A 72,089-nucleotide genomic window follows, 5' to 3' on the forward strand; every position below is an offset into this window, starting at 1 on the left:
AAAGCTGGCAGATGAGGAATACAATGAACTCCAAAAGTTCATAGCTGTACAGTTGGTTGTTACAAGGGATGTAGGTACTCTGCTGGAGACATGTTTGGCCAAGTGCAAGGTGTTGCACTTGGGTCAGGGCAATCTTAGATACGAGTGCAGACTGAGAGATGATGCTTCTTGAGAGCAGCCCTGCCAAGAAGGACTCGGAAGTCCTGATGGATGAAAAGACAGACGTGAGTAAGCAAAGGCTAATGGTATCCTGGACTGCATCAAAAGAAGGGTGGCCAGCAGGGTGAGAGAGGTGATTGTCCCCCTCTACTCTGCCCTCATGAGGCCTCCCCTAGAATACTGTGTCCAGGCCAGGGCCCCCAGCACAAGAATTACACAGAGCTGTTGGAGCAGATCCAGAAGAGTGCAACGAAGATTTTCACAGGGCTGGAGCACCTCTCCTATAATGAAAGGTTGAGGGTGTGGGGATTGTTTAGCTTGGAGAAGAGAAGACTCCAGGGAGATCTCATTGTGATCTTCCAATACTTGGAAGGAGCTTACGAGCAGCAAGGGGACCAACTTTTTACACATGTAGATAGTGACAGGACAAGGGGTAATGGATTTAAACTAAAAGAGAGGAGATTTAAGTTGGATGTTAGGAAGAAATTCTTTACTCGGAGGGTGGTGAGGCTCTGGCAAAGCTTCCCAGAGAAGCTGTGGTGCCCCAACCCTGGAGGTATTCAAGACCAGATTGCATGGGGCCCTGGGCAGTCTGATCTAGTGGCTGGCAACCATGCCCACAGAAGGGGGGTTGGAACTAGTTGATCTTTGAGATTTCTTCCAATAGAAGCCATTCTATAATTCTATGCAGGGAATTAGGAAGAGGTAGAGCAACAGAAGCATGAAAGTATCCAGGGCCTTCCAAAGGCAGCTAGATGTGTTGAGAATGAGCCATGGCCAGGTCTTCATACCAGAAAAAAAACATAGAGCAAAACAACATTTCTTTCCTCCTTACTGAAAGAAAAAAAGAAAAAAGAAAAAAGAAAAAAAAGCAAAGAAAGGAAAGAAAGGAAGGAAGAAAGGAAGAAAAAGTGAGAAAGGGAGAAAGGGAGAAAGACAGAGAAAGAGAGAAAGCAAGAAAGAGTGAGAGAGAGAGAAAGAGAGAAAGAGAGAAAGAAAGATCTTAAAAGCAGAAAAGTGGAGCACAAACCACAATTCCAGGACTCCTCCTCAAGGCTGTCCTGTGGGGTGGTGGGAGCTTGGTTCTACAAAACAATTCAGCAGGAAAGGGAAGTGATAATCCCCTGGTGACATTTCACTTAACACTTTTCTGGTAGGCAATAATTCATGCATGCCACGGGAACCAGCATAATGGAAGCAGGCTCTGTCTCCAAGAAGTGCATTAATATATTTGTAGCACATGAAGGCCATTATAATGAGCTTAGCCTGAGTTTTGATGAAAGCACTGTGAAGCTTACCCAGCCTTTGTTACATTAGGCACTTTTGCTTTAGAGACGGTGTTGTTTGGCAAGCTAAACATTGCAAGACTTCAAAGAGGAAGCCCAAGCCTGACCCAGGCACTAAATGCACAGGACTACAATAGGCTTTAGGTCAGCCACATCTCAGTGCTCACCTCCCCGCCAGGTGGGACAACAGATGCAGCTTAAGAAAGTATATATAAGTATGTTGACACAAACACTGAAGTAGTGCATGTTCATGCTGGGAAAACAAGCTTAGTCTGAAGAGCACTAGTTGCTAATTCACAACAGAAGACTGGGAGCAGTAAAGCTGGGGAATAGACTCTCATCCCCTTCTTTTTTGAGCAACTTCTTTCTTCCTTGTTTATCCTCTGACAATTTACATGCTCATTCCCCTTGCACACATAGGCTTCTTTGTACAGCTAACACTACATTTTCTTACAAGCTAGCTCTCTTTACAGTCAGTAAAAGCAGTGCTTAAACTAAAAGAGGGAAAATTCACATTTCATGTTAGAAAGAAATTCCTTCCTCAGAGAGCAGAAGGCACTGGCACAGCTGCCCAGAGAAGCTGTGGTGCCCCATTTCTGGAGGCGCCTAAGGCCAGTTGGATGGGGCCCTGGGCAGCTGAGCTGGTGAGGGGCAGCCCTGCCCATGGCAGGGGTTGGGGATGAGTGGGCTTTGAGGTTCCTTCCCAACTGGGCCATTCTATGATGATGATTCTATGACAATTATCACAGCCCAACATACTACCATATTCTTACACATTTTTAAGGGCTGTTGTGAACTAAAATGTGCACTACATGAAAAAGTGGGGGAAAAAAGGGGCAAGCTAGGGCTGAAAGGGCTGTAAAATCAATAAGAAACTGTATCTGTGAATGCTATTTTTGGGTACAGTCTTAGAAACAATAGCAATGATGGATACCACCTTTGTGCCTCAGCTACATTTTGGCAGCTGCATTCCTTGTTCTTGTGGCTTTACCATTGCTGCTCAAGTAACGGATTCATCCAGGCAGACTACAGCGTAAGTTAGCTGCAGAGCCGCAACTCCTTTTGCCACGTGTTACTGTACAGAAGCTAATTAGCCCCACTGAGACTCAGGCTTCAACAGCTTGAGTGCATTTGTGAACTGAGGCTTACCGCTGGGAGACAACCCTTAGCTAGCACAGGCCATAACTCCCGGCACCTTGCGCCCATCCCAGTTCACCCAGAGCAGAGGCCAAGTGGGGAAAGGGGAGAATCAAGGTTGTCTTGAGTCCTTGCTATGCTCTTCTTACAAGCCATGGCTTCCTCCTATACACAGCATTTTATTACTGAGAATATGAAATCATGCTGTGCACCACTCTTTATACAAATAGTGTCAGGGTGTGGTTCAGATATGGCTCCCAGAGCACTGGGAATGAGTTTCTTAAGTTTTTTGGTTGCACCCCATGAGATCACTCTGCCTGCTGAGGATTTCTGGACCCTGTCACCCTTCTGTAGTTAAACAACTGCTCAGACCGCAACCTTGCCACAAAATCCTCTCCCCAGTGCTTAAGCCTATGGGTCTGTCCATGATCTGCCTTCTCCAGCCATCCCTGGTTTCGAGTGAGCACATCTCTGTGGTTGGCTCTAATAGGCACACACTGTCTCTATGGCAATGAGAGATGGGAAGTGCCTCAGAAAGATGCTGCAGAAGTACTGTGTCTGGCACCAGGAGGAGACAGCAGAATGTGCAGAAGCCTGGAGGGAAATGTTCCCTGCAGGCTTAAGAAAGTGATGTGGCCATAGGATGACATAAGTGACCCAGAGGAGGATAAGCAATGTGTTTCTGTTTTCTTAAGTCAAGCTTTTCTTCCAACTAATGTTTTCATTACCTTTTATTTATAACAGATTAAATTTTAACTATGTAGTACTATAAAAAAGTGTTTATTACATTATCACTCAGCTCTGTCTTCATCAGGCTCCTGTAAACTAGGAAGCGCATCCTTTCCAGCTTTCTAGTGCAGTATGCTATGTATTTTATTGTAGAGCTGGAAGGGGCGTTATGAAATAACAAGTGCTGCATAAGAGTACTTTCAGGTGCTCTCTGTATTTATGTCAGGGTTTTCCCATTCTGGAAGAACTGCAATTAAAAGGCACTGTATTAGCATAAAAACATGTTTACCTCAAAACATACCTACTTTTCTGTTTTATGATAGATGACTCCGAAGAGGAAAGCAAAAAAAGGTAAAACCCTCTCATTCACTCTTCATTGTTTGTTTCATTTCTAACACCTCCTTCAGACAAGAACAATGACACGGCCTTGTCAGGCTTAGCCTCTCTGTATGGCTGTCATTCCTCAGGTACCAGTACAATCTTGCCTCATATGCAGGAGCAAGAGAGGTTATGTTTAAAAATGTACATTTTAATGTGGGGGGAGGATTCGATGTGTTACTAGATGAAGTGCAATAAAGTCTCCAAGCTTTTGCTGTTGATAGAGTCTAACCTACCGGTTGTGATGAAGACAATAGGACAGGGATCATTAGTCATATTTTTACTATTCGCATTCACAATTTTAATCCTGCACGTACTAATTTGCTTTAAAAAAAAAAAAATACCAAGAAGACAAAGACCACCTTTCTATTTAAATCCTAAAAATAAGCTATCTACAAAGGCTCACCTTTAAAATATCAGGAGGCAGATTCATTGCGTAGCTTTTCACTTGCACCAGGGAAAGTAAGAAGTAATGCAGCACATTTGTAAGCCTGTTCACCTTCACTGCATTCCTGCTGCATGCTGCTTCACAGCTATGTATGCTCTACAAATGGGGAATGGGAGAAGGATGAAATAACGGGAAGATAAAGAAGTATATAATCCTAAAGTCACTGGAGAAATCAATTTGTAGGTAATACATTCAAGTTCCATATGTCTATGTAAACAAAAGATCAGGACTTAGCTATAAATCTGCATATGGCACACACAACTTTTTCTGGAATGGCTCCCTCAGAACACACACTGCTGCCCTACTGCTGAGGTTTTCAAAGCCCACAGCTTTTCTAAAAAGGAAAATGTCTGCACCTCACACATTCCAACTTTGTGTGGGTGTCTAACCGACTCGGTTACCAAAGAAACTAGTTCGTGTTCTCCACCAGTTAAAACTAATATTGCTATTAGAACAAATAATATGAAGGAGAGGGAAAGAGGGGGAAAGGGAAAAAAAAAAAAAAAAAAAAGGAAGAAGAAAAAAAAAAGCCATGACTGCACTGCAGATTTGTAACAACCAATTAATGGCCAGAGAGAAATGCCAGAGCCTTTGCCATAGAGCTCTCGGGTCCCCGCTCGGAGCAGAGCAGCCTTTGCTCTCCGTGTATGCGCACACTTCCAACCCAAGCTCACACCGCTGCGTTCATGCACTGCCGCCCTGCCTACATGACGTGCTTTCTGCGGGAGTCAGGGAAAGTTACAGACATCTCCTACTGTTGCCAAGACATTCTGACACTTGCTCAGAGGCACTCGGCGGCTGCTGCTGCTGCTGCTGCTGCTACTCAGAGACGCTTCGACTTCCCACACCTCGGTGTTGCACCGCGGCCCCGCCGAGCTGCCTCAGCCCTCCGTCCCGCTGCTCCGCGCCTCATCTTCCCGCCACTGCTCTGGGAGCCCGAAAGCCCAGTCCCAACCCGGATCCCGAGCTCAACCTCCAGCCACCAAATGGCGCCGCGGCCCCGCGCAGGGCCCTACCCCTACCCCAACTGGCCCCGGCCCGGGCCCGCGGGAGAGCTGCCCAACACCGCCGCCCCGTGGCCGCCGCCGCCCGGCACTGCCCGGTGCTGCCCATAGGGCCTCCTCGGGGAGTGGGAGCCCTGCTTTCTTTACGAGTACTAAACGAGTTTGGGGTCTTTTGTTTTGGTTGTTTCTTTGTTTGTTTTTCCTGAATTATCCTCTGCTGCATCTCCAGCGACTGTAAAATTACTTTTTTTCTCACCTCTAAAAGCTTGATTTTGCCAAACTGTGGCTACTCCTCACCTCCCGCTCCACACCCCTCTCAGGCTGCAGCCACTTTCACCCCTGCCCAGACTGTGTTAAGCCGCTGCCACACATCAATGACAGAGCGATGAGTGTTACCTTCATTTTCTCTTTTACGCAGAGGCTCTCCCAGCCCTGGCAAGAAGACAGCCAACAAAGGTCAGGAGCTGAGGCTGTGCTCAGTCTCCTTCTGCAACTCTGATGGGCTCACGGTCAGACTTAGTGGTCTTCCCAACCTTAATGGTTCTATGATTCTCTACCGCAGACAAACACTTTCCTCCTGCGCTTTCACGCAGATGGAATCATGCTTCCCAGCTCCCACATGTCAGAGTCCCCAGGCAGTCAGGCACAGCAGGAAAAGGCAAGGACAGAATCTAATATTTAATCTAATAATCTAACACAACTGCATAGCTCAGAAATGCTTCCTCTTCTTTCCCTGATGGCTTCTGCTTTGCTCAGTCACAGCTTCCTTCCAGCATCCATAGCAAGACAGAGGGCCTAGCCTCTGGGGAACAGGCTCATTCCATATGCAACTCACTTTCCCTAATTTTTGTTGATTCTGGGCATCTAATAAGGGGTCAAGACTTAAAAAAAGCAAATGTGTAACCATGCAAGTACAATGTGTGCACACACTGAGGCCAAATTAAGGTCATATTGACTTCTTGAATTAGGTGTCTCTCAACGCTTCAGTGCTTCGCTCTGCAACCTGAACGTTTTTAAACATGTGTCTGTACATAAATCCTGGAAGGGGGATGTTGGTAAAGCACATGGTCTCCCATCACCCCTGTAAATCCCCGTGTTTCAGAGGGGCCACAGCAGATCTGAATTCCTAATACACAGTTAAGAGGGGAACTTTTCAAGGAATTCCAATGAATCACTCCCTTTGCAGGGATTGCTGCTCTTCTTCTCTGGCAGTAGAGGAGAGGGAGCACAAAGAAGAGGATGCACAGTGGTAGTTACAAAGGTATCTCTGTTCATTTCCCAGTCCTGTAAGCAGTGTGTACCCGAAGCCTGGCATTCACTCCTGGTGTTATATTCTTACCTGGTCCCATTCTCGCTCTGCACCATTATTCCCCAGCAGCTTCCTACAATTTCTGCATTTCCATTCATCCCTTTTCCTTGCCATTCCAGCCAGACTAATTCACCTCCCATGATATCAGAGGAGGATGCACAAAACGTATATAGGTAAACAATCTAAACAATCTCCACGGACTTAGCAGAATTGCCAGGGACCAGAGCAGCCCCTGGCTTCCAAAAAAAGCTATTGCAAAGCCCCACATCGAGAATGCTAAATGCAGTGTAGTTTTAGCAGCCATCTCCTAGGAACCATCTGCTAAGCATGTGCAAATAGTGACTTTTGAGATTATTATGAGTTAGTGAATTTGGGAAGAACTTTACAGGAACAGCAAGAAGAGGCTCTACGTACTACCATGACATAAATATTACAGAATAATGAAATCATGATTTTAGTCTTAGGAACAAAATTCTTCTCCCATGAACCAAAATGTACATCTGCAGCAGCTTTGAAGAAAAAGAAAAAAAATACTCTTAATGATTTCCTCAAAACTTAACAGTAAATTTCATTGAAATATAAAGCAATCTTTCCTCATATGATATTCCCATGCAGTCAAAATAAAGCGTGTGCTTTCAGGTGCAAAGCCAAACTCAATTAGTATAATACACAATCCAGAGCACATCCTGAATTCTGATCAGAGGCAAGCTGATGATTCATACTGCCATGGTCTGCACGTTCGTATTTGCTAGGAAAGCCAGTGTACGGATTGATAAGGGGTTTTGATCTAAAAATAGGCATGCATGCCATTTTAAACATTTGCCTTAGAAAATTAGGTTTTGACATTCAGTTTTAATTGTGTGTCATCTAACGCTGATGGTACTTACCCAGGTAGAACACCAACTCCTTGTTTAAAATGTAAAATAACATGTTACATTCACAGCAATAATACAATTCTGCATTTGTGAGTGGAAAGTGCTGTTTGGAATGCAGCTTTCATAGAAAGCACAACCAAAAAAACCCTCTGAAGATCAAATGGATGCTGTACAGCAGGAGAATCCCCTGCTTCTGTTATTACCTCAGGAGCATCAGGAACAATCAGAACATCAAGCCACTCCTGTGAAGGCATGCAAGAGAAATAGGAAGCTATTTTCTTACTTTGCATACACACCTGCTTAAATCTCTAGTACTTCTGAACTGAAAATGTGCTTCATAAGTGCTCTCCATCAATGCCCTATGCATCTCACCTGTTCATAAAATGTACACCTGTAACTTACTGCAGTGGGTTTCTTTCAGCATTGTATGTTTCTTGTTTTGTCATGGAAGCTTTCATTACTTAAAAAGAACACCAGACAGGCTCTTGTCCTACTCTAGCACAGCCTTCAGAAACCTTCAACTGCACACTCTCTGCTTGGCAGCATGGGGTAAGTAAGTAACAGGGCATTTTGAAGTGCTATTGAAGAGCTACAATATGCTTTAGTGACCACATTTAGCATAATGTTAATCAATAATCAATAGCCCATCTCCTGCTTTTAATATATTTTGGTTCGCTTGTTTAGTTTGCTCCTTAAAATTCCTAATTGTTCTTCTATTTTCTCTTGAAACTAGACAGTTCCCAACTTCATTCTTGAGTACTTACAGCAATGCAGAAAAAAAGGCATGTTTGTGGAAAGAACAACAGCAGCTCAAGACGTGACAGTGAAACAGCACAGAGGTACAGCCAAACTCTTGCCAAGCACTTACCTGGTGCAACTGCCTGGTGTGTGCTGAGAAAGGAGGCTGGGGCAGGGCTATAACAGTAGTTATATGGGACGTGTGTTTTCCTGGGAAGCTGAAAACGGGCTGAGTACAGAGTAATTAAAACTCACTTCCCCTTTACTTTTCATAGGATTATTTGGCTCATTTCAGCACTTAATAACAACTGATAAAGCGTAACAAAGGGGATGTGATGAACGATCTTATGAATAAGGTTTCTCTGGTCTGAACACTGTATAGGTCGACACTGCTGCATACCATCGCATTTCCTACATGCTGTTAAATTGCTGATTCTGCTTTCTCCACTCCCAGTGAGCAGCAGCTTATCTCATCCCCATTTTAGTGAAAGAAAGGCATGGGGAGAAGTGGCAAAACCTGCTTCCCGGAGCTTTCAGTCCTTGGTCCATAATTCCACCAATGCTTGCATTTTGTCCTGTCAATGATACAGAAAATCTGTGATAGTTTAAAACATAGCTAACCTGATACCAGTTCACACACACACACTCTGAAAAGCTGAGGAAAAAATACAAGAGATTTTTTTAAAATGTCCTTTACTGAAGGTCTCTTTCTTTATAGCCAACTACGTTGTCAATATGACTCAATATGCAATCTAGATGCAGGTGGACAAACGTGACAGAGCAGCATGAAGAAAATTCTGAGTCAGAGTGCGCTGTCCCAGAGCTGCACATCCGTAATTCATATTTAGATAATTCTCTTTGCTAACAGCTTTAGAGACACAAAGCTGAGCCAAAGGCTATAAAGGGCATCTAAGTCAGAATGCAAAGCATTAACGGGTGAGAGACTGACCAGTGCTGCCTCTACAGCCTGGCTGCTATGCCAGGGACTACCAACAAGCCTGTGATTTCTGTTCTTGTAGGTGAGCTATGGAGCTGTTCTCCATCTCAGTACTAAATGTCTCTGCATTCACAAGTCGCAGACTATTTTACTTTATCAGATGTGTGTGTGGGACACCTAACCTACTCTTGAGCTATATCCTAGATTCACAGAAGATAGTGCTGGTGGACAGAGACATCACAAGGACACCTCATCCATCCTTCTGCGCCAAAGTGGGATTAGCTATGCTCATGTCACACCTTACCAATTCATTCAGTTGCCTTTAATGTCCTCCAATAACAGAAAGTCTACATAGTTCTCAAATGACCCAAGTACCCTGCAAAAGATATTAACATCAGAAAGTTTTGCTAGTGTATGATTTAAATGTCCTTTATTCACTTATGTCTGCGTGTAAATATTTATTTACATGTACACTCAGATATATGTATACAAGTAAACATGCACTTCCACACATGCCATCTAGGTGTATATACACAGTTGCATACACATATATGTCTATATAGGTGTGTATATGCATACATTTACTCCTGAATTTGAAATGAAATGCTATCCTATTCCAACATAGCCATGTGTGTTTTCTTTTGCTTTTACTTGCAACCTACTTGTTTTGCCCAGTTTTATGTGAAGACACATCAACAGAAAAGAAACATTCACACTATTCTTGGAGTTACGCTCTGCCAAAATTCCAGTGTCTCCAGACATATTTACTAAACTCCTAGTTAACGTTTTGTTTTCTACTAAAACTTGCCTCTTTAAAACCAAAGAAGCCTTAATTTTATACACCTGGTGGTGAATTCCTGTTTTCCTAGAATAATTTGTCCCTAAATGATATTTGTTTTTTTTCTGTTGGTCTCTCTTGAGTGCTGAATAATGTAATTGTTTTTCTGGTATTGTCAGGGTTGTTCTAATATGAGCTACGTGTTGTGCACACAGGACAGTAACCAAACATATGCGCTGCTTCATTGGTCAAAAGACTTTCATCCTAAAGAATATATTGTTTAAGACTGTCCTCTGCTTCCTTGGACAAATTCATGTTTCTGACAAAATAGCATTTCCTATTTTTAGGAAGCCGCATCATCCAGTTATCTGCTAAAACTACATTCAATTAACATCAACCAGACTGGGACAGCGAGCAGATTTATTGTGCTGTCTTGTCTGCTTGTTTTATTCCTTAAAACGTAGTATGAAAGCTGTAAATTGACTCGTCTGCTTATATTAGGTGTTACATTTCAGTACATCAGGACCATTTAGACTGCATTTCAAAATAAGAACTTAATCCATCTTTCTGCAAGGAAGGACCTTTCTTTAGATTATTGTTGGCTGTGGTGAAGGAAAGACCCTTTCCTAATGCTGGAGGCAGTGCTGACAGAGATGTCAGCAGTCACTGTTTTGAAACGAGCAGGTGAGAGGCCAGGATTAACAGTCTGGTCAGTCACGAGCATCAGAGAGCCTGGCCAAAAATACAGCCAGAGAATAATGGTCCAAAGGCTTTGGCTTAAGTGAGCCTGCATCTTACAGAATACAGGAGAATCTAACCAAAAGTAGAATGCTGCTTTTGTGCAGCCTATGCCAACATCCAAGGGAACAGAATCATCTTTCCCCTCTACCAAGTTTTCATACAAGCAAAGGAAAAGCAAGGCTCACTGTGACACTACAGTTTTTCAGTCTGCTCATGCTAATGGCTCAACCAGGGATCTCCCATTTTTGCATCATCACTGCCAGCAGCCAGCTAATGGAGCATCTCAGAGACAGACCACAGAGCTGCAGTTCAGCCACACGGGGCACTTCCCTCTTTTTATTACACTCTATAAAAGATAAGTCACACACACTTTCTCTTAGCAGTCTTCATGAATCAGCAAAGAGCTGCCGAAGAGTGACCATTAGGGCCCTCGGGAAAGACATGGGCATCAGCTGTCAAAGTACTACTTGGTGATTTACATTTTTTTTATATGTCTCCGTATCCACTAGGCCAGTGAGGAGCACTTATGCATTTGCATTTTCAGGACAGGCTGCAAAAAGCAGACGTGTTCACGCAGCACCAGGCGGGAGGATTTCTTTCCTTTTAGCTCATGCAAAAAGATCCCTCCTGGTTCCTGTGTCTCCTCCCAAGATCTGCATTAGCAAGTCCAATTAGCGTACATATAGCCTGCCATGGGTGGCAGAACATCAGGACACACGAGACCGCAATGCCAAAGTGCACATGCAGCCATAGCAATCCTTCACTGCTACCTCTTCTCACCCTCACCCTTCTGTTCAGTGAACACTGGGGGCTCACAGACACAAGAGGAAGAATTTCAACAAGGCTGATTGTGGCGGTCACCTGTCTCAGGAGGTAAGGAATCAGCCATCTTGAATTCTGGCAATGAAATCTGTGAGTGCAGATGACAACACACGTGGCCATCCCTTGGCCATGGTTCATTTATTAAATACACACTATTATTTGCACCAAGACCAACTTACAACTTTCCACGGTGTTTCTGTAACACCCTTTTCAGTATAAGCAAATCCTGTCCCTGTGCTGTACACATCAGCAAAGAGATCAGTACTTCTGGGTAATCTTCCCTCTGCAACAGGATCCAGCCTGGAATTAGGGATACCTTCGACTATGCTCTCCTGTTAACTGCAAATGGACAAAAACCACCAACCAGTTCTGAGGTTCCCTCACCAATCAGCAATGGGAGATTAACTTTGTCATTAACCTTGTCTGTGCCCTCACCAATTTAATTGGTGCTGGCCCAGGTCCCAGGCCTAAGGCCAAGAAATAGCATGCAGAACACAGCTGGGTGATAAGATGAGAATTGCTGCTTTCCCCAGCCACCTTGGGCTGGCCTCTTGGCATTCTGATCCCTTGGCACAAGCAGAATGTTTCAACATGTCATCACCAAGACTTTCTACAGGTACAAATGAACATAATGTGGGGAACTTCAGTGAAAAAGGGTTTGTATCCCTTGCAAACCTAGCCAAAGTCTCCTTGGAAATTCTCTCTTTTAGCTCCTTCTCAAAAACAAAGACGACTTTTGTTACCCATCTCCTCACTGTGGGTAACTTTGTTCCAGCTGGAACCTGCATCACACATCACACATCACTCTGCTGCAAAAATCATTCCCCAGTCACAGCACTAAACCCAATGCGCACACTCCTAAAATACCTCCTCTGGTTCCTCAAGCCTAACAGAACAGCACAAAATCCCAATTCTCTCCATACCTCCTGCAGCCATCCCAGCTGCTCTGCAACCTTTCCTTTCCCAGAGGCCCTCCTCGCTCATCTGAAATCACCCATCAGGAACCCCTCCTCCAGCACTTCTCAGCTTTTTCTTGCACAGGAGCCCTTTGGGAAGGGAGGAGGAAGGGGTTAGTAGTGCTAAGTCACAGGGAGCAGCCGAGCATCGGACTCCTTGCACAGGTCTTGAAAGAGGCGTTCTGCTCTCAATAGCAGACCTAAACCCTGCGCAAATGCTGTCTCTATGAGTCATGCCTTTCTCCATCTCCCTTTTACACTGTCCCCAAAAGTGGCTGCCCTGAGGCATTCACTTTGAAAGGACATAATCACATTGCCCTCCCCCTCCTTATCCCACTCCCCAGCACCTGCACCTCATTGGATGGTCCTCTCTTCCCATTCTTCTCTCCTTAATTTAGTTTGGGAACTCTCCAGAGCAATGAGACATCATTACCTATTTTGTAAAGCGCCATTCAAAGCTGTAGTAAAGTGGCACACAGACGTGATGATGGAAATCCTGCCCTCCTGCTCCCTGCAGAAGAAGGCAGAGCTGAGGGGTGCTCAGCAGAGACAGGGCTGCTCCCTACAGCCCAGGCAGGCCTGCAGACCCCCACCTCAGCATGCTGAGGGCTGTGCTGGGTGCCAGCTCCTCACATTGACTTTGCTGAGGTTGCTGTGGAGGAATGGCTGCCTGCTAAAATAATTAATAGTCCCCTTCATTTTGAGTAATGATAAAAGTCAATTAATGGAGACCAAAAGCAATATGACACTGCCAGTAGCAATGACAAGTGCTCTTTGTGAGCTGCCAATGACAAGGAGCACAAGGCATGACACCCACTGGGTTGGAAGATGGTGAACTGGGAGAACCAGGGGACATCGGTGGGCATAGCCCAGCTCCACCCAGTCAGATGATCCCCTCACTGGCCGTGTCAGAAGCTACGAAACACTGGGTTAGCCTTCAAGCACAACCTTGTTGTGAGGGAAGAAGTGGGTACAATGGCAAGGTGGCTGTCTGTGTGACAATACGATCTCGGGTCAGACACTGTAGAGATGCACAGGGAGGGACGATGTCAGTCAGCCCAGCAGTAACCGCACCAGGGAGCTGCTGCTGCTCACACAGCGTAACAGGTGTAACACCCTCAGATTGAAACTTCCCCTTCGCAGCAGGCAGCACGCAGGGCAGCAGCTGGGACCTCACACCAGCACCGCCGAGCTGACAGCTAAAAGCCTGGGGCAGCTGACGAGCGCCAGGAACCCCAACAGCCTCATACCCCTTATCAGAAGCACACGTTTTCGTCCGCTCTGGTCGCTAAGCTCAACATGTGGTTTATAGGGAGATCGCGCCCCGTGCCGGGAGACACAGCCGGCGCCCGGAGCTGCCCGGGGGCTACTCGGGGGTCCGGGGTACAGCGGCCCGGGCAAGCGCGGCCCCGCCGCAGGCTCCCGGCCTCCCTAATGGGCATGTGCGGAAGGCGCCGCACATGCCCACTCTGCCGCCTGAGGCCGGGGGCTGCCGGGCAGCGGGGCGCGCCGTCGGGCACCCCGAGGCGGCCGAGGGCGCCCCGTCCGCTCCCGGCGGCGGCTCCGTGGGCGGAGGGCTCCCGCAAAGCGCTCTCGGCTCCCTCGCGGGGAGCGGCCGCCCTCCGCCGCCCGTCGGGACCGCCCGGGTTCGCCGAGGCGGACGGGGATGTGGCGGCGCGGCGGGCGGGGCCGGGCGGCAGCCGGGCGGGGCGGGGCGGGGCGCGGCGTCCCGAGCGCGGCCCCGGCGGGAGGCGCCGCCCGGCGTGGCCCCTCGGCGGAGGGCGCCGGCGGCGGGGGCACCGCGGAGGGTTGTCCGCGCCCGCCCCGCCCGCCGCGGCCGGCGGATTAGTCAGCACTCTGCGGGCGGCCCCGCGCCCGCGCCAACTCCGCGGCGGGGGCGGGGAGCGGCGAGCGGCGCCGGCCGCTGCCCGCGGCCAGGGGCGGCGGCGGCGGCGGGGCGGCAGCCCCCCTCTCCCGTCCCCTCCCTTCCCCGCGGTCCGCGCGGCCGCCCGGCGGCCACAGGCAGGAGCGCCTCGGCCGCCCCGCGCGCGCAGGCGGGAGGGAGGCGGCGCGCCCCGCACGGCCGCACGCAGACGCGCGGCGGCGGCCCCCGGCCCCCCGCAGCCGCGGCCGGCGGGGAGGCGGCGCCCGGCGGGGCCGCCCCATGGTCTTGCGGGGGCCGTGGGGGAGCCGCGGGGGCCCCGGCGCGGCGCTCGCCCTCCTGCGCGCCCTCCGCACTAGGATGTTGCGGCAGGTCTTGCACAGGGGGCTGGGGACGTCCTTCTCCCGGCTCGGCCACTTCGTCGCCAGCCACCCGGTGTTCTTCGCTTCGGCGCCCGTGCTTATCTCCATCCTGCTGGGCGCCAGCTTCAGCCGCTACCAGGTGGAGGAGAGCGTGGAGCACCTCCTGGCCCCCACCCACAGCCTGGCCAAGATCGAGCGGAACCTGGTGGACAGCCTCTTCCCGGTGAACCGCTCCAAGCACCGGCTCTACTCCGACCTGCAGACGCCGGGGCGCTACGGCCGGGTGATCATCACCTCCTTCCGCAAGGCCAACATGCTGGACCAGCACCACACCGATCTCATCCTCAAGGTAACCGCGGCCCCCGCCGCCTCCCGCAACAGTTGGGAAGCGCGCAGGGGGCACCGCACCGCCGGCCCCGCGCTCCTTCCCTGCGCTCGCGTGTGTTTTATCCGAGTTGGGGCGGCTCGGGAAACTCCGACTCAGCGAGCGGCTGGGAACACGGCGAAGGGCAGCACCCAGCCATCTCCCACAGCGAGCGCAGCCGGCAGCGCTGACAGCATCTATCTGCCCGCGGTGCGGAGCGGGACGTTCCCGCAGCGTGTGCCGGAGCGCTGCGCCGCGGTGTCGGAGCGGGGAGGACGGGAGCGAATGTGTGCCGGGGAGGGTCGAGCTCACCGGGCAGGGCTCGGGTGGTGCGCATAGCCCAGAGGTGTGGCAGGCTCACCCCCGCGTCCGCTCTGTTGCTGTACGGTGTATAGAAAGCCCGGGGGCTCGGTACCGCTTGTCTCCCCTGTGTCGGGCTATCACACCGCGCAGAACCAGGGTAAATTCTGTTCAGCGGCTCCGGGGAGTGTCCCTTCCCTAGCGAGAACATCGGCGCAGATAGCGCGTGTAGGCACTTTGGGGAGATGCGCCCCTCGCTAAGCACGGCAATAACTGTTACAGTGGGCTCGTGGGTGTTTTATTCCAACTGTAGCCATGTAAAGAGCTGTAGTGCAGTGCCCCTCCGTGTGCTCCGTTTCCTTTTTTCTCTGTATTGCCCAGTAGCGCTGGACACACCGCGCTGCCGAGTGCAGCCACAGAAATGTATGTCACCGCCGAGCGAGAAAACTCCAGAGGCGGTTTTCATTCCTTCATTTCCTTGTGCCGTGGATTGCATCCGCATCCAGCGCACACAGTTACTCAGTCATAGGGTAATGATGGCAATGGGTTTTTTTTCTCTGCGCTGCTGCTTTCTCTGGAGATCTGTGGTTCTATCGATAGCACAGTGGCACACAAATAAATGCTACGCTGAAGCTCTCCACAAGCAAACTTCTGCGTCAGATTTATCATATCAGCCAAAGAGCCATAACTTAGAAAGTTGTCAGCATTTAACGCTGCCTCATTTTTTAACAGACAGAATTTGCCAACAGAATGATTATTTCTTATTTGGTGAGATAATGAACACCATTGCTGTTTGCCTGTTTACTCATACCGTTAATCTGACGTTGTCAGGCATCTTTGATGCATTATTTCCAACTCCTTACTTATCTAATTAATCCCAGCTTGCCTTCTGCAGAAAAAATCCCATCACTTGTCCCAGCTGTGTTTCTGTCTGTGCAGCCTGAGGTGCCCAGCAGGTCAGCACAGCCATCCGGGAAAGAGAGCTCCTGGCTCCCCATGTCACCGTGCCGGCTGCGACGCAGGGCCATATCGTTCTGTGTCAGCAAGGCTCGCCAAGAGGAGGAGGCAGAGAGAGAGGGGTCACCAAAGCTCTCCTACACACGTATCCATATGTGGAGGGCAGAAGGGAGCAAAACCATCTAAAAAAATTCCCTCAGGCCCCAGGGCAAAGCCATGCCCCTCTAGATGCTGCGCATCAGTGTCATCCCACCTGTGAGTGGTATTACACTGCTCACCTCCCCTTTCCTGGGGGAGCGTTGCCTTCCCAAGGAAGAGCTTTTCTGGGCTCCCTTGCCAGGTAGGGAGTGCCCAGCGCTGCTATTGCTGCCCTGGTCTCATGGAGGGGAAAGAGATGTTCTCTGTCTGCGGCAGAGAAAGGAGTGAGCTTCCATTATCATCCCCTTGATAAAAGGATATGAAGTTTTGGGGTCTGAACAGCTTAAACTTAGTGGTACTGTCAAAAGTTAGTCACTATAATACCCTAATTAATTCATTCATTATTGTGGTAAGTTCTTCGGTGGCTTCTCTGAAGTGCTGTGGTTAGCGCAGCGCAGTTCTGACAGGCGTGCTTCAGCCCAAGAAGCTCCAGGTGCCACAGCTACGCAGCACCCTTCCAGCTGGCTGGCTGTGGTGGTGAAGGGACCAGCCCCATACCCAAACCCCAGGCATGTACCCCAAGCTGGAGCTGACAGCCCGTGTGTGCCAGTTGGCCTCCTTGGGTGTGCTAGCGGCTCCGTGCAAGACTCTGCTCTCATTAGCAGGGAAGCATGTGACTGCCTTCTTGTAATAGCTTTGATTAAATTGGGTAAATGTCCATCCATAATTCCCATAACTCTCCCCATAAATGCTTGAACTGTTTTTGTGCCTGCCATCCATCGTGTTTCCAGGTGGTGTGGTCGTCTGTAGACGAGAGACGGGGCTTTGAACAGATAATCCAACTAAAACCTCTGGAGAGTCTTGGTGGACAAGAGATGATCCTGAAGCTGAGAGATACTAGAGGGAAGTGATGAAATAGTGCTCTACAGCTGGGCACAAGGTACTAGCTGTCAGTGTGTAGGGCCTCTTTCTTCTTCAAGATTTCACTCTGTCAAAAGAAAGAAAGATTGGAAGCGCTGATACCCAACTGAAGAAGTGCTTATCCCTGTATTTCCAAGAAGTATTTGGACAAACAAAAATAATTTGGATTTTTGGTGTGCACCATCCTGCAGAAGTTCAGAAGATTGTATCATTTCTGTACAGCTCATAGAAGCCTAGAATCCAGTCTGAAAAGAGTCGAAGAGCAGCCCCCTACCAGGTCATTGCCTTAATTCTACTTGCAGCTAGAAACTTGGCAGGTTCAGGATATGCAGGCTCGCAGGAAATGCGGACCTAACCAGGTGTTTTGAACCCTTGAAAGTACATCCTGACTAAGCCAGGATTTGAGACACCCATCGTTTTGAGCCTCTTCATTCCTCCATATTTACAGTGAGTTAACTGCATTATTCTACAATCTAATTTAGTTTTCTTATGAAAGCTTCCTTTTTTTTTTCCAGAATATCCTGTCTTCCACTTTTATTATTGTTCATTACATTAACACAGTACTTTTTTTTTTTTTTTTTTGCCAGTGACTCTATTTAAGATGCACAGATGAAAAGGAAATGAAATGTGACATTCCATACTGAAAGGGATTGTATTTACAGTTTGCCTGTATGAAAGTCTGTAGATGAAGGTTTATTTCTTAAAGAAACCTGTCCTGACTACAGAGTTTCAGACTCTGGTTATTGCCTCTTTCCTATGAACTGGCCATCAGTGGGTACAGTTAGCTGGTTAAATACCTAGTGGCACATGCAAGCAAATACTGAAATTAGTCATTCACGTACAAGGACACATTTATTTAAGTGCTGCATAACTTGTAATTGTTGCAAAACAAGACAGCTGAACTCTAAATTTTTGCAGACCTCATACTTGTTTGGATTTCTTTTCCTCCCTCTGCCCCTTAATTGCTGTGTCTGTGCCCATGTGTGCCTGTACACTCTGTCCACAGCCTGCCCGGATTTCCCCATTTATTTTCTATGTGTGAGGAAACTCGTGGAGGAAACAGCTATGTTTATGTTCCCATGTTTGTGTTATCTCTAATTGTTTTCTGTACCAACATGGCATACTGAAGCTATTGTTTCAGTGCTGGCTGTAGCAGAACTGAGGGTTGGGTCTGGTGCAGCTCTGACTAGCGTAAGCACCCAACCCTGCATTTCAAAACTTCGCTACTTCTGAATGCTTGGATGCAGATAGCCAGCTGCAGATCTAGCAATGGATAAGTAGTCTCCACCTTCTCTGCATAGCTCCCGCGCTAACGGCGCTTCTAAAGGAATTGCCAGCAGAACAAATAATGAATTCTGCCACAAAAATTAAAGGATGAAGTCATGTCTTCAGAGCAAGGCTGTAAGATGAGGGGAAGAGTCCTAATACAAGAAAAACAAGGGTGTGAAAGCAGCAGAAGTGCAAGCCTGTTGTCATAGCAGCACAATGCTGCAGGGCTAAAACGTATCTTATGCGAAAACAGATGAGAATTAAGATACACAGGTGAGATCTGGGCGCAGCCAGGGAAGAAGGACGGCCAGCAGCATGCTGCAGACGGGCAGCCGCCAGACATGTGGTCATCACGCCAGGTTCTGCCTCCTGTGGCACAGTGCTTGAGGGGACAGAACCTCTTGGGAGGATGTCATGCTCCAGAGGAGGGCCCAGGGGTCAGGGATGCCACACAATGTGGACACCGAGGCCTGCCCACTGGTGTCCAGGTGGTGTTGCAGGAGTGCAGCTGGCTAATGTGACCACGCGGAGGATTCCTGGCTAATGTGACCATGCAGAGGAATCCTGACTAAGTGACCTGAAAAACAGCCTTGACGTTGGGGTGTGTAGGACAACCCCCTCACTCTTGCTCAGGCAGAGAATCAGGAGCAGATACATTGATGAACATGAAGTAAGAGCCATCTGCCATACCTCAGCTGAGGAGCCCTTCGTGAGGGTGGGCCACTGCATCATCTGCCCCCCAGGAGGTGCTGTAAGGATAGAGAGAAGACAAGCTGATGTGTGATCAGCAGCAAGAGTGAAGTCTTCCTCTCCGTGCCAAACAATGAGAATTGGATTTCAGAGCCCGTGGCCAGGCTCCATGTAAGGAGCCCACTTGTGCTGCTCACTCGTCACAGCCTCCAGTAGCAGTCTAAAGAATTCCTCTTAGTGAAACAAATCCAGGTAAACTTGCCATGCTGCTGATCAGAATTAAGATCACATTCATTAGGAAAGCTTCTCCACTTCAGAGTAGAAATGTCTTCGCTCGCAATTACCAAGTGGATAGTCAGGAATGTGTACATATACATGTATCTGCCAACATACATGTTTGAGCAACAGCAGTTGCCCCTCAGTTGATGCTTTGTGCTTTGAACTATTTTAGATTTTAATTACATGAAGATTGTTTGGAGAAGATACAATCCAAGTGTTTTAGGCAGCTAGAAAATTAGTTGTAAAAATACGTCGCTTCCGTAATTATTATCTTAGCATATTTACAGGAAATCTGATGGTAAGACTGCTGGAAAAGGAGTCCAGCTACAATTTCTGATGTGTTCTTCAAGCTGTTAGGATCAGCAAGCCTATTCCCTTGGCAGTGCATGCAGCCCCCATCCTTGGTTAGGAGGTTGCTGGCACCAGCAACCTCTGAAGCCCTGATTTAATTGCTGAAGGCCATGAATTTGTTGACAGATATCACTGGACCCAAGTGCCCTGGCTGGCCCCGAGGCCTGGCCCTTCTTAGAAGTTCCTTGCCTTCCCTGTCCACATTTCCTTCTGGTTAAAATACATTCCTAGTAGTTTAATTCTGCCTGTGTCTGCACAGTTTTGTCTTCTGTAAAGCTCTGTCAGTCTTTTCTCTCATGTAAACCTTTTGCTTTTTCACTATTCACAAAGTGAATAAACAAGCACTCTGCAAAGGTAGGACATGACAAAGATTACTGAGATAGTAGAGAAAGTGATGAAATTTATGGCAGTCCAAGAAAAGTTTTTTCCTCTCTTTATTTTCCTTGGCACAAGTGCCCCATAAAAATTATCAAAAGAGTGAGCCAGCTTTGCATGAGAGTGAAGCCTGTATAGAGAACCACTGTTTCAAACCAGAAAGCAGTTCAGAGCTCAAATCAGAGCTGGGATTTTAAGTAGTAATACGTAATGAGTTCACTCGTTACTTTATTTCTGAGCCATCTCAGGCCTTCGTCCACACCATGTGATCAGTGAAAACTGAGGTTCTTGAAAAACACCACTTCAGGCGCCACTGATGCTCTAGGAAACCACAGATTTGGTAAAAATGACAAAAAAAAATAATGAGTTGGCAACACCGAAAAAGGTGAAGCTCGTATTTAGTTTTAACCATCAGACAAAGACTGAAGGAATCAAATGTTAGCAAAGGCAATGTAATACGGCATGGCAAAGATCTTACTCCCATGAGTAAAACATGACTCCGTGTGCCAGCTCATTTGCAATAGGGGAAGACATACGTATATCTCACTAGTTTTATCTAGTTGGCCATTCATCGACTATATGTCAAGTAACAAAGCGTGTTCAGGTCCTTATGATGAATAATGTCACCTATAAAACACTGCACAGCACTGCTCCACAGAAAAGCCAGACAAACCTTCTCACAGGCTGTATGACAAGCACAGGCTAGCTATGTGTACCCTTCATACTGCAGCTGGTGGCAGACTCAGCTCCCAGGGTCAGGCTGTCCTTCCACAAGTGAGAAATGGAATGAGAAACAGAGTAGTAGGGAGCTGGCACAGCTGCCCAGAGAAGCTGTGGTGCCCATCCCTGGAGGTGCTCAAGGCCAGGTTGGATGGGGCCCTGGGCAGCTGAGCTGGTGGGGGGCAGCCCTGCCCACGGCAGGGGTTGGGGCTGGGTGGCTTTGGAGTCCCTTCCAATCTAAGCCATTCTATGATTCTGTGAAGTGGGAGCTTGATGAAGCTGACACATTTACAGGTCTCACCCACAGCCTCCATGCAGGCTGCGTGGAGGTCTGTGGTGAACCCTCTGATGGTCCCTGCCTCCCTGGACTGCACAGATGAGGAGCTGGGCCTTCATGGGCTTTCATTAGGCTAGCAGATGGCAAAACATAGCCATAGAGGGTTTCTGGGATCAGAGCATTTTGCAGGTGAATCGGCAGTTTCTGAGCCCTCCCTGCTGTGACAGGATCTGTGTGTCTTGTAGGAAGGTTCTTATAGTCTGAGCAAGCCATCAAACCCTGGCAGCAGACGCTTGCTTCTGCATTACAAAAAGGTCTTCTATGCAAAGTGGTGGAGCTAGAGGTCTTCCTCTTCCCTTCATGTGGCTGCTTGGATCTTCTTCATGGACTGAGGAGAAAAAGCAGTATCCTGGCACCCCACCAGGCCCACAAGCCTCACCTGCTGCTGCTTGCAGGGGGGGATTTGTCTCCCTATTGGAGCCACCTTTACTCCATTTGAAGTGAGCAGATCAGCAAGCATGGGGCTTAAAGGCCAGGACAAAGGTGTTTCTGTTGAAACATGGAGAGAGAGGGATATAAGTTGTTCTGCTGAGAGATTTAGACTGGATGTAAGGATAAAGTTTTTTACAATAAGGGTAGTGAAGTACTGGCACAGCTTACCCAGAGAGGCGGTGGATGTTCTGTACCTGGAAACACTCAAGGTAAGGCTGAAAAGGGCTCTGAGCTCCCTGACCTAGCTGTAGGTGTCCCTGTTCATTGCAGGGGAGTTGACCTTTAAATGTCCCTTCCAACTCAAACCATTCTATGACTATATGAGTCTATGATTGTATGACTGAGCACTTTCAGCCAAAAGCAGCGCGTGAGGCCGTGGCCAGCAAGCTCCAGCAGTGCTGCACAGCCCTCGTGCTGCAGCACTCCAGCAGCATTCCCAGGAGGAGAGCTGCCTCCCAGGTCACTTGCATTGCTTGCTAACCAAACGGGCTGTGAGCGATGAGCAAGCAGTACGTGTCTCCCTTCAAGGAAAGCTATTCAGGCAGCCTTTGATATTGTTTTAGCTCTCCATCTCTACTAATAGGATCAGCAAGGATAAGAAAACAGTTGGGTAAATGAGAATCTGGTGGATTTATATAGGATATAGTTCCCTGCTGTTCAGAGCTGAGCATGATGACGTTCCCATCAGGGCAATCCATCCTCCTACTGCTGGCAGACCCAGGCTTCTGGCTGCCCTGTTGCTGTGTCAGGATGGGAGCAGTGTGGGGCCCTGAACCCAAAATCATTGTGCCCAAGGAGCAACAAGTATTCAGCCTTCTGCCGAAGATGTTACAGCAGCTGTGACAGCTGAATTTATGTTATAACCTAAATATTAAAAGAAAGTGGTTCAGATGTAAAAGGAAGCAAATGCAGCAGGGAGGAAGGGTAGGTAAATAGCAGCACACACAGTTTGATAAAACTTGTGTGACAGTTCCCTTCCTCTGTTTTGTGTGACTTGATGGATCCTTTCTGAAGCAGTTGTACTGTTAATCCAGTACGAGCAGTAAATTCCTTTTGTTGCTCCTAGTTGTCCTCAGCTGCACTTCTCTATATGACATCTGGCTTTACAACTGTTGTCAATGAAATACATACAGCAACTGCCATTGTAAACAAATTAAAATCAGATGTCTGTCTTTGATTCAGTAAGCCAGAGCATTTTCCCCAACCGTACCTTTGAATTCAATGCTCTAAAACAGCTCTTGAAGAACTTTTCAAAAGCAAGCAGGAAAGATGGGAAGAATTCCCAATGCAGGATCATTTCTCTGGCACTTTCTTGCAAATCTCTTTATTATGGCTTTAGAAGAAAGGTTGTGCAAGAACCCACACAGAAAGTTACTTGTTCTCCCACCAAGATGGAAAGTTTCTTCCTCACCATAATAAGGTCCTGTGTTCTCCCAATGCCATGAAGAGGTTCATTAGTTCGGTTCATTTCTCAAATCTGTCTTTCTAATGTCAGTACTGAACTGTTCTTGTGTAGAAAATAAAAACTGCTCAAGTGTGTAAAAAACACACCTCCAAACTGCTGGAGAAACGCTGAGATTATAAGAACTTTGTATTGTTGCAGATATAACATCATATCAACCTGAGGAATGGAGGCGGCTTGATTAAATTTATACTCCATCACAGACAGTACAATGTAACTGTAAAATAATCAGATTGATAGTATCATCCAAATGGCATTGGTTTTATTTTTCTGCAAATAGGTCTGAAATGGCACAGAGATGTCTCTACAACCATTTAAGTTCTACAGGATTTTAGCCCTGAGTATTAGACGTGTCATCCGTTGTCACCAGACGAGTATAGGAGCTGTGCTGCTGTGCCATGTGCTATCTGCTGCTTTATAATCAGCATTTCTCTTCAGAAGAATCTAGTTCCATTAGATATCACTTAATCCCAGCCTCTACTGGGCACAGCAACCTACTGTCCTCTTTGGGAAACTGTATGCGGGTACAAAACAAGAAATTGTGTCCCCTTAGCCCATCCTTTTTGTCTTGCTCAAAATCTTAAGGCAGAAAGTGGCCATTCCCCTCTCTAGAGACAAGCTGAATGTGGGCTGGCAGCCTCAGGTGATGCCAGCACTGGACAGCAGAAATAGTGATGTGTGGGGGTCCCAGCATTGAGGTTCAGATATCCCCACACCCACTGCAGGACAGCAGAGGACACTCAGCCACTGGGGCTCAGACTTGGTGGGAGGAGAGGTGGTCCTGGCCTTGGCAGCACCCTTATGGGAGGTATTGGTGTCCTTTGCACAGTGAACACAGCACATCAAAAGTTGCATGGTGATAGTAATGATTCAAGGTATTTCATAAGGAAAATACCCCCAAACCAGCTTGCACTTTGCTAAGACTCCTTACATTAGCAAGCTCAGTGCTCTACTTCTGAAAAATACTGCAACCCCACTTGTTAGCACTCTTCCCTTAATGTCTTTTAGATGTCATGTTTCTTCTGCATTAATTAAAATGGATTTAGAAGGGGTTGTATGATTTTTCTGTACTTTGTCAGAAGAGAGCATAATCTTTCTGCCCTTTTGATGCTCCAAAATAACTGAATGTGCTTTGGATCAGAGCTCATGGAAAATTTCAGCAGGATGCAAAGCGACTTTTAAAGGAGGGCTGCATTAAAAGCTGCCTGAAAGCAAACAATAAGCAGGGATAGCCCACAGGCTCTAAAATGAAGGCTTCCTCTGATAAACAGAGAGGAGAACAGTGGTGACTGTTCTGTGACTTCTCGCTCTCGGGTAGGCAGAGGGATTGATGGGGTCAAGCTGGAGACAAAAAGTGGATGGCTTAACCAGCCATCCAGGCTTAACCAGGATGGCTTAACCTGCCAGCTCCAGGTGCTGATGATCCTGGCCCTCCTCTGCGGGCTGCATCCCAGCTTCCTCCCGCAGCCTGGGGGTCACCAGCCTGACGACATCCCCTGTGCCAGCCAGGCTGTCCCTGCCATCCCACCTGCCCACGATACCAGCAAGGGACGCAGGAGAGTGATGCTGCTATTTTAATGCATGCTTCTTTTTTGCGTTGAGTTTGCCGTGAGTACCGCAGCCACCAGAACGCTCGCTGCTCTTGTCTGGCTGGAATAGGAGAGGGACGGAGGCTGCGAGCCGCTGTTGCTCTGGCTGCTGCCGAGCGGGATGAACTGATGAATAACGTCTGTGATTTCTCTTTCCCTTGTAGTTGCACTCTGCTGTGACCAGGATCCAAGTGCAAAGACCTGGTTTCAATTACACGTTTGCCCATATATGTATCCTGAACAATGACAAGACATGCATAGTGGACGACATAGTGCATGTGCTGGAGGAATTAAAGGCTGCTCGTTCTTCTAATCGAACTAATTTTGCAATCACTTATCCGATTACTCACTTAAAGGATGGCAGGGAAGTGTATAATGGGCATCAACTTGGTGGGGTTACTGTGCACAGCAAAGACCGGGTGAAGTCTGCAGAAGCCATTCAGCTCACCTACTACTTGCAGGCAATCAACTCCTTGAATGACATGGTGGCAGAAAAGTGGGAATCCATTTTTTGTGACACTGTTGAACTTTTCCAGAAATCCAACAGGAAAGTCAAAATGTATCCTTTTACTTCTTCTTCGCTGAAGGAGGATTTCCAGAAGACGAGCAGGGTGTCAGAACGCTACCTGATCACAAGCTTGGTCCTTGTGGTCACCTTGGCCATTCTCTGCTGCTCCATGCAGGATTGTGTCCGCAGCAAACCCTGGCTTGGCCTGCTGGGATTGCTGACCGTAACCCTTGCCACCCTGACTGCAGCCGGGATCATCAATCTCACTGGTGGGAAATACAATTCCACCTTCCTGGGGATCCCCTTCGTCATGTTAGGTAACTATCTCCTACTCTCTCTTTTGTGTGTTTGTGCCTCCCTGACGCCTTTCCCAGCCGGCGGAGAAGCAGCACTGCATGACTCCCAGTATCTGCTCCCTGTAACGCTGCCCCGTGCCAAATCCGCACCGCCTCATTTCCTAAACAGCTTGTGCCGTGCCCGGACGTTGCGATTATTTCTGGGTTTCTGCTGTATGGCGCAGTGCCCACGTGGTGGTGAGGACCAAGTATGTGCTGCTGCCATGCGCGGTGCAAGGAGCCCTGCTGCTGTTGCTCTGCGTTTCAGTGGCCAGCTTTAGGAGACCTGCGTGTGGCTCTCTTGCTGGACTGGCAGTATCGGCTGCCCTGACAAATAAAGGGCGGATGGAGAGCTCGCTCCTTGGCAGAGCAGAGCGATGCAGGGCAGGAGCTCCCTGTGCGTTGTGCTGCAGCCCCTTGCCGTGCTGCAGGATCTTTTCTGGAGGATGGGGAGGAGGGCAGGAGGAGGACGGGCAGCTCCCAAGCTGCGATCTCGTGCCTTTGTGTTGGTGCCAGTGGTTCAGGATGTTTGCCCTCCAACCAGACAGGCAGGGTCTTCCCAAGGGGCAGAAGGAGCTTTGGGGATCTCACAGCCTCTGTGTTTGTGTTTGGTTCATGAGCAGCGTGAAAAGCTCCACGTGCCGTAGGTGTTTAATGTGCCCTCGTTCCCAGCATTGTTCATTGGTGGGGAATAATACGTGCATTGATTTGATCACAGCTTTCCCAGCTGAAAATCGGTGCTCAGGAATACTTCAGATTTCAAGAGTAAGAGTGCCTTTGCTGACTTAGCTGCATCATGTAGTGATACGTCGCGTTTCAGCACAGCTGTTTTTATACTGAGCGCCAGGTTCCTGTGCCATGCCCGTGCTGTATCTGTGGTATTGTTGCACTTTAATTAAAGACTATGCTTCAGTGCCTCACACTACCAGCTAATGTGCAGAATGTATTTGGTGACAAAGAGAGTTCAGCTGCATTGCATCGGCTGCAGCGTGTCACTCTTGTTTTCAGGTGATATCTGTGTAAATTGAACTGCCTCATAATCTAGAGGAGAAACAGCACAAGGAGTCAGAGTTGAAGGCTTTCTGACCCAGATCTTTGTTTTCTTTTATGGGTTCTTATGTTTATGCATGTGTTAGAAAAATCTCTTTGTCAAAGTAAGTAGTCTGTGTAAGCTACAAAAGAGTGGCCATAGCAGGAAAACAGTTTGAAGTACAGCCTCTGAAAGGAAAGTGCCTGGGGAAGGTTACTTTGAAATATGAAATATTACCTCTTTTCAGGGAGCAAGGCTGCTGCTTTCCAGGGCAGCCTTTCAAATCATGAGTTCACTGATAGTGGCTACACTGAGATTTGGAATCCTTAAATATTACAGATCATTATGAAAAATCTGGTTGTGCTTAGTGAGTTTCAGGTGCACAGCTCAGCTCTCACTGTGAGCAAGCCAGGGCAAAGCAGTGTGTTCATGGGAATCTCACATGCTTCCCTGGCTTCATTGAGGTTAGGAGTTTTTAATGAGAACTGCTTTAAAACAGTAATAGCTGGAAAGGCATGACTTTTCTTTCTTTTTTTTTTTTTTTATTATTTTTTTCTGCTGCAGTAACACAACAAGATTCATCATGCATTTCAAAATGTGCTTCATTCCTATACATCACTTTGCTTGCAGAGGATGGTTTAGCTCAAGGTGGCTGAAGGCTGGAGACACAAACCACTTTCCATTATAGCTGGCTGAACTACTTCCACTTAATTTCAGTGACCATCAGATTAGATCATAGATTAACTGACCTTTAGAAAGCTAAAGGATTTCTGTCTAACAGTGTAGTCCCATAGCTATTACTCATAATCTCATGGCTAAAAGCAGAAATTAGATAGAAAAAATGCTTATGCTGGACACATTTCAGGCAAGGCCCCTCTTCTAGTATAAATCATTAATGAAGTTTCCCTGGTTTGTAGCAGCTGAGGATTTTTAACTTTCCATCAGCTCTGTGAGTTGAGGGTGCTCCCCAGACATGGTCTGACCTCTGCTGCAGGACAACATCACGTCTTCCCCAGCTCTGTCTCCTTGGAGCGCTTCCCGCTGTCGCTCACTGTGCTACCTCTGCAGCATTGGCATCATGTCTAACCCGAATTCCCCTTTTGCAGCTCAGCTGCCCTTATTCATCCACAGCATCTGGAAAACAACGTGTTTTTCTTTTTCTTTTTCTTGACGTATTTGGGAACACTTCCAGTTGTGCAGTCCTCTTCTGTTCCATCCTGGCTTCCCTCAGGTGGTTCTTCCTGGCCTTACAGCAAACTCATTGCTCTTGGCTGCTTCACATCCCCTGTGGAGTGCGGTGCCTGGAGCTGGGCGCAGGATTTGGGCTGCGGCTTTCAGCACCAAGCAAAGTGGGAGGATTATTTCACACATCTCACATGTGGCACTCCTGTTCATATATCCCGACATGACATTCATTTTTTGCAGCAATCTGAAGTGGTTGGCACTCGGTTTGTTGCATGCGGTAATTCACCAGCCATGCATGCTGCTTTCTGCCGTGTTTGCACAGCCAATTGTTCCAGCACGAGGTTTACCCTTGTCCTTGCTGAACGTCTCATTTATGTCACACCACTGCTCCTGTTTGCTAAGTTCACCCTGATGTCATCACTGCTGTTCCAAGATACGTTCACTGAAGATGGTCGGCAATGTTTTGCAATTACCCACTTTCTCATATTTTCAGGAATTCCTTTCGGAATAGCTCGGGTTGTTTGTCCAGTCATAAGTTTGTGTTAATCATTTAGACAATATGGCCACAGAACCCTCGGTTCGGTGCGCTCTGTAGTGCTCATTTTTACCCATCATGTTTCCCTTAGCATCCCTCAGCACCAGCCATTTCCAAGAACAAGCAATCTGCAGGGAAGGGTGCCAGCCTCTGTGTGTGTTCGTCCTTAACTTCAGCACCACTGGGACAATTACAAGTACTGAAATTAGCACAGCTGAGCAAGCTGCACTCCCAAGCTCTGACAGTGTGAGCAGGCAGAAACGTCTTTTGCTTTCCCCACCTGTGAAATACAACATACTACTTTAAACCTCCTGTGCTTTGGATTTAATCACCTTCAGTGTACTGTCTCCTAATTTATTTTCCTCTTTAATTAAGGCAGATTACAGTAGCTCAGCTGATGAAAGGTAACTCATTGAGTTGTGTTAACGCAAGCACCAATGCCTGCCTGTACCCAGGGCCAATGCCTGTACTGGATTTCTCCTGCAAGGAGGCCAGCAGGCTGCATGCTGCCTGCAGCCTCCCTCTTCTCCAGGGAAGGCTCAGCAGGTCTGGTGGGGATCTTCTCATCAGCTTGGCAGGCTCTCACCATTCATCTGGGTGTATTTAGAGTTAGTGTATGCCTTGCCGACTCCATGGAGCTGCTGCCACCTGCACTTAGCAGAGTCGTGTAAAGGCAGAGGTACTCACATGCCTGGTTCAGATGGAATACTTGGCTGCAGTAAGTCTGTCCACTTTTGACCCTAAGAATTATATACCAAAAGAACAAATTCTTCCTAATTCAGACGAATTGAAAATAGTCAAGTTGTTGTGCCAGCTGAAAAGCAGAAACAAAATTCTGATTTCCTGCTGCTCGTTCCACTGAAATCTACAGATGTTTGGTCTGGCACAGATGCTAATGTATTCATTGCAAGTTTTCCTTTATGCATTAAATATTGTTTAATAACTGCCAATCCTATAAAAATACCAGTTTCCTCAAAAAAAAAAAAAAAAAAAAAAGCCACAAAACAAGGCACAGAACAAGCAGCAGGGCTGGCTGAGTGAGATTCTGGCCTGAGTTTCTTACCTCCTGCAGGTGCAGCACAACACTAGACATGGGGGCTCAGAAGCAAACTGCACGCTGCTCTCTGTCCTTAAGGGGATACCCACAGGGGAGGGACACAGCTTTTCCCAGCCACCAGCTGGGTGGCAGGGCTCAGTTCTGTAGAGTGGTTGGTGGTGCCAGGCACTGCCAAATAGGGGAGAGACACAGGGCTGGCTCCACACGCTTATATTTAGCCTCGGGTCTGAGGTGGAACTGGCACGGGAAACACAGCTAGCAGTTAGGAGAGCAGCTTGAGTTTGAAGCTTTCTGTAAACTGAAGGGGAACAAGCCTGGTGCCAAAGCTAACATAATAGGGAGGGACTCTCTTACTGTATCCCTCACTCCGAGCTCCTGTGTCATGGCACCCACGGCAGCTCCTGCAGTGTGGTTACAGCTTCTGGATACTGGGTTGGAGGGAGCACAGGGGCAGGACTGTTTGCTGAGGGCTCTGCACTGGGGCCGTGGAGATGCTGGAGGCTGGACAGCAAAGGTCAAAGGGAGGAAAGGACTGGAGCAGCCAGTGCGCAGCCCTTGGGGAATGCAAGTGCTGCAGAGCTGGGCCAGATGGTCTCAGGGTCCCTGATCAGTTTGCAAGGTACCAGCCTCACTAGGGAGCTGTGACATATGCCAGATTTGTAAGCCCTAAAAGCATTCATTATCTCCCCTATCAAGCACCCATGTGTTTGCTATATTCAATAAAACCAAAGTGTCAACTTTGGTTACATATAAAGATTTACAAAGAGAAAGAAACATCTCCTGAGGTACCCTTCAGTCCACACGTAAAGGTAACAGACACACAAATGTTTGACTTTGTATAACATTTTTCCACCGTTTTCTCTGCTGTCAGCTAATAAAAATGTGAAGTGTACTGAGCCTCTCTTGTCTTTATTCCCTGCACTGAGCTCTCTCACTTCTCTTGCCAACCTAACCCTCCAACCCTGCCTGCTGGGGGAAATCTGCTCTTCTCATCTGGACATCACCCTATGTCCCTCATCCCATTCTCCTCTCCCTCATCTCAGTTGCATTTTGGGGCAGCCCCCAAAGCAGATCTCACCCATCTTCTCATTCCGGGTGCAGCACTCTCTTCCCTTATCCCAGCACTGCTCTCAAGGTATTTTGTTCTTCCCCATCTTTCTTTGTCCTTTTCTCCTTGGCCATAGCTGTATCCACTGCTCCAGCCCTTTTCTCAGTGTTCCTCAATAGCATCCTTAGCTCCCAAATAGTTTCCCACAATACCCTGCAGTAAGATTGCTGCTGCTTCAGTTTTCCCAGTGATTTCCACTGTTCCCTTGCATATTTTGCAGTGCCAAAGGCTCCAAGGACACCCTGGAAGCACACTGTTGTGGGGTTTTTTTTGTCACTCCATCTGCTCAGCCTTCCCAATTCAATCCTGCTCTGCTCAGTTATGTTCCTAATCAGTTTTTTTTTGTTCCTCGTTTCTCTGAGCAGCCAAGCATCTTCTGCAGTCCCCCAGCCATCTCCTGGAGGGGAAGGCCCCTGGTGCAGCCCTTCTCCCTTTGGCTACTACAGTCTTCTCACCCAAACTATGGCTCTGAACCCACAGGCAGGTAGAAGAACCACCTCCTTCACCTGCTGGGCTCTCTCAATCCAGTTCTCCTCCTGACAGATCTGTTGCCCTAAATCCATTGAGGAACCTGAATACCAACGAGCCACAGAGGCATGGAAAGGAAGTTTAAAATACACACAGTAACAGTGTTTTAGACACTGTCATGACAACCCTTCTCTTGAGCAGTGCAAAAACTGCATGTGAAGCCAGTCAAGTGTGATAGCAGCACAGCCAGCATGCACCCATGTTCCCTTTTTACCACCACAGATACCAGTGAAGCCTTCCCATGTGCATGGGCTCCTTGGCTTCAAAAGCATATCAGTGACTCAGGAAATACAGTGCTTTATGGAGAAGAGGAGCTGTGGTGTTCCGTCCCTGGAGGCGCTCAAGGCCAGGTTGGATGGAGCCCTGGGCAGCCTGAGCTGGTGGGGGGCAGCCCTGACCACGGCAGGGGTTGGGGTTGGGTGGGCTTGGAGGTTCCTTCCAACCCAAGCCCTTCCATGATTTTTTGATACTTTGCATACTAGATTCAGATGCTCCACGGAGAACTGGGAAAGTTCATTAGGAGTTGATGCAACTTTTCATTTTAGGTCTCTATCTCATTTAGTGCCTCTTGTAAATGGCATTCTCCAAACAGGAGATGGCTGACAGGCACATATGGCAGGGGGCTGTGGTTTTCAGGTGGTGAGACCTCTGTGTTCTGAAGGAGGACACTGGTGGAGATGGATTATGTTAAATTAAATTGGAATATGCGTGAGTTGTTTTGGTTTCAGCTTTCTCACCAGAAAAGGCAGCTTGAAGTGTGGTAAACTAATCCATATTCCACTGTACCGTTGTTCCACAAGGAAAAATCTCCTAGGAGCAAATGATATTCTGGCTTGTGGGCTTAAAAATTTAAAAGAGATGTAAAAGCTGATTTTGCCCCAGATACGCTCACTGTGCCTTGCTCTGCCATCAGTAACTGTCAGGCACGGTGTGTCACTTGGCTATTCTGCTGCGTGGTGAGCGTTAACCTTTCACAGATGATTGCAGGTAACTTTCATTTACCTTTAAGTTATTGGCTTTTTTATACAACGTGCATAAAATCTGTTGAAAGCTCACTTCAGGGGGAAAATCCATTTGCAGTTCTCTAAGCATGTCAGATGCAAGACAAGCCTGGTGATACTTAACTCTACATCTGACAATCCCCTTGGCCAGCAAGGCTTGAGTTTCATGCATCTCAGTGAAGCTTGTTGGCCACACCTGTCATTTCTTTGCCACCCTGGTGCAAGACTTCCCCATCCCAAGTGGCCACTCTACTCCCCATGTGTTCCTCCCAGCCAGACCGAGCACTTCTGGCTCTGCTTCAGTTCCATCAGGTCAGCTCTGCAGAAGGTTCAGATAGGGGGTAGACGATCATGCCGCACGGATGTAAATATTCCAACAGCTAAAATCAGATTTCATCAATGCTCAACTCCTTCCATCGCGCTGAGTGAAATATGACTTTCAACTTTTGCCAGGCCTTTTCCAAAAACAGAGGAAAGTAAGTCACACGTTTAAACAGACTTGACAGTCTGCTATTTAAGCACCAAAACAAGCCTTTACCCATTCTTCAGGGGAATGAAATATTCCCTGTATATCTAAAAGTAGATTTTGAACCATAACTTGCTTTGCTTATCTTTCTCAAAATAAAAAAAGCCACTCGAATTTCCTCTCAAATGTATTCTTGTTTTTAAAATGTGCTTATCTGACATTCCTGCTACCACTGTAACAACAAAAATTCAAATATTACACTCCTTCAAAAATAATGATCCAAGCAAAACACAGCATTTTCCCAAATGCTAAATCAGTCTTTTTAACTTGCATTGAAATAAATGGCACAATTCAAGATTAACCACATAGTTGCTGGATTACCCATATATTGTTATATAAGGGCTGCTCTGAAAATAATGCCTCCTACTTTATGGTGTTAGCCCATGATGTCAGAAGCAGGTGGTGGTGGTATGACAGTAGAGGTCAAACCATCCCAGCAATATTCTATTACGTTTCGTTCCATGCAACAATTGAATTCCTCCACAGAGAAAAAAATGGCACCCACTGACATTCATTAACACTTACTGAATGTTTCTGGAGACTTAACAGTGAATGTGAGCACAGTGGGGGATGGATGGTGCATTTCAAAAGCAGTGACAGTGACAGTGAATCACATCCACTGGTGCAGATTTTTCAAAGAGCAGCATGCAGGCTTTTGTTCATTGCTGGTGAAAATGCAGAGCTCACAACACTGTTGAAAAATAGTCTTTTGTAGCTGAGAATTTGCTCTGTCAAGTAGTGTTACTGTGCTCTTTGTTGCTGTTGTAGCTTCCATGTAAATAAGTAGGAGGCATTACTTTTGGAGCAACCTATGTAATAACTGGTTTGGTTTGAGAGATTTGAATATAATTTGGTTTGATTTAAAAAAATATTTTGAAAATGCACTATTAAGTGAGAAGATGGCTTTTTATAATGTGTAGCTTTCATATCCACCGAAAGTTAAAAGTGACGAATGATGTTACTGTCATTGCTAATTAGTGGTCACAGTAACATGAGGACTGTGAGTACTGAGGCATTGTTTAGTTCTAGCTATTTAAAATACTTCTGCTCTTTGCTTCTCTTCTCCCAACAGACAGAAAAAATACGGGAATAACTGCATCTGTCGTGTGTGTGCATGACTTCAGAGCTAAGGACCTCTGTCTAGAATGACTTTAGTTTCAATGGTATCATGTAGATCATGCTCTTAAAATTAGCTTGTGCTTTGTATTGGCTTCTGAGACATCTGACCGTTGCTGATTTTTTGCTGTGAGGGAAGATGGTGTATCCTGTACCCCAGTATCACTGGTCCTGAGTATTTACAGCAAGACAGAAAGCGTGAGGGTGCTCCTTTCCATCAGCACATCCGTTGTGCAAATGTGCACTCAGAGTGATTCAGAAAGAGTGAACCCTGACCAAAGCAGACAAAAGCACAGAGAGTGCTAATCCTGTGCTGCATTCTCAAAAATAATCTTTAGAAACAGAGAGAAGATAAATGGGATATTAAATCAGACATTCAGAAAGCTGAGATCAGAACGATGCCGGGCAGCGGATCTGTGTGGGTGTTAGGAGCAAGCAAGCCCCTTTTGCGCTGTGCTTGGAGGCTCTGCGCAAGTCCTGAACAAGACAGAAACCTTGTGCTGGACTGCAAGAAACACACTGCTTTCCTGCCTACGCACTAAGCAATCCGAGCGCAAGCTGAACAGCCCAGAGAGTCTTTCTGCAAGATCTAAACCTAAAAATAACGCTGTGGTCTCCTAGCATAAAGCACGGAGCACCAGCTGATGATTTCTTCTCTGCGTGCAGCAGCTTGTGCTGCGTGGTGTGCAGGGACGCTTGCTCTGCATTGCTGAGCTCCTGTGGGCACAGCCACCCACAGCTGTGAAACACAGCAGATACTTCCAGCTTAGTATTAAACATCTCTCTTAGTTTCCTGCCAAGTAAATACAGCACAAAGCACAGTGATGATCTTTCAGGAGACTGAGGCAGGTTTTTGTCTGGTGTGAATAGAAGGTGCTTGTATTTGTGGTCCCAGCAGCAAGCTAAGGACCATGGGCTTAAGCAGGGCTTTCTGGCTGGGATGGATCTGAGGGAGTCTGGGGAGATTGGCCCCAGCAATGGAGAAGATATGGCTGTATGCGGATGTAAAGCAGCCCCAGAGCCTGATCTGCTGCTGTTGTGCCTGACACAGACATATATACAGACTGACATATATAATCTCAGGAAGTATGCTTCTTTTTGAGGGAGGATCCCAATAAAGTTCAGTAAACATCTGCAGGCATAGTGTACCTTATTAATATACATGTAAAATGTACTGGTCTTTCAGACAGTAACTGCAAACACTGAACCTACCCGGCAGCGCTATATGCTTGAGATATGCTGCCATAGCTGTTATCCAGATACGACGCAGGTTAAGGAAGGCACTGTGATCTGTACAGCATATACCTATACCAGTACCACTTATCTTGTTTTTCTCCTATGCATTTCCTTACTATACCTGCAGGTACGTTTACTTGCCCCTTAAGCCTGAGGTTGGAGGTGTGAAGAAAAGTCAGGCTACTTGTTCTTGGCACTTCACTCGTGTTGGTCAGGAGAACACATTCAAGATGATCAGCTGCCTACAGTCAGTGACCTGTAGGTGTTACTCTTCACTGAAATGGATTGCCAGAAACACCCAAACCAGCATAGAACAAGCAAGTTAGGCTTGCAGGGCATCCAAAGGAGGGCTGTAAAGATGAAGTGTCCTGAGGACAAGGCGTATTACAAGCAGCTGAGGTCCCTCTGTTTGCTCAGCACACAGCAGAGGAGCTGAGGGGAGGCCTGACGGCGGCTGCAGCTCCTCACAGGGAGCGGAGGGGCAGCGCTGAGCTCTGCTCTGTGTGACAGCGACAGGGCCCGAGGGAACGGCGTGGAGCTGCGTCAGGGGAGGGCAGCTGGGGGTCAGGGAAAGGGGCTGCACCACAGGGCGGTGGGCGGGGAACGGGATGCACAGGGCTGTGGGCACGGAGTTTAAGGAATGTCTGGACGACGCTCTCAGACATTGGGTTTGATTTTGGGTGGTGCTGCGTGGAGCCAGGGGTTGGACTCCATGATCCTTGTGGGTCCCTTCCAACTCAGGATATTCTGTGGGTCTGTGATGCTTTTTTCTCAGCAGAACTGCTTGGGACAGGAAAGTCTGCACACTTTGGGATGTCCGACTGTGCATGTCTGCCATCCACACCACAAAGCTGCAGTTTTACACACAGTGTATGGGCCACCAATTTCATCTAGAATGATCCTTGTATTGCAAGAATGTATTGATGGTGACTTAGCTGTTCAGGTCAATTCACACCACTAAATTGTGATAAACCTGGGGAAACCTGTTGATTAAGAATTAGAATTAGAATTAGAATTAGAATTAAAATTAAAATTAGAATTGGTCCTAATTCTGTTTTTGTGCAGAAGGATCTGGATTTGCTCTACTGTGTTGTTATTTTAGTGTAAGTAAGGGTCTGAAGGTGGATGTTTGCTTCAGCTGGATGCAAATTCTCTTGCTCTGTCTGCTTGTTCAGCTGCACTGTGAACCTGCGGTGTGCTCTGCATTAACATTGTGCCTGCTGGGAGAGGCCACCTGGAGCAGGTCACCTGTGTCCTCAGGTCAGTTACAACTCCTGCGGCAAAGGGAGTCAGGATTAGGATTATTTCACTTGGCTTTTCATAAGATGGGTGCTGGTGAGCTCACTGATCTATCTGGAAAAAGTAAGTCAGCACAGGGAAATTGTCTCAGCCTCTTTGTTGACATTACTGTGGAAAGCAATCACGTAGCTGAGCGATGTACATTGTTATTTTTAATACTGTCAGCTAGGAAAATTCATTGCACCTTCATTATATCATATGTTATTACAGATATCGTTTTGGAAAGGGCAATTCCTGCAACATGATGCTGATCTCCCACACACTAATTTTGCACAAGTGCAGTTCCTGAGAGCTTGCCTGCTCTGGCAGCAAGATGGGATGTGAATTTATAGCATCCTAGCTATTCTATGTTAATTCACCCAGTGTTTGTCTCCATGGATGATATTTCACTCCACTTTGAATGTGAATTAAATTGCTCTTCCAGATTTCCACAAAGAACACTGGTGCAAGATAGCCAGTGCTCTGTAGATTTGTACACTTCCTCACTGCACGCTAAATGCCTCTTGCAGGCAAGAGTTCTGTTCGCTGGGATGATTTCTGACTTGCATTAACCTAAGTGAGACTGCATTGCTATAGCTGAACCGATAGTGTTGCAAGGATAGAGTCATTACAATACAGGCAAAAGCCTTAAATCAAAATCCCAGCTTAAGCCTAGCGACATCCATGCTTCCATGTCAGGCTTTGCTGGTGCAGTTCACAAGGACACATGTATGCATCCTGCCATGACTCATTCCCATTTTAAGCCCATCGTTCATGCCACTGGTGTCAGGAAAACAGCTTGGACTAAAAAGTAACTCTCAAAAAATCTTGTGAATGTTTCTAATCCCAGTCATCCTGTTAGTCTGGTGCAGAAGCAGCCCTAGGAGCAGGAGCCTTGGGAGCAACAGGCAAGCAGCAGGCTCAGGTAGGAGAGAAGGAGTGTAACAAAGGATGAGAAGGACCTCTCTCTCCAGTTTTGCTGCCAGAGCAGCCTATTGCCTTGGGAGCTCTCTGTGCTTGTACTGGAGCTTTGTGAGCTGGAATGCTACTGGTCAGTGGGCATCGTCCATGTTAGTGTGACATTCACCATGGCTGAGGCAGAGATCAGAGGGCATTAAGCTTCGTATACAGCTGCCCTAAAGTGGGATGAATGAAATTAATTTGTCATAAAATGCTGCCTTCCAAAGGAAGTGCCAAGAATGCAATTTCAGGGCCTTAAGGGAGATTTTATTCCGAGTGCTTTTGCTCAAGTATCAAACACACACACAGGCACACAACCTTGCAAAGATCAAGAACAAGACCCGCATTGTGCTGTTATTCTGTGACTTCATAGATGGGTAAAACTGCAAGGAACCAAAACTTCACTCTAAGTCATTCCCCATGCTTTCTCTCACTGGAAGAGTCTGTTTGAATACTCAGACTTCCTCTTACTGTGATAAGTAACCAACCTCATTTGCTTTTAATGCCAGCCTGAAGCCTCAGCTGCCAGATGTCTCTTGCTTGAGCAGCCACTTGGAGGAAGAAAGGCAGCACTTCTTTTCCAATATTTTAAAATGGTGCTAAAAGGAATGGTCACAGTACCTATACATAAAGTACTGTTTAAAATTATATAAGTAACAATAATAGTAAGTAATAGAAAATGTTGCCTTCACTTTCACAACTCCCCACAAGATTTTTTTTCTCTTGTGCGCACTCTGATTTTGCAAAGCATGTGTAGTTGATCCTGAAGGAGGCTAATGAAACTTTTTATAGCATTTTCAGGCTACTCATAAAAGCACTGTATTGAAACTAGGAATCACTTGTTTTATGACTGATATTGTTATTATTTTCTAAAATTAAAAATAGCCCATGCTAAATTTAAGGTCCTTCAAAATAATACATAATTGTGGCTATGCTGCGTGGGTTTTTTTGTCTACAAAAGTCACAATTTCTGTCCTCAGTTGTCCAAGACATGTGGTAGCGGTATCTGCTACAATGAAAAGTAGTAGAAAAGGACAGCATGCACAAAAAGGTTTTGGTCCCTATTTCTTCCAATACCTTTCTCATATCCCTATAACATTTTCATTTGCTCATTCAGAATCTCTTTTCCATAAAACAATCCAGTCCTTCCTTGTACTCTGTGTTCTCAGCACATAGTTGTACAGCCTGACTGTAGGGCACGACCAGTGAATCATAATAGCAAATGTCAACAGCAAAAGATCTCCAATAGCCCATTAGCTGTTTGAGTTCATATTTGTTATTTACTGAGTGACGGTGAATAATGAACAAATTGCTGCAAATCATTACAGATTTGTGGCTAAGTCTCCAGTAAAAAGGGAAAATCGGTTAAAGTAATTACGTAATTTATTTGCAATGGAAAAATTGCCTTGTTCTCATTAATATTATATAGGTTAGACATAGCACTAGCAAGAGAATAAAATCAGTTAGGGATGCAAAAAATGGAAACAAAAATTAGAGGAGAGTGAAAGAAATTCTCACAAAATGCCTCCGCTAATCAATTATCAGCCCTAATCTCTGTTATTGAGACCCGTACAAGCATCAGACAGTGCTGGAGATAGTCACTCCAAGTTTTGCCTGTAGTCAGTAGTTAGATGAGTACATTAAGTTAGGTACATCTCATTATAGCTAAATCTTTGGTCATCCATCCTAATTTGTGCATGAGTTCAGATTTATCTTTATGGGGTCGGGCCAGTATGCAAGTCTGCTGGCCATCCAGGCAGGCCTTCCAAGAGGTAAATCAGAATTCTGTAGCTGTTGTACAAATGGGCACAGGAGTCCGAGAGCGTACCACTGAAGGAAAATGACAGTTCCCAGCATACAGATTGAGTAGTGAGGGGCCGAGCCTAAAATAGAATGGTATCTAGCTATTTTTCCATTGGCTTTGCGAAGCACACAAGGGGATGCCTCTTCATGCATTTGCTTGAACCGTCCTCCAAATCAATTGCCATTTTAGGATAGTCTCAAGGACTGTGTAGAGTGATGTCCCGAAAGTGTTTTTATGTTTCCTCTTTAAAGAAAATACAGGGTATCAGGAGTTAGTCTTATCAGACATTATGCAAAATCTTACGACAGATAAAAAATCCTGCTTCATATCTAATTAGCTCTAATATTTTTTTCATTGCAAAGTCAAAGGCTGTCCGAATTAATGCAGCTATCTGAATATTTTTAGTCAGGAGCCTATTAATGCTGAAATGTTGTTTTGCAAAAACGTGCTATAACTAAAGCTCATGATGGAAGTAATTTGTAATATTCAATGACCTCATTTTATACTGTTTTGCTCACTAGAAGCTAATGCATACGATGCCATGTGAAATTTTCAGAGAAGCCTGTCTGCAGGACTTATGGGAGCCATAAATGGATTAAACTTCTCACTCCCTGCTTTGGCAAGTGATCAGTTACATTTAAATAAAGGTCAGTCTGTCTTTACAAAGAACACACTGGAAGCAAGCTTAATAGCTTTCCCTACTGAGCCTAGAACATAACTATTTGACGCATAATTAACAGCAGGGTGCCAGTCACTGATTGTGCTTTTTGCTTTATTTTACGTCTGGGGAGTTCCAGTATTCCCCATTAGTTTTAAGAGAGGGCACGGTGCTAGTTATCAAATTGACAGTCTTGACCTGGCATCTGAAAGCAGCTGTAAAACATTGCCTAGGGCAATTAAGATGAAGGCCAAATGCCGTATCAAGACCAGGACTGCAATATTGCTACAAATTGGACAGTCGTGTTCCATGCCATGATTCCAGAAAACAGTGTAGGCATGGTATCTGCTAGATACGAGAGTGTGGACTTGTTTACTCTCATACCAGGTGATAGTGATAAGGAAGTAAACCAGATGTCCTATTACCTTGTCTTTAAAGGTACTGACCACAAAAAAAGGTTAATTTGTAAAGTGACTTAAATATTTAGCCCAGTTAAGTGTAAACACAGTAAGTCCTGGTTCCTGAGGATATCCCATTTGTTTAGGGTTTCTTGACTGATATTTGTAGCCTCTGTGTCAAAAGTGATAACCATCTACATGTGAAGAGAACATGGGCGACAGAACAATTTTGGTAGCCTGCAGACAGCCTGAAGTTCTCATGGAGATCTGTGAATTGCCCTGACCTGCTGGACTGGAGCACCAACTTGAGCAGTCCAGTGACTGCACTTCACTGTCGTCGGTGACTAATTCTGCTCTGATCATTTCATCTAATGCTACCAGAAAATGGGTAAGAGCAAAGCACTGGGTACTGGCTTGTGAGAATTTCTGAGATAAAACAAGAGCAAACTGGAAAGGTAAAGAAAGGACAGGGAAAAAAAAAAAAAAAAAAACAAGGAGGAAGAGAAAAGACAGTGAATAGGGTAGGATTCAATGGAAAGCATCTATTATAACATGAGTATATTAAAGTCTTACACTTTTGTTAAGGCTGTATTTTTTTCTTTCACCTCTATGTAAAACCAACTTTCATCTCATCTACTCACATCTGATTCCTGCTTGATGACTGCACTCCTAACTCAGGTCTACTATGAGTGAGCAGAGGTCAGTAGCCCTAGACTGCATCTTTTTTATCAGTCATAAAATAGGAACCAGAAGAGAAGGATGGCCAACAGGAGATTAAAATAAAAACATCCAATTTTCTGTTTGTCTGCACTTCGAAGTTACCCACAGGATTTTAGTTCTGCTGGTTGTTATTTCTTTTCATGAACACAATGTCCATTTTAAGAGTTAATTAATTAATTACAAAATATAGGAATTGTCAAGGGAAAAAGAGCTGCATTTGGTTTCACAAATCCTTAGACATGCTGAAGTAAGAAAACTAATGTCTTAAGCAGTTTCATGTCAATTCTGCATTTCTTCCTCTCTAAAAGTTATTTGTGCTTTTCTTTCTTTGCTCCATTTCTAGGATTTCTTTTTCCTGATGGAAAATCTGTATAGGAAGCGGAGAAGTCAGTGACTGATTTACTTGACAGAATTCAGCTTATATGAAGGTTTCATTTTTTGCAGTCATTCTACAAAGCAGCCAACTAATTCTCTGCTTCCAGCATTGGCACTTCAAGGTCATATTTCTTTGTTTCCACCACAGGTCAGATTCCATCACCAAGAAAAACTAATTTCAAAGCATCTTCCATCACAGGCACTCCAAAATATTGAAACGGAACAGCCAGCCAGAGAAAATACTTTTTTCTTTAACCCATCAACCCTGCATCAGTGAAGCAGAACTCTCCTCCAGCTCTGGCAGTAAGGTTTGCTAGTCAGGTAGCAAACACGCTTCAGTGGCTTAGAGCTCCATAATATTTTCTCTCTTCTGCAGGACGCTTACCTCAAGAATTGTTAACATCCAGATGTATCTCCTTGGAGCCCTTTAGTATGTCCATGTTACATTTTTCCACATGTTTATTTGAGCACTTTAAATACTACTTTAAATACTTGCTTTGTTCTCTATTTTAGGTCATGGGTTATATGGGACTTTTGAAATGTTGTCCTCCTGGAGAAAAACTAGAGAAGACCAACATGTTAAAGAGAGGACTGCAGCCGTATTTGCAGACTCCATGCTCTCGTTTTCCCTCACCACTGCCATGTACCTGGTCACTTTTGGAATAGGTGCCAGTCCCTTCACTAACATTGAAGCAGCCAGGATTTTCTGCTGCAATTCCTGTATTGCAATTTTCTTCAACTACCTCTATGTACTCTCCTTTTATGGTTCCAGCCTGGTGTTTACTGGCTACATAGAAAACAACTACCAGCATAGTATCTTCTGTAGAAAGGTACCAAAGCCAGAGGTATTGCAAGAGAAGCCTGCATGGTATAGGTTTCTTCTGACAGCCAGATTCAGTGAGGACACAACGGATTCAGAGGAAACGAACACTTACGAGAGTCATCTTTTGGTGTGGTTCCTTAAACGCTATTATTGTGACTGGATAACAAACACTTACGTCAAGCCTTTTGTAGTTCTCTTTTACCTTGTTTATATTTCCTTTGCCTTAATGGGCTACCTGCAGGTCAGTGAAGGGTCAGACCTGAGCAACATCGTAGCGACCGCTACACGGACCATTGAGTATACGGCTGCCCAGCAGAAGTATTTCAGTAACTATAGCCCGGTGATTGGGTTCTACATCTACGAGTCGATAGAGTACTGGAACACCAGTGTCCAGGAGGACGTGCTGGAGTATACCAAGGGCTTTGTGAGGATATCTTGGTTTGAGAGCTACTTAAATTACCTTAGGAAACTCAACATATCTACTGGATTGCCCAAGAAAAATTTCACCGATATGTTGAGGAACTCCTTCTTGAAAGCCCCTCAGTTTGCCCATTTTTCAGAGGATATCATCTTTTCCAAGAAATACAACAACGAAGTTGATGTCGTGGCCTCCAGAATGTTCCTGGTGGCCAAGACAATGGAATCCAAGAGGGAAGAACTTTATGACCTCCTGGAAACCCTGAGGAAGCTCTCTCTCACCTCCAAGGTGAAATTCATCGTTTTCAATCCATCATTTGTGTACATGGATCGTTACGCCTCTTCAGTGGGAGCCCCCTTACAAAACTCCTGCATTAGTGCTTTATTTCTGCTCTTCTTCTCTGCATTCCTGGTGGCAGACTCTCTGATCAATGTATGGCTCACTCTAACTGTTGCCTCGGTTGAGTTTGGAGTTATAGGTTTTATGACCTTGTGGAAAGTGGAACTAGATTGTATTTCTGTGTTGTGCTTGATTTACGGAATTAATTATACAATTGACAACTGTGCTCCACTGTTATCAACCTTTGTCCTGGGCAAAGAGTTCACGAGAACTAAATGGGTGAAAAATGCCCTGGAAGTGCATGGGGTAGCTATTTTGCAGAGCTACCTCTGCTATATTGTTGGTCTGATTCCTCTTGCAGCTGTGCCTTCAAATCTGACCCGTACACTGTTCAGGTGCTTGTTTTTAATAGCATTAGTCACCTTCTTTCACTGCTTTGCCATTTTACCTGTGATATTGACTTTTTTGCCACCGTCCAAGAAGAAGAGGAAAGAGAAGAAGAATCCTGAAAACCGTGAGGAAATAGAGTGTGTTGAAATGGTGGATATGGATAGCACTCGAGTGGTTGACCAAATTACAACAGTCTAACTTGTTTGTTTGTTGCTTTTTTACAGTAGGTCTTACTGAGAAAAAAATAAACCAGTACTGACTCAGTATCTGGAGAGAGAAAGGGGTTTGGAGGTTTCTCCTCCCCCCTCTAAGCTAAATCCAGGAATATTCAAAATGAGAAATTTAAAAAGAAAATAAAAGAGCCAGGGGATTGCACCTTGATCAGCTCCGATAACAGGTATTACGAGAGAATTTGCACACCTGTGCAAAGAGGGGATGAATTTCAGACGCTTGAAGTAAAATCTAATGAGAGAGGTTGGGTTCCTAAGCAGCCTTATGCATTGCTTGTGCTGCAGATACTGCAATTATTGTTGCTAAACCCCATCAGATTGAAAGGTCAGCTGTCAAGGGTAAAGTAGCACTAAGTATTCGCTGGATGTAAAGGCTTTACAAACTTTCTGCAAAGCAATAACTCAAGTCAGTGAGTCCACTCTTATAGGTCTTAGCCATCATGTTTAATTTTTCTTTTCTCCCCTAATCTAAACATTTATGCAAGACTGTATAACAGATAGCAAACTGTACTGAGAAGAAAGGCAGTACACAGCAACCAAACACTTTCCAAACACTTTTATGCTATAAATCACTTTTTTTTTCTTCTAAAAATATCCTTATTTTAAAATGTAAATCATCCTGCGTAACATTTTTAATCATGGTTTTATATCTGTTTCTTTTTCTTATAAAAACAAAAAAAGAAGAAAAAAAAAAAAAAAGAACAGAAAATCCCAGTGACTCTGTCACTGTAGAAACCATATAATTCTATTTTATAAATGTCTCGCTACTAGCTAAACACATAACCTGCTTTACCAACTGTAACCTTGTTAGCACTCTACTAATACATGTGAGCGGATCTAGCAGCAGACAGAAGACGGTGTACTGGATATTTCAGCGCCCAAATCCATGATGCAAACCTCATGTACTAAAACGTTGCCGAGAAAGTGAATGTTAGGGCTCTTTTGGTGAGAGCCTATTTCAGGCCATTCACTAGTAATGCACACTAAAAGGATTAGTAGGTAGTTTTATGGAATGCGTGATTTAATCCCTCCATCTTCCTGGAGTGCCAGTAAAGCAATAGACCTGACAGCTATGGGCTCTTCCAAGACGCAGCAGACCCTCAGAGTTGTACGTAACAAACTGAAGTTGAACAACGTGCCCAAAGAGCCCATATCAAAGCGGCCTATTGGAAACATCGCATCCGAGAGAAAAAAAAAAGAAAAAGTACCTTACAAAGATTACATTACTGATTCTTGTTGGAGCTGTGAGTTCCAAATAATTCCATCAGTGTCTCTGATATGGAGTAATACAGATAACAAAGCATTTCGTCCCACCCTGCGCCCCTCTACCCCTCAGAACTACGTGATTATTACTCAGTGGTTTGTTACTGGGTTGGGATACATGAGCCAATTCTCTGGGTTTTGCTGAGAGTGCTCCAGCTATAAATGGCCTGCAAAAAAACCGTCTGCAGGAAGGTGACATGTGCGTCAAGCAATCTCATGAATGTACCGACCCAAGAGTGCTGCACAAGTTCTCAGCAGCTGGCGTGGTGCTTGCCAGTGCCTGGAGGTCATTGGGTCCTGCAGGAGCCCTGGTGCTTGGCTGCAGGGCACCAGCACTGCACAGACTTAGCGCAGCTCTGGCCGCAGCCTGGGGGTGCTGCTTTGTGTGAAACAGCTCTATAGCGTCAAGTCCCAGCCACCCCCAGCTGCCCCATGCAAAATGCATTAGGGCCACCTTGTGAATGTTAAATTTCAAGCGAGCAGATACTTCTAGAGCTTCCTCCCTCACAGATGAGAGATATTTTGCCCTCCCTGAGACAGTCTGTTGCGTTCTGAGTAGCAAAACAAGTTGGCAGTGCAGCTGGCAGCATTTGCCTTTCCCTGCATAACTCTTCTCTGACCAGAAGAGAAGGAAAGTGTGTCCAGGAATGCACAGGCTCTTTGCTTGAACGAGCACCATTTGCTGCAGTACCAGCTGAGAAGCAGTAACAACATCAGCCTTGGCAGAAGTCAGACAGGCAGACAATTCAGAGACAGCCAAATGAATGTGAGGTGAAGGGAGAGGCCTTTTTCCCCTCCTTAGACTCAGGTGTGGGGCTATGTTTTTAAGCCAGAAATCATTCCTCCCATGTACTTCCACTGTAGAATTTCTGTGGCAGTCATTATGTCATTTCAATTACAATTTCCCTATGTTCTGACTGTTCAACAGGCAACTGCAGTGGCTTTTAAAATTCAGATGGCATTAACTCAGTTGAGAGCTACAGAGGAATTGCAAACCATTTCTGACAGCAGCAATCTACTGGCTTGTGGGACTCCTGGAAACAGGAGATGTGTGAAAGAGTTGGTTTGTACACAGTAGAGAGAAATACAAGGCAAACACTGATTTGACACCTCTGCTACCCCTCATGCTATCAATTCCAAATACAGGATGCAAGGATGGCTTCCATAAGCCTCTCACATCTAATTGAAATGCATAGATAGGAGAGTCTTTAAAGAGATGTCCAATGACAACCTTGTACTTTCACAGATATCATTAAATCTCAGCATGCAAAGCCTTCAGAGATCTTCAAGGAAAGTGGTAAAACCCATGATAAAATTGCCTTTCTGTCTTCAGATCTGTTGGGGGAGGTGTATGGAGGCAGTGCCATGGCAAAATGCCACAGTACGTGCTTGGGCATCTATAGGGTGAGAGGAAGACCACATCTTTGCCCCAAGGGAGAGCTAATGATACTGAAGTTGTTTCTGGGGGATATTTGCTCAACCCATTCTAAAAATCTGTTTAAAGGCAGATTCCTCCCCCACCAGGTCTTCCGAGCACCATGTTACCCACCAGTTATTCATGCTGGCTGTCCACAAGTGGGATGGGGAAGAGGACCCATGCCTCTCTCTGCACAGAGAAGTCCATGTCAGGTGAGAGGCAGTTTCTGAAGCCTCACTGCCCCCTAGAAACCCAAAACAGAAACAAAACCAACTTACATACCTGTCTCGTCATGTTCCACCTCAAGCTGACCTTCCATTCCCCACTTGTAGGCTTGGTGATCTGAACTCATGGAAATGCTTAGGGTGTTCTTAGCCCAAGTCTATGAGATTCCAGCCTGAATCCTGATGTTTCAGATAGACAACAAATGTTCCTTCTCTACAGGTAGTCCGAATACCTCAACATGAACCCTCAAGGTCTCAGACTATGCTAACCCACTTTGCCTTCCTTCCCATAGGCTTTTTCCTCTGGAGCAATTGTCTCCACCAAAGTCAATTGGTATGTGCCACATCCATTGATAAAGGTGCAGGTACTGTGCTCTGTTCTCAGTCCAAAGCACTCCAAATGGCAAACTGTGCATCAGCTTTTACCCTCACTGGTGAGCCTCCATTTGGAAGACTACCTAGGTTTAAGCAGTTTTTGTCACCTTCTGAAGAGGCTTTCTAGCCCAGGTTTCACTGTGGTTTTGTTTACAGTAGAGATGACCCACTTTTTGTATATATTCAGTGAGTAACAGTATTTATTATACACTGCCAGGCACTGACTAAAATTTAACAGCAAAAATTTTGACTAAAGCAAAAGAGAATATATAGGACTGTGGCTCACTGAGAGCGTTTATCTTCTACAAACATTAAAATTTCCATACAATAAGGTATGGTGTACAGTATATTTTTACTACAGGGTAAACATGGGGAAAAAGAACCAACTGAAGTGCATACGTCCACTAACACCACGCCAGTTTTTTTGTAAGATATTTTCTAATGTTGGCTTAGTACAAGCCCATTTTCAATTTACAAGTTCCCTAACTGGAAGAAAAAATGAAGAGAGAAAAGTTGGTATAGCTGGAATAATTTCACCATAAAAATTAAGTGATGAAGCCAGAATTTTCTGCCCAAAGCTTTAAGTGAAATTGTTCCACTTAAATTAAAATTGGAGCTGTGAAGGCTGAGAAAAACCTGCCTAGCAAAGAAAAAGAACTTCTTTTCCAAAGGCAAGCAAACACATTTATCTTGGACAACTGCATGAACCCGGAGGGAAAACAACACCAGAGTGGCTTGAGGTTGCATTGAGCCATGTGAGGATTCGCATCTGCTCTCAGAAGCTTTCTGAGCCAGCACTGCATTCAGGTAACATGTGTACTGTAAATTGAAAGGTGTACTTTTAAAGGCTTTTCTCTGGGCTAGCTGTCCTCCGGCAAGCCACCAAATCCCACCGCAGCCAACACCTCATTTATTTTTATTAACCAAGGAAACAAAACAGTAGCAGCACAACTGAGAAAATTCAGGAGAGGGAGAAAGAAATTGTGATTTCTCTTTTAAACAGGGAGAAAGTCAGAAATGAGCTCTTTAGCATGTGATCTTTGCAGGGGGGAACTTTGAAAAGCAAATGGATGTTTATTTTCCTGCTGCTTAGCTTTGAAAATAGAGTATTCTTGGAGATCTGGGAAAAGGGAGCAGGGTGGAGGAGCTGGCTTTAGGTTTGCTGTGCACATGAAGCTATTGCAATTACCCAGGCAGGGACAGGAGCTGTAGGCAGGATGGGAGCACAGGAAGAAAAGAGGACATGCATTGGGTCAGAACCAGAGCATGGACACTGAGTGCATGTTACAGCCCTGCCCTGCACAGCACACAGGGTGTGTACAGCCCAGAGCCTGTGCATAGAGCAAGCTCCTGGACTGCCTGACACCTCTGCAGCACATCTCTGTTCTCTGCGTCTAGAAGACCCTGAACAGAAAAGGTTGCCCAAAGCCTTTCCCTCCCCTACATACGTGGATATTAAAACCCAAACTCATACAAACCAAGTTGTACAATTTGGGCCACATACACTGGGGTGAAATATATATTCCAGCATCTCCAATGAGAAGGAGATGCATCTGGGCAGCATTCTCCTCTCACAGCTGGGCACCCCACTATTTCCACAGGGCACCCTGGAACCCCAGGGCAGGCACAGGGGAAACCTTACTCCCTCTCCCTATCCCCAGTCTTGTTAGAGAATGGGGAGATTTAGTTCCAAATTTTGGCAGGGATGAGCATCTGTGATCCCATTCTCTGCCAGGAAAGTGCAAGAGAAAAATCGTTGTTTTTTTTTTTTTTTTTTTGAAGATATGGCAAAGGCTTGGACCCAGGAGGGGATCTGGAGTGTGTTCCTGCCCAGCATGCACAGGTTGGGGCAGGGGGGTGTGGTTTCTGCAGAGGTGGCCCCTATGCAGCTCCCTGCCTGGGGGATAGCAGGTCAGCATCTCCTGGGGCACCCACTGGTATTCTGCAGGTCATCACTATTTCACTTCTGGGGGGTAAAAAATAAAAAAAAAAAAAATTTGAAAAATTAAAAAAAAAGGAAAGTCAGTATAAATAATTCTAGGTTATTTAAGCTCCAAGAAGTCTTAATCTGTGTGTCACATAAATGGGTTGCAAGATGTCAGGGGTTTTCATTTGGGCTTTTTTAACCTATTTTTACTATTTTTGTATTAATTTAGGGAAAAAAAATATTGTATAATGAATCTCAATGTACAGCATAAGCCTAAAATAAAATGGCTATCTCTCTCTTTGCTTCCTGTGCTCCCCAAATGCTGCAGAAGCCCATGTCATTGCCTTGCCAGCACAGCAATTTGTCTGTCCTCTCCAAGCAATCAGGCAGCATTCTCTCCAGCTGCCACCAGAGAGGGACACTGAAGCAGTTTGGGGCACATGTTCTCTGCTCACACAAGAACTAGTCTTATCACAAGCTGAACTTCCCAACACCTCAGCGTCCACAAAGCTAGGAAACCCCATCATTATCACAGCGCATCTCTCTCTCTGTGGTTGCTGCCCCAGGATCTTCCCATCTCTGCAGTCCACCATCCTTCTCATTTCACCTTTCCCCAGGGTTTCCCCGAGCAAACCCACTCAAGCCAACTGTTGCACTGGAGCAGCATGGCACTGTGCCAAGTGACAGGGGTGACAGGCACAGCTGCTCTGTTGCAGCTGGTTGCAGTAATGAGACAAGAAACAGTTCCCTCTCCAGGTGAGGGAGCCAGACCCAGGCCTGAATCACTGCAGACAGCATCAGGACTGGGAGCGGGCTGTGGGCAGTCATAGCACTTGCCAAGGCTTTCAGTCACTTTGGTTTGATGGGGAGTTTGAGTGCTCCTCAAAGGTGGCTTCTGTCACCCACTCCTGACCTAGTCATAGAATCATAGAATGGCTTGAATTAGAAGGGTCTTCGGGGATCATCAGGTTCCAACCCCCCTGCTGCCAGCCACTACAGCTAGTAGTGGATCAGATTGCCCAGGATCTCATCCAACCTGGCCTTAAACACCTCCAGGGACGGGGCATCCACAACCTCTCAGGGCAGCCTGTTCCAGCACCTCACCACTCTCTCTGTAATAAACCTCCTTCTTGACATCTAATCTAGATCTCCCTTCTTCTACTTTAAAACCATTCCCCCTTATCCTATCACTATCTACCCATGTAAAAGTTGATTTCCCTCATGTTAATAAACTCCCTTCAAATACTGGAAGGCTGCAATGAGGTATCCCTGCAGCGTTCCCTTCAGGCTGAACAAGCCCAGCTCCTTCAGCCTGTCTTCGTAAGACTGATGCTCCAGCCCTAAGTCCCTGTCACCTGTTCATTCCCACATCATCAGAACACTGTAATTCCATACCACCATATTTCATTATTTGTACAAATACACTGCACACACATACTGTGCAGGATTAGGGACTTGAAACAGTGCAGTGTGCTCACATTTACATGATCCCTTGATCCCTTTAAATATCACTTAATTGCATATAAGTTAAACAAAATATAGAATTTGTTATGGGGAGCTGGTTTCGATATGCTGATTTCTTTTTACTGGCACAGAGCAACTGAAACATGTGCTAAGCACCGATCTGAAAAGAGTAGAACATGAGGCCATCACTGGTTAAAGTGATGTAGCTGGGGGGCCACAGTGTGTAGAACGTTCTATTCTGATTCACTTCTGCCACATTCAGTTCCCCTGAATACAGCCTGTCCTGGGAACAGACATACTTCTGAGCAAGACTGACACTTGTGTTCCTAGAAATTACCACACTAAATGGGTGAAGTTTGCTGGAAACAAAATTTTGAATGTATATAAACAAAGTGATGCCAGAAAACAAAATGTGCAAAAAAATATGCCTCCACATACATTTCATAATTAGCAATCTGTTCACTGATTCTGCAAGAAAAAATGATTTTGTCTTTGTTAGCTCTAATCAGGAAATGATATGTCCCACTAATACATATATAGTGCAGACACCCCCATACCAATTATGTATTTTATGTACACACAACTCAAGATGGCTCTGTGAAAAAAGGAGGAGGAAAATGCAATCTGAAAACATAGTTGAAAGCTGGTAGGAAGAATGGTCTAGCTGTGCTGGAATTAGGAATGTATCAGCATGGATGGAGCAAGAGAGAAGTTATGAAGGAGCATAGGAACAAAGAAGGGAGCTGCAGAAATGCAGAAGTGTTGAGAAAAGGAAATCTTTGGGTATAAGTGTGCCAGGCGGATGGGAGAGAAATGGCACAAAAACTTCTGAGCTGCAAAGAGAGGTCTGAAGGAGAAGGAGGAGAGAGCAAAATTATATGAGGGCACGAAAGATTTGCATCTGTAATTTATACCAGGGCTGCCTAACAATACACAGGGTCTGTTCACATAAGGAAAATGAAAATTCACCACTGCCTAATTATACGAATTCAAATATAGATTCAGTACCTCCTTCCTTCAGAATAAAAGGTGGATATCATTCGTAATGGACGCTGGAGCACAGAGCAGGAGACTTTCGCTTGATATATACACAGTATTATACAGAAAAAGAGATCAGTCAGATGCACTCTGGCTCATAACTTAGTGCAAATAACAAATGGTCCCTCCATCTCTTTGAACAGAATTCTTACTCAGAGAAAAGCAGCTGACTTTTAATGTATCTGAAACAGACATACCTCCCTGATAAAATACTCATCTCTCTGAGGGATTTTTTTTTCTTCTGACAATGCAATCGATTTTCTTTCTGGACAAAAGGAGGCCTCATGCACATCACCTGTGGTAGGAAGTGGGAAATACCAGTTCTCCTAAGGTGATCTCCAAGTCAAGAGCATCTGCAATTGAATTTCCTTCTTTTCTTTCCTCGCAGCATGCGATGGCAAGCTGTCCTGGGTTTCCCTATTCTCAGCCCTGTGTAAATCACCGCACTGCACCAAAGGGCTGCCAGGAGGTAGGATTTCAAGATATTCCCATTGGTCAGCCCCTCTGATGGGAACCATTTCTACCCATGGTTAAGACCTTACTGGGAGGGTTGCTACAGAAGCTATGGCAGGAAATCCAAAAACATTTTGCTGTGCTGGCTTTTCTCTGATATATGGGAGTGATGTGACGTATATTATTCGATCTGGAAAGGAGAAACATTCAAAGCCCATTGTCAGAACACCATAGTATATTTATGTCCCCATCTGTGTGGATGTTATTCAGCAGATTTATAATATGGACACTGCAGAAGTGGGGAGAGTAAAGAGAGAGGCAGAGAGAGAAAAATACCTCTCAGACGACTCATTTGGCAGTCTCCAAATCTCTCTATCAAAGGAACGGTTATTGCCTCACAGTCAGGGGTGATGCCAAGCCTGAAGAATCTCATTTACAAGGAAAGGTTGAAAGAATTGGGCTTAGAAATGGGAAGTTTGGAGTTGACATATGTGTCTTCAGAATTACAGAAGGGATTGCTAACATCTGTGAGTTCCTTTTCTTTTCCCAGCATGTGCTTCAAAAGCCAGCATCTCAGACTACAAAATATTTGAAGTGAGAAGCAAATAATAAATTTATGGAGGAGGTTTCACAGGTAGAACTGACAAATATATATTGGAAATTTGAGACAAAAATTGGACTCAGATCAGAGATACCTAAATTTACTATAGAGAACTCCATAAAAACCTGCATGGAAAAACTCTCAGATGTACTCACAGACCCGAAGAACTAACTCATCAGGTGGTCTGTTCCAGCACCAGGCTGAACACAAGGTAAGAGTTTTAAATTACTGACACCTACAACAACAGAGCTTTAAACTCTGGAGCCTGGGTAAGGGAGAAAACTTTTTAAATGATGAGAAAGAAATGTAATAGCAAACTCTTGGTATATATCAGCATCTCTCCATGGACTTCATAGGTCTAATATCACTAGGTTAAAGCATGGCTGGTCATTCTCCAGGTGACTATTTCCCTCTTCCCCTACCAGCCAAAGGCTGAGTTTCACATTGCCAGTCCTCTTCCAAAGGCAGATAGCCCCTCTGACACTGCCCAGGTGCCCAAGTACCCGGGGCATGGAGCCAAGGCTGCACCAGCACAGCCTTAATGAGGGGCACCCCATGCCTGAGCTGCTGCTGGGCATAGCCTTATTACTCCTTCATCAGAGAGACATGCATTCATATTTCTACTGCTCTTTAAAGGCTTATAAGACAAATTGGCCTCTGTGGTACTCTGTAGATGTGCTAAAGACATGGACGTGCTATGGATGCTATCCAGGCCTACTTACGCTTGCGCTTTTCCATTGCTTGGTAACCTTTGGCTTCATGCCATGCAGCCCATCTGAGATTCATACTGCAGGTTTTACTGAGATAACTGTTTTTGTTTAGATCAAACCGGTCTTTGTATACACGGATTGCTTCATTCGTCCCAGAATGTTTTTCACACCTGCCATCTCTGTCCTTTGTTAGTGCATTAGGAAATAAATGTGACAACAGCAGTAACTAAACAACAACAATAAGTAAAAGTCTAGGTAGAAGTCTCATTATTTTTCCTAACTGGCAGCTGATTTTGTAAGGCTCCATTACCAGTAATTTTGTGAGGTTCCATTTCCACTATCCAATTTTCAAAAGATTCTTCATACTCTGTTCCTATGCCAGGAAACCTCTGGGTTTTCAGTATACTGATATGGCAGAGTATAACAACCAGCTCCAAAACATGTTGCCCAGCAGGTAAAAATAAAACATCAGAAACAAGAGGAAAGGAGGACAGAATTATCATTCCTCAGATTTTCAGCATAAAATATGGGCATTTCGTTCATTAAAAAGTTCACATTTTTGCCTTTGTTCTGATAAGAAAACCTACTGAGTAACAAACTCCAAGAATCATAATCACAGGATGGTTTGGGTTGGAAGGGATCTCAAAGCCCATGCTGTCCAACCCCTGCCATGGGCAGGGCTGCCCCCCACCAGCTCAGCTGCCCAGGGCCCATCCAACCTGGCCTTGAGCACCTCCAGGGATGGGGCACCACAGCTTCTCTGGGCAGCTGGGCCAGCACCTCGCCACCTTGAGTAAAGAATTTATTCCAAACATACAGCTTGAGTCTTCCCTCTTTTAGTTTAAAGCCAATCCCCTTTCTATCACTATCAGAGCACATAAAAAGTCAAAACTTGAGGCACATAAAATCATTTACAAAAAATTCTGTCCAAACTAGGCAGTATTACTGACCATCCTTCAGGAGCTGTAGTGAATGAGAGGCTGCTGTGCAGGAGGGCAGTGGTGGGAGCTGAACTGAGAAAATTTGTCTTTTCTGAGTATACTATAAAGTCTCAGACCCAGCTAACAGCAGTATGCCCAGCACCAGAGCAGTGGAGTGTCTGTGTTTGGATACAATAGTTCTACAAAACAACAAATTGGTAAATAGTTCCCCAGTATGGAAGACACCCATCAAGCTTATTTCAAAATGCTGCTAAAGGAAGGGAAGGTCTTGAGGTCTGGCTGCTCCAGCAGAGGAAAATGCAGCAGACAAGCTGAATGAGCAGCACTGATCAGAAAAGCAATGACAGCTGCAAACAGCAGCAAACCTGGTAGGTGTGAGGAAACACAGACTTGAGTGCAGACTGCTAAATGTTACAATAAATACCCTGAGCCAGGAAAAAATAGGGAAAGATGACCAAAGCCTGAGTTCTCTCTACAGATCTTAACTCCCTGTTACACTTCGCTCTGCAGTTTCTTCATGCTTACGCACCATTCCAATCTATAACTGTTTCTTTAGACGTAGTTTCCATTAATATGCATTAAATCAGCTAACAAACAAAGTGTACTTAGGTGGCCAATCAGAGATAGTAAATTCCAGGGTCATCCTTCACAGCTACTGCTGTTACTAAAACCTATAGGACATAAATATATTTCACTAAATAGCAAGAAAGTCTTCACAAAATTCAAGTCTACCTGAATACAACAATTTGCTTCAAATTGGTCAAAGGGAAGTTAAGAATTAGTTCCAGCTAATACTTTTTTAAGTTTAAAATGTGAAGGTGAATTATTTCCATTCATGACTTCTGTAGAGAATTAGAGAGAATGAATGTGAAAAAACCTCATGGAATGCAATTCAAAGAAGCAAGCAAGCAAATAGTGACCTGAGTGTGTCTGTAAAGCCTTGGCAGTTGACCTTCATTGGGTGAAGATGGTAAGTAGTTTGGAGAACCAGCACTTCATGAAATGGTTGAGTATATTTTCACCCCTATCAAAATATGAACCAGCTCTTCAGGTAAAAATTGATCATACAAGTCCATTTGCCTGCTCTCAGTGAGCATTAAAAAGACCTTGTTCCTAACTGAACCCACGTTCTCTGCTGATTTTGATTACAGTTATACCCCTACTAACCACTAAGGGGAAGGAAATCCAAAATAAGAATGCTCCAAGCTTTAATTCTTTTTCTTTTCTAAAGAACCTATCCCAACCCTCCCATTAGCTTCTTTGCTGTGCCAGACCTCTCTGATGAAATTCCCCAATTTCAGCCAATTGGCTCAAGCGCTCCCCTAACACACTCTTGCAATTGTAAGCACTCAGGGGTTCCACTAAAAGGGTGGCTGGATGCAGCTTCAGGACTAAGCGTATCCTAAGTTATAGAATTATGCACCAACAGCTAAAAAGGACACAATGACAAGGTGAACTATTGTGACACACACTGTGTAATGTCATACAATCAAATGCAACGTTTAGTAAACATGAACCTCTTTGTCATTTTGTATTTATTTATACAGGTTTAAAAAATAATAATAATAAAGCACACATTTAAAAATATCCCTTTCTCCCTTGCGTCTGTATGGCATTATGCAACTTCCCAGAGAGGCCAATGGGCAGGCAGTGGCTCAGCGCTTGAGGGACCAGGCAATGAGTAGCTAGGACTACGCCATACCTACCGGGCTGAGTTATGCAAACAGCTGCAGGCTTACCAAGGGAATGGAAGAAAAAGAGGGGTTAGAGAAAGAGCTAGGGGGAAAGAGCTAGGAAGTGCCTCTAAGTAGTGACCTGCAGCTCAGCAGAAAGCCAGGCTCCTGCCAGTTCACCCAAGGATCCATGGCTTGGCCCACAGTGCCTCTGTGAGATGTGAAGGCACTGCCTCAAAGGCTCCCATCAGGACAGTCTCCCTCCCTCTCCTCAGGAAGTGACAGCACACGTTTCCAGACAGTTCTGCGCTTCTTTGGAAGAAGGTTTACCTGGCACTTTGCCCTCCTGCGTTGCCATCCTCTCTCTCTCCCATCTCATTTATGTTCATTCTCATTTATCTCACACACACGTAAGATATTCCAATGCAAGAGAGGTGATCTCAGCCCATTCCCCTCCAGCTTAAGCCAATGCAGCCTTCAATAGCAAAGGAAAGTAATCTGTAATTCTGGCGAAGTGAACATCTTTCTTCTTTTCTCACTTAGCCACAGAAACAAAGATAAGCAATCTAAAGACTGATACCCAAAATACCGCAGAGGGAGCAAGGGGCAAGCAAGCTATTAATTTCTGCAAACACTACGTCACAAGTCTAATGTAAGTACAATGAGTGCTGGAATTACATCATTTGTAGAAATGATACGGTGTCATTTTTTCCAGTGGTTAGTGAATCACAGTATTTTGTGGTAGCAGCTTTGATCTATGCTCTGAATACAGAGCAATCATGGTGTCAAGTGGCGTTATTCGGCAAAAAAAGAAAAAAAAAAAAAGACTACAAAATTAAATTTTGTTTAAATGCCAGCATTATTGTGGTGCAATACAAAATATTATGCTAAATTTTAACCTCATCTCTGTACCTTCTTGCTACGCACTTGCACTGCATGTCTGTGTGAGCACGTATTTTGTGCACTCAGTGTTTTACTTAGCAGACACATGGAAGGGAAATCTCACATGGGCTGTCGAGGCCCAACTATGTTCAACGTTTTCATAACTACTAGCATGGTAGTCATGGAAGGGGGAGGATATTAATAAAGTAGTTTCTGTAGTACTAAGTTAAGAAGGACTACACAATTTCAGCGGTTGATTTTAGAAGTCAAAAGGCACTTGGCGCATTCTAAGAATGATATGATATCGACAATAAGAAATTCAGAAAAGACAAATCCACAAGCAGAGAGAAATCAGTGGCAAGGAGACAAGACATGGGAAAATCAGCTAAACAATAGTTCTGTAGGTGAGGATCTGAGGTTCTGCTCATTTGCTGCTTCATTGAAAATTAGTTACAAAACCACAAAACCTAATCCTTACTACATTTATTAAACCAGTAACAGACATGGAAAACTTTTTTTTTTTTTTTTTCTGTTTACCTTGAAGAAAAGTGTTTGGCCAAATACCTCAGGCACAGCACTTCAAGAGTACAGAAGCGAATGAAAATGAGGAGTTGGGAAAATGCACCTTCTGTGGGAAAACCTGCTTAGCCAAGTAGAGATTAATTTAAGGAAAATTACAGTAATACTATACTGTATGAAAAGGATATACAAGAACAACAGGTATCAAGTGTTTGCACACTCTCTGAAGGTGGAGTAAGACAAAATCAGCTTAATTTGTAGCAAATATAATTTAATTTCCACATCTTAATTCCAAGAATAGGCACGCAGTGGGAATATGCTGTCTCGGCTGCCAGTGGAAACATCTTTACTAGGGTTTCAAAAACAAGTAACACCAAAAAACTGCTCGAAACATCTTGGATAAAGATTCAGCCTCTTTTCTACAAACACAAATGTATAATCCAGTATTTTCAAACTTCAGTATGGTATAGTGATTTAGGTTGCCCCTAGCTATGTCCCTTTAAATTGGCTCAGTTTGGATATTCTTGAAACAGAGGCACTTAGAATGGCTTTTCCTATTACTTAACGTAAAAGCTGGGCTCTTGGCCTGTAGAGGCCGAGATGCGTTTTTAAAAAATGGGAGATTTATGTATCTGTAGCTAATACTTTTAAGTATGGCAATTTAAAAATTTGTAGCAATTCAGCCACAAGTAAGAGGAGAAAATGTGATGCCTTCTACAGTTTTCTGATGCACTTTAATATACAGCTATGAAATCCAGGCTCTTTGGCTCACAGGAAATCTCTGATGTAAAACATTCTATAAAGTAGTCCATGAAATACAGAATAACAGCAGAAAAAAAGAGGCAAATTCATTCACCGGAGAGACAATTACTGGAAGCTGAGAAGAAGAGAAATACCAATCTAAAGGTTTTCTCCATTTCCTTCTTGTAAATCAATCTTTGGGTGTTTAATGAGTTCCTATCAGCCTATGCAAATAATTCACAATGAATAATTTATCAGGTGTTTCTTTTTCTGTTTGTGGGATCTCTAAAGGCAAATTGGTTTCAAAATTTTGTTAGCACAGCTTTCTGTATGTTTCCATTGCAGTCACTTTGCTCCACAGTTTTATATTGATTCCAACAGCCTGAAGCAAGCACTCCAACAGATTCCTTCCATTCTCCAAGCAGAGATTCTTTCATGCTACAGGAGGTCCTGCTTTCGGTCAGCCTCTGCAGGATCTTTCTCTCACTAACCTCCTAATCTGATCCCCTGAATAGGATGCTTGCATCTGGATTAAGATAAACAGCAGGGATTGCCACTGGTGCCAAACTAGGGACCCTCCTTGGGCTCCCACTTTCTGAATTAGCTGGCTGAAGGGAAGCAGTATTTACCAGAGGAGCAGAAGCAGCACTCTTCTATGCTTTCCATCTCTCCCCTTATGCCACCATCTTTCATATTTATGGCCAAGTTGTTCTATTTCACTGTTATATATATGCTTACACTTTATTTGCACTCAAGTGCAAAGATTCTGACCTTAGTCTCAAGTCTCATCTTAATAGTACCTGCCAGAAGGAAACTATCACCATACCAGGAGCTACTCCCATTTGGAATCAGAGTATGGTAATGTACAGCACATGGATTAACAGTGAGAACTCTCCTTCTGCTCAAGAGAACAAAGAATAAATGCTTGTGCAGAAAACTTTCAGTTCACATCTTTCATGAAATCTGGGGATGCCAGATAGGTCAGCAGGCCTATCTGCCATGTAACACACCAAGGATGCAGACAGTGCCAGAAAATAGACAAAGTTACTCAGCAAGAAAACTCTGAAAAGAAAAAGGGAAAATTAAAGAAGACTACAATGTTTTTCTTCCAAATATGCTCAGATCTTTGGATGATCAGATTATATGGTGGGAGTTCTATTACAGTGACTTCAGTGGAGACAATTAAGGGCTACAGTAACTGAACGCTGCAAAATATTTGAGTGGCAAGGAGCATTGGTAGCAAGTCCCACTTTGTTAGATGTTTAATGCATCCCACTCCATCAAGTGTCTTCTCCAAACACATCTTCTTTAACTTTTTCTGTGGATAATGTCAAACACATAGTTTGCGTTTGAAGAATCATCTTCTTCATAAGCACACCTCAGATATTCACTATTTCAGATTGCTAGAAAAAAAAAGTCATTCAAAGCTATGAAGAACATTTCAATTCTCAAATGGAAAGGTTCATCTTCTTTACCTCAAGATAGGCCATCTAAAACTGCCATTTGTTGCTGACTTCTAATATAAAATTGGGAGAGCTTGCATGGTGAAAATAAAAAGGGAGGGGAAGAAGAGGACAGAACAAATGGAAGAATAGAAGGCATTCAAGGAGAGAAGGAAGATTAAAGGAGTAGAGGAAAAATAGAGGTAAAGAAATAAGAGGGATGGGGAGAGGAAAGGAGAAATATACTTGTATGATGTTTGCAATAACAACAACAACAACAAAAAAGAAACAGAAAAAAAGGATACTGGCAAAATGCGGTGAAAATACTAGACCTTAAAACAACTCTAAGAAAATAGCAAACAGTCTCAAAATCCCAATAATTGATTTTGTTGCCTTGAAAAGCCAATTACAGTTTTGCTTCAATGTTTAGCCATATAAAATCAAATGCCAGGTCTCTGACTGCGTGTATTTCTAAGTGAAATCAATGAGAATCAACAGCAATGGCAGCATTCAAATCTATGCTGTTTTCATTGCAGAAAATGTAAGCACAATACTCTTTCTGAATCTGCACTTCTGTCTCTTTGCAGCCTCCATCACACTCCTAATATATGCCTATCCCAAAACCACTGTTGTTAGCTTTCCTCTATTGATGGCATCTAGCTGAACAGAAGCCAGAAAAGGAGAGTGAGTATATTGTCTGTTCTTAATAAAGAATCATTAGAAGATACATCAACAGCACCCCTGCTTCCTCCAGCACTTAGTCTATTTGCCTTTAGTCACTGCTCTGCACTTTATCCCTATTCTTGCATAATTGAATACTATACTTTACCTTTTTTTTCTATGCAAGAACTACTCTTATCTGAAAAGTATTGCAAACTCATTCAAATTTCATGAACTCATACTGGGCCTAATGCAAACTAGCCAGGAGGTGGTACAGGAAAAAACAAATAAATGAATAAACTGACACCTCCGCACTGCCCATCAAGAGTTCTGCTTTTGTTCTTTCTGTCCATGGCTCCCCAGTCTTGCTTACCTCCCCCACCTCCTCTTCTATGGAAACTGAAAAATTAATGAGCAGCCAAAACTTAATTATTTCAGTCTCTTCAGACTTACAACTTACTGCACAAAGCCTGTGTTCAAGCAATCAGATTTTCACACTGAGACTTCTCTTGAACTGTTGAAGTTTCCAGTCACTCCTCATGATGGGTCTGGTATGACAACCTGCAAACAAGGGTCAAGTGAGGTAGCAATGGAGTCGCACAAGAGTTAGAAAGATGCTCCACTGGTGGCACCAGTTCAAAGATCTCCTGACAGTTTAAACAAAAACTCAGTGTCACTGTACATGTGCTGGTAGCCTATGAGGTCCATGGCCATCTGGAGGGGCTGGCAAGAGACCAGATGGTTTCTGGAGGCTGTAGAATTGCCTGTTTCCCATTGACCTCACAGACAGTAGTAACCTTATTTCCTACAATCTCCCAGCCTGTATTATCTCTCTGTGATGGACTTCCTATATTGAGTAGGCTCTGGCACAGCACAGCACCAACAGTCAGTTCTGGTTCCTTCGAGTAACCCCGATGTGTGCCTTCCAGAGGAAAGGGTCAGGCTGCCAGGCTGCCCTTGTGCTGCCCCATGGCTGCCCTGGAGCCAGAGGGGAACACCACTTCTTCTCAACTTATGGTTTCCATCAGATCAGCTCAGGTTCTTTATACTGACAAGGGGATGGGCAGAAGTACTACATGCATTGCTACAGGCAGTGGCTCAGTGGCCCTGCCTGTGTGATGGCACACAAGGAGTTCAGCACATCATGTACTACAGATCAGCACGAGTGGGATACACCATCGTTTAAAAGCTCACCCTAAAATGCAATAGGGTGACTATGTCTTCAAGCCTATTTTGTCTGTGCAAATGTCGAATTATTCTTCCTTTTAACATAGTCTAGTTACTGGAGCCATGAAAATCCACAGGGAGACATCAGGCTTGTAGCCTTCTTTACATGTCTCATTGGGGATGGGAGAACAAATAATATACAATCATGTTAATTAGCCAGAGAGAGTGACTTACAGTCTCCTGTACTGTATGCTTTGAATTCTGACCATGGTTGAGCAAGGGAACAAACTCAGGTATGTACTTGAGTTGTCTGTACAGTCAAATATATCCATCTCTAGGCCCTAACACAAGAGAAAGATTTGCTTCCCTTTACAAAATCAAGGTCTCCAAGCACAAAATAGTGAAAGAAAGAAAACTTAATATTTCCTTTTAGAAGTCTTTTAGCAAAAGAACGTGTCACTATGATGTACACAGATAGAGCAAGAAGACAAATTTGATAGAATAAGAATAGTGAATAAAGACTACTTTTAAGGACACTGTCCCAAAACATTTTTTGTTGTGATTCAAAGTCATGTATTTGATTTGCAGTATAGAGCCTTTCCAGAAATACTATATGACTTGTAGTACGCTGGGTAGTAAATCAGAGTCATCAATCAGGAGGCAGAACAAGTAGGTTTCTTATTTAGAAAAGGATACAGTTCAACAAAGCTGCGAGGTCAGCTGAAATGAATAAGCAATATTCTTTGAATTTTTCAGTCACTGGGGCTGAGGAAAAGCCTTTCTGAATTTTTCTCATTTACAGTGTGCTTGTGAAGCTTGCTGGTGCTCCTGATCTCACCACAGAAAGAACACATTAATTATGAGGAATCACTGTGGTTCTACAGTTGCCAAGTGAAACTTTGCATGAAATACCTTTAAGAGATGCTAGCGCTAGATTTGCTTAGGCTGAAAATTAGGAACTATTTATCATGCTGCATCTGTTGTCATTTGTATGACCATGAACTCCTGGAAAACTTGCTGCATGTCTACTCTCAATTTCTTTCGATTTCTGCCCTAATGACCACTGGTAATGTTGATCTCTGTCTCGAGTGTGTTCCTCCAGTATCTTTCACCAGACCTTCGTGGCTTCTGCTTGCCTTTCTCATGCAAGTTAAACTCAGTGAAATTACCAAGGTCAGTAAGGTGAGCCAGATTTCCCCATTAGCTGCTGGAGAATTAATCTGCTGGGGCTTTGTTCTCTGAATCATACAGCTTCTGTTCCTGTCTTCTCCACATGGTTACACACATGGCCATGATGATAACCTGGCTCTCTGACGTGCTGCTTTCTCCTCATGTACATCTGCCAGATGGTGCTGAGTATCAGCTCTGAGGATGAGCGCTAAGCAATAGTGCCTGCTTGTTGTCAAACGGGATCAGGAGCACACCGGCTGTGCTCCCAACTATTCACTCTTTGTCTAGAGTTTCTCAGATATTTCAGTGCCAGCCATACATCACAAATTTAAGAGCTGAGGTGACAATTCCAAATATGAAAATCATTGCAGAGTAAATGAAGCAAATGATCATTTTTGACAAATACACATGAGTGTTGCACTCCGAAATCTGGCTTGAATGTCTCTAAATAATTAAATTTATCTACCTCAGTAACTGCATTTGAATTGCAAATTAACTCACAAGCTCAGCCCTGCTGCGTACGTGTGCACCTACTGCTACCTGGTGCTCTCCATGGCTGCCATCCTGCGGTGTGCCAGCACATGTGGCAAGCACATTTTAGAGCGAGCACGCCTGGGCAAGGATACCAGGCCCTGCCGTGCAGGAGCAGCTCAGAACCACTGCACCATGTTTTGTCAGCCTCCTTCCTTGTGCTTCCCTTCAGTGCTGGAACTCAGCACTGCTGAGGTTTTCTCTCTGTGTTGCTTCTGTCTTTGTTCAGTGCTTCACTGTTCACCTTATCATTCAAATCCAGATGCACAGTCAGAATTACCCATTTCCCTGCATACTCCTCAGCAATTTCCCCGAAACAATGACCTTGTCCCTAGGAGATAAGACTTCCTTATGTCCATTTCACAAACAGAAAGCTGACATACACATATGTTAATGCCAACAAGGTCAACACATTTGAAACACGTAGAGATTGACTTTCCTTCTCAGGGAACCTGGTGTCCTATTGTACTATATTTCTCTGGAGCAAGGCAGAGCTCTCCTGGATTCCACTGGAAGCTCCAAATGTTCTTCATCTCATTTCAAGTTAGATCAATGGGCTTAGATAAGAAACCCTAAAATTGAAGAACATGGGCATCACCTGTGAAAAATGTTAGTGAAGTGATGTGATTTAAATCTCTGTGGGATTCAGGCAGCATCAAGAAAAAATCAAGTTCTCCAGGGCAGTATTTAACAGCCCATCCCAGGAGGCTGAGCTTGCTCCATTTTACTCTACTTTCCCAGTTCCTGCAGCAAAAATATAAGGAGATCCTAGAGACAGTATCCTTTCTCACCACGGCCCTGACACATCCTTCTGGCCTTCTGAACCATTTGCAAGTCTGCTACAGCTCTCTGCTTTCCTTCTGCTCCATCCTTTGCACTAGCCCTGTGCATGCAGAATGAAGCAAGCAGAAATTGCAGTCTTGCAGGGGTGTTTTCACAGGAGAGCAAGAGACAACTCTGACACCAGCCCAACTCTTCCCTCAGCTTACCAGTCCTGCTGCAAAGCTCTTCATGTGCTGTAAAGTTTGGAACTTTTACAGTCAAGTAAGGCAGTCATCTCTTTCTTGCAAAGATCCAAATTGCATTAGAGAACTAAAAATGTGGGCCCGAGATAACGAGGTGATTTCAGCTGACAGCTGAATGGAAGCACTGGTTAGTGCAGTGTCCTCAGGTGGATGGCCAGTCCTCCACCAGCTGAGTCTGCAGGGGTAAATTCCTCCTATAGCAACCCTTTTCTGCATCCAAAAGTAAAACCCACAGTTCTTCAGCAGCACCTCCTGTTTAACCTTTCCACTTACAGATTGTGCCATCTCCAAAATCTTCTCCTCTCTCTGCACAACAGCAAATTATATCACTCTCACCCCACCTGGGTCAGATCATTGTGTCTGTCTGTACTGCAGTCAACACAATCAGCACCTGCTCTGCCAACCTTATACTCTCTATACGTGCCCAAAAGCCATTATGGCTGAATGGCAAACAGTTCTTAATGAGATTTTGCTGGCCCATCTAAAGATTTAGGTGTATTCAAAAGTGTAGGGCAACTAAAGGATGCCAAGCACCTTCTGTCACAGTTACTGATGTCAGATAGCCATGGAGAGAGGAGGAGGCTTGTGTGGGCATGCACTGTGGGAGTATGCTCTGTGTATTTTTAGAATTTTGCTCAAATCTGTCAAATCTGTCAAATGAAGAAAGGATTTTATATCGATTCCAAGCACCTTCATTACTGCAGCTGGCAGCAAAGTGCTGAGTAGCTGCACTGCCTGGTCACAGACCCAACCCACCAGCCCATTGGTCTGCAGTAGCACCACCAGCACATAGGCAGACTCAACTCTGCAGCAAGCCTAAATCCATGTTTACCCCAAGCCTGAGATCTGTCAGCAGAAGATTGGCAACGCTTCTGATGTGTTCCACTACTGCAATAGCCAAACTCATGTGTGGCAATGGCTGCAGCAGCACCCACCAGCTCCAGAGATGGTGTTTTGACTGCACCATGTGCACTTGCACTTGCAGCTCCAGGTGGTGTCCAAATGCACAAGGGAAGTTTTGGGTAAGATTCAGTCTGGGTAGATGTCAGTTCCCAAAATCATACGTAAGAAGTTGAGGAAGTTGCTGTCTTAACCAGGAGCCCCCTCTGCTTAAATACATGCTATATGCTGAAGTATTTCATATATATGCATACACACACACGTAATATTTGAGAGTTGGACCAGATGACCTTTAATGGTTCCTTCCAACTCAAATGATTCTATGTTTCTATGAATATCTTTTTATTCAAGAAACCAGTGAAAAAATTGTTTTATCTTCTTCTGATATAGTAACATAGGTACAGCATCTGCAGTTATTTCACTGCTTGTTGAAACACTCTGGTGTTTCGTGCAAGTGATGTCTTTCTGGAAATAATTTTCTTTTTGACATAATGCTATATGTATAATTTTTTGCTTAGGCATCCTGCAGGTTAATAGAATTGAGAGCCAGATGCCTTGAGACAAATTAGCTATTAGTAAAGTATAATGCTTCACAGTTTGACTTACGGGAGACTCTGATCGCATGGCTTTGGGCTGCCCATGCTGCTTACTGCTATGTAAGCTCTGTTCTTATTATGGCCTTACCTCCACAGAGCATCTATCTTTAAGCAAAGAGTTTATCTAAATAAGAGCTGTGAATGATATCAGATGGCTCTGCACTGAAAAGACCCATCTGACTCTGCACTTGCTTAGTCATTCTGCAATGCATTCTTCATCTACAAGCTTCACTACATTCACACATAAAACCAGGATGTTTTTATAAATGTTTGAAAAATGACAGTGTTCTGAAGCTGTTTGGTATGGCTTACAAATGTATTTGTGTTGGTAAAGATCCCTCTGATTGGACCAAACATTCATCTAAGCAACCACACATTTGTTAACAGACAACTTGAGAGAAGACAGATTGTGAAAAAGTTTTTTTTTGTAATTAAAAATCACTCTTATCATCTCCATTTTTTCTTGCTTAGTTATTATTCATGTCAGGGTCCTTCTCATCTGGGCTTTGGTTAAGAAACATTCATGCTCCAACCTACTTTCAAATAAATCAGTAAGATTAATTTCTAACCAGTGCAGTTAATTACAGAAGACCTGTTGCCATGTCATAGTTAAATTTAGCATGCAAAATGCAGTTTCACCCTTTACTGTTTACCATATATTCTCTTTTTAAAACTTGATATTTATGAGGTGCTTCAAGAAAAACAGTAATTTAGGCTCTAAGTGCTAAGTAATTAATAATTTGATCAAAAAAAGCTTGTGTTTTGAGCTTTGTGATTTCTTGAAGCCCAACTACACTGACTATGATAAAACTGAGTAGGAGAGAATGTTCAAATGCTGAGAGTTTAGTTGTTTCTTGGTGACTGTACTTATTTTACTCAGTAACACTAGCCTTTAACATTCAGACTTCCAGCAGTCGATCAACAGAAAATGATATTTCTGAAAGTTTCCTTCCACAGAATGTGAGAAACATTCAAACCAGATCAAGAGCAAAATCCAATGAGATCTGCTCACATAAGAGCCTCCCTGAGGCTCTCTGCCTCCAAAGCCAAGGAGACAAAAAAAAAATAAACTTCAGTAGGCTTCTTATAACATCAGAAACATATTTTCTGGGCATTCACTGCTGGTGTATTGAAGACAGAGGCCCCTCTTTCAAGATGGAAGTCCTCAACTGGCTGACAACAACTGCCTCAATGGAAACCAAGAAATCTGTTCATATATCAAAGCTCGTGGACCTCTCATGGTGCCCAACCCACCCACAGATATCCCTTTGATTTATAACTCCTTGAATCCTGACTTGAAAACAGGAGGTCCTCTGCACTCCCGTCCCGAAAAAGAATGATTTAAAAAAAAACAAAAAAACAAAAAAACCTTTTTAAAACAATGGTAACCTTTTTCTGAGGGGAAAAAAAAAAGAAAAAAAACCAATTTTGATAAGTGTGCTGTTTCTCCTAGACTCCTAATGAGCAGAAAAGAAAAAGTCATGTTCCTACTAACACATTTCTTATCTGAGCAGTCTCAAGAGGACGCATTTCTCAGCTCATGAATGACAAATTCCAGAGGTAAGTAACCACATCCACCCGAGTTCTGACTGCCATCATCCTGTTCCCTTCCAGAAATCAAACCCAGTACAATGTATCCTCATCCATGCAACCCTGCCATGGAGTTGAAACACAAGGAAAAGAAACGGGGGCGATGAAAGTAGCAGGAGAGTGTGGATATTCATTCACGGAAGCACAGATTCACCATTCAGCCTGTTATTAAAAGTAATTGAACCTGGTTTGGTGTGGGTACACAGCCACAGCTACTTGTAATTGCTACCCCTGCAAAGTTATCTTTGGCCACCCTGCTTGTAGCTTCCAGTAAAGTTTTAGGCCACCCTTCCTTTTTTTACACACAATTATGAAATGCTGAGGGTTAAATTTATGGCAGCAAATGGGATTTGGATGGAAAGGGAAAATGTCCTGTGGAAAATAACTTCCTGGTGTCTAAAGCAGGGATCTTCTGTTCAGCACCTCAGAAGAGCAGAACCTCTTCTGTTCAGCATGTGTTACAGCCTTGGAACCTTTGTCTGACAGAGGAGCACTTTGTACTGTTACACGTCTACCTTTGAAGGTTATGAAGGGAGGGACAAAGCTTAAAGCTGTGTGTTCCATAAAATGGTTGGAATGCATTTCTGTGAGTGCCCTCACTCTAGAAAGTAGTTGCCCCAGCACAGTGACAGTGTAAAGAACAAGTATGCAGCCCAACAGCTTGATTTCAAAAGCTCAAAAGTACGCAACATATGAATGAAAAAATATGTAGATTAGTTGCATGATGTCACAGTGTTCACCTTTCTTCTAATTAAACTTTCCATGTAAGGAAAAAGAGAAAAGGGATTTAAATCAACATGAATGCCAGAAAACAGCTTATATTCCATACCTTCATATTTATCATGTTGATGGCTAGGATGAATTCAGCACTGTCAAATTGTGCCACTGAGGAAATAGTCTTGAAAGCCAAATGAAACAGTCAGAAAGTACAGATTTTTATCCAAAGAAGGAGAAAAATGATTGAATACATTTAGGGGAAAAAAAAAATTAATAATGAAAAAGAGGATTTTATTTCCACCCAAATCTCCACCTCTTTTATTTAGCAGTCAGGGAAACAAGTACCTGTCATTCAATATCTTCACAAATTACAGCCCAACCTGTAAATACAAACTGAGCACTTGATCCAGTGCTGAGGTGTTTCTATTTTCTCTTTAATATTGTTTCATGCATTCATGTGCTAATAGAGGTTAAATCAGATGATTCTTCAAGCTACCCTCTATGTTTTATCTGCCAGAGCTACAAAAGGCAAAGAAAAATCGACGCTTTTATATTGCGAAAGGAGAAAGTCTCCAAACACTGCTATGAAGTAGGATATTTCTTCTCATGTATCATTTCAGCAGCAGTTGTTTAGAACAAAAATATTTAGTCAGAACTGGATTTTTATGAGGAATACTCATGTGTTACTAATGTTCTGCTGGCATCAGACTGATTCCCCCGAATCTTTCATTTTCTCCGGGTGAATCACTCTGCTCATAAAGCAAATTGCCTTGTCCTGACTCTGATTTCCACATTGTTTTTGAGTGTTGGTTTCAGGTGGAGGATATGCAGCAGCTTATCCTTGAGAAAATTCAGCATTGTTGTGCTAGCGCAATCTTCATCCTAAATCAACACATACGATCATCCCTATGCAATGAACAACACACACACACAAAAAAAAGGGAGGAATCTATTCCTAAATGCTTCCACTCAAGGGATGACTGCCTTTTCATCTCTGAGTCCAGAAGCAGACTCAGATGTGAAATTAAATAAAAGAGAGACCACTTAACCACAGACAAGAGGCAAACCAAAGTTTTTATCAAACTTACTGCTTACGCCCTTTGAATTCCCAGCTTTACCTTCAGCCTCCCTAAAAGACCAATTAATCCTCCCTCATACCACAAATACATGAGCCCTTTTTAAGCCTCCCAGCAGTCTTAAATATGGACCAAAAAAACCCTCTGTGGAGCCCCACATATAAGAAGCTGACAAGGTCAGCTTTTCAGATTTCCACATCTTCCCAAAGATTTGGAGGAAGGTTAGGAACATAAATGGCTGAGAAAAGAGATTCAGAATTGGAATAAAAGTGCTATAAGAAAAAGATTCAATGAAAATCTCCGTAACTCACAAAAATTCCCAGACTGCCCAGTGGAGAGGGAGCCAATGAACAACCTGGAGAGAGCGACTGGGTTTAGCAAAAGTGCTTCGTCTGTTTCAAATAATCCTCAGATGAGATAAACAAAGAATGGTTTGGGTTGGAAGGGCCTTTAAGATCATTAGTTCCAACCCCCCTGCTATAGGCAGGGACACCTTGCTCCAGACCAGGCTGCTCAAAGCCCCATCCAGCCTCACCTTGAATGCTTCCAGGGAAGGGGCATTCACAGCCTCACTGGGCAACCTGTTCCACTGTTTCAGCATCCTCACAGTAAAGAATTTCTTCCTAACATCTCATCTAAATCTACGCTCTTCCAGTTCCGCTTGTCCTGTTGCTACATGCCCTTATAAAAAGTCCCTCCCCAGCTTTCCTATAGGGCCCTGAAATCTTGATGCCCCCACTGACTGGGTTGGAGAAAGAGATCTGATTACAGAAAAAGCAGCATATTCCTTTGGACAGAGCCAGTAAGAAGTCTACAGTGAAGTAAAAAAGCAAGCATATGCATAGCAAAAAAATTACAATAAATGCCTGTGTGTTACTATAATGTTTCATAATCAAACAGGATTAGACACCACAAACTAAAGGCCAAATTCTGCTTTGAAAGTGCAAGATAGCCTTGCATTTATAGCAGCAGTGATGCAGGAAATAAATTTTGACCATGACCTTCTATTTCTTTTGTGTCCTTTGTGCCAGAAGCCAGATTTACAAAGGTCTTTTATGAGCTACAATTGCGTATGGGCCCATTGACATAAACACAGGGACCTGCAGAAAATCATCCCAGGATGTCTGGAAAGGCTTTTTAAATTTTTAATAACAAATGAATCACATTAGAAAGAGTATACAGAATGAGAGCTGCTACCATTGCCACCAGCAATGGTATTTTTAAGAAACCGGACTTAAGCTTGCTGATTCTAAGTATCGCAAGCTCCTTCTTTCTGTCATTTGCATGCACACACTTAGTCTGACAAATCATCCACAAAATTAAAACAGTGGATTTAATTAAAAAAAAAAAAAACCATGCAATGAAGATTTTTAGAAAAATCCACCATGGTACAGTAAGATTATTTCATTATTTTCCCATCTTTTCAATTTAATCTGAAAAATGGACACTTTGCTACATCCTTCTCTCAATACACTTCCTATGCATCCAAATTACATTAGGAACGCCACTTTTTTTAACAACTGTAATCAAGCCAAATTTGAGTTTCTCCAACATAATTATTCTGAACTACTTCCTTCTCTTTTCATATGCATGTATTGACTTGAATTGTTTTTTGCATTTGAATTGGAGCAAGTGACATTGAAATAGAGCAAAATATTTAATTTCCTTAGATCAACAGTTCTTTACACTTTCCAAATAAGGTCTTATAATCTGGGGGGACAGTGTGAGTTGTTCTTCCTATCAGAGACCGAGTCTGGTAATTTCCCTGTGCAGCAGGCACTGCCTGTTTACTCTAGAAAACAGCTCATCTGTTGAAATATTGAGTTATGTTCTTCGAATGAAGTATTTTGTTGCATCGCATTGTTGGGGTTTTTTTTGCTGAAATGTCTTCCTTGAATGCTTTTTGACATAAATTGGTAAAATGTAGGTCATCTAAATGTCTACAGTTGCCTGCATCATCCTCTCTTTATTCACTGTAGACTACGAACCTTGAGAGTCTGCATTTGACAGCAGTGCCATTATCCAAGTCACTTAAAGAGTAAACACTGCAGCCACAGCAAGAACTTGAACTCATGCTTCAGAGGGTTTTTTTGCATCCCTAATTATTTTTCTTTGGTTTGGGGTGGTGCTTGCAGCTCCTAACAGCAAAAATGATCCCTCACAGGTATCGGGTGATGTGTAAATGAAAACTGGAAAGGAAGATGAGCAAAATGACTTGTTGATGGGTATTTTTTCACAGCTCTCGTTTATACACACACTCACGCTTTCTCTTCCATTTTTATGTTAAATGCTTTAATTTTGACTGAGCTTGTGCTCAGCTTCAGCACCATTCAAAATATTTAGGGTCCAATTTAAGCCCTATCCAAAAAAGGTGGCCAGAAAGACTGACTTCATGTCTCTGAGGATGGCACCAAGATAGAGAAGGCTCCTACACTCCTGCGGTGGCAAAAGCCAAGCCCTGGGGACGTGGCACTGCAGTTGGTCCCCACATACATCCCCATAGCATGGCACAGGTTGCTGTAGGGCCTGGCAGCTGCACCAACACCACTTCAGCAACAAACCCACCATGCTTCAGCACTGGTGCTTTCCTGCTCTATTCCCCCTCTTCTCTCCCTGTCTCTGGCACTAACACCAGCCATTTTCATTCCTGACATCACACTGTAATTTAAGAAAGCTCTTGTTCTACAATTTGAAAAACTATTTTTATGACTGCATCTATTCAGATAAATCTTCCTCAAGTCTTTGTACCAGAGCTATTGAAGCAAGCAGGAGTCTCAAAATGGTTCTGAAAAGTGCTTATTAAAATTGTTATATCTAAAAAAGGCTTGCTAGGAAATCTTTACACAGGCTTCGATTCCAGGAAACAACCACGATCTTCCCTCCAAATGTGATGATCAGACGAACAAAAAAAAAACCCAAAAAAACAGAGAAATAAAAAAAAGAGAGAGAGAGAGAAAAAGCATGACTTGGAAAACATCACCCTGCAATCAGAAATAACAAAAAAGAAACTCCACGGGCTGCATAACATTATCTAGGACCCATCTTCTTGGTAGGAGCATCACAGGGCATGTCTTTGGGGGTGGCAGATGGAGGTGCAGGCCTGTGAGGTAGAAGCAGGGTGAATGAGTGAGAGCTACTCATCTTCTGGTGAGTTCCTCTCCCCCAGAGAGAGTTACAAAGCCACAGGATGTCCCCACGATTCAGAATTTGCATTCCCACTTCAGAGCTAGATGAAAGACTTGCAAAAGCATATGTATCCACATAGCTCCTTAATGACTCTGCCTCCCAGGGGGATTTTTGTGCATCACTTATTCAGGAGAAAGACAGCAATAGGTTGTACCATGTACACTTACCAGTAATAATTGCTTTTTAAGCAGCTGTTTTCTTCTGCAAAGAGCTTAACAGGCACCTACTATCAATCTTCACAATGAGGGAAGGTTACAGATCTTCCAGAGATGCAGATAGGGAGCTGCGGGATAGCAGCCGAAGCCATTTCCATAGCCTAAGGCAGCATCTACATGGCAATTAGAAAATACATATGGAGAGAAACAGTTGGTGCTGAAGACCTAATGCCCACATTATTCAGAAAATGGGGAGGATTTTCTTCAGACTGCTCCTGTCTGGATTGGTGGGCTGAATGCCCATGGGCGGCTGGGAGTGCTTGTCTCCATGTCCTCCAAGAGGAGTTGAGTTCATTTAGTTCT

The 72,089-nt window shown here is 44.5% G+C and overlaps 1 protein-coding gene across 1 annotated transcript; it reads left to right on the forward strand.

Annotated features, from left to right (window-relative positions):
• Positions 1-14,461: 14,461 nt before the first annotated feature.
• On the forward strand, positions 14,462-43,251 carry PTCHD1 (patched domain containing 1; the record flags this gene model as incomplete). Its single annotated transcript, XM_079537366.1, has 3 exons — positions 14,462-14,890; positions 24,890-25,550; positions 41,597-43,251. The coding sequence occupies 3 exons, from the start codon at positions 14,462-14,464 to the stop codon at positions 43,249-43,251; spliced, it is 2,745 nt and encodes a 914-aa protein (XP_079393492.1).
• Between the last annotated feature and the right edge of the window lie 28,838 nt (positions 43,252-72,089).

This window comes from Tetrao urogallus (assembly GCF_951394365.1).
Source record: "Tetrao urogallus genome assembly, chromosome: 1".
Taxonomy (NCBI): Eukaryota; Metazoa; Chordata; class Aves; order Galliformes; family Phasianidae; genus Tetrao; species Tetrao urogallus.